This window comes from Ambystoma mexicanum, chromosome 8 (genome assembly GCF_040938575.1).
Source record: "Ambystoma mexicanum isolate Mex_15411 chromosome 8, UKY_AmexF1_1, whole genome shotgun sequence".
NCBI classification, from domain to species: domain Eukaryota; kingdom Metazoa; phylum Chordata; class Amphibia; order Caudata; family Ambystomatidae; genus Ambystoma; species Ambystoma mexicanum.
The window spans coordinates 873,427,695-873,499,783 of record NC_090929.1 but is presented as its reverse complement, the minus strand read 5'-3'; positions in this window follow the sequence as shown (position 1 = coordinate 873,499,783).

Below are 72,089 nucleotides of genomic sequence, written 5' to 3'. Positions count from 1 at the left end.
AATGTGTGTGAGGAACTGCAGACACCCATAAGTGAGCCCTACATCCATTGAACCGTAGTGCTGCCTAGACGACCCTGCACGTGCAGTGCATCAATGTTAGGGGCAGGGGATAGACATCCATAGCCATGGGACAGCTACGTAGAGCTTGAGTGTGCATGAATACACCCCCAAGACCCTGAGCACAGTGCACCCCAACCACGCATGCAATCTTGTCACTCAAACATTCCCATGCAGTGTACCTCCATACTCACTCACACCAAGCACCACATGGCAACTGAACAAAATGCAAGTTGAATGCGTGATTGATACTGTCTTCAATCCCACTTGTTAGCATGAACAGCATTACACTAATGTAGGTAGCATTGAACTCAAACCACACCCTATGTACCCCACAGGCACACGTCAAACCCAATGGGACGAAGATGATGGGGAGGGGGCCACACCATCGCGGCGCCCACGGCAGCGAGCCTCTACCAGCACCACCACCCCACAAAGAGGCCGCACGGAAGTGAACCGACCCAGGCCACCCCCCACTTCACCACAACGCAGCCCTACCAGACCGCAGCAGCACCCGCATGCCCGCAGGGAGGTCACCGTCAGCACGCCCCAAGCCACCAGACACAGCCACGATGCAGAGGGACTGACCTGTGGATTGGAGCCTGACGTGGGAGTGACACCTCCATGTGCACATCATGCAGGAGGACAGCATTCACCCGGTAGCAGTGACGCAGAAGGGATGGTCACACCACAGGCAACCCCAAGGCCAGGCACACAGCAAGCACAAAGCCCACATGTGAATGTGCGTTGTGTCCGCACACCACAGCCAGACAAGGACACTCCATCATATGGCAGCCCTGAAAACCGGCACTCAGAGCCTGGCAGCACAATCCAAGCCGGGGCCATGTCCCTATGCAGCCCCCCCGACAGCGCACAAGTGGCAGGCCGGCACATGCCACACCAGGGGTGCCCTTCATCACAGGGGCAGCAGTGATGGGCCGACTCAATGTGATTGAGGCCAAACAGGCCAAGGTAGAATCAATGGCCAAGGTGCACAGCCGGCACATCAAGGCTATCAGTGCATCCATATGCCATGGATGCAAATACATAACACGTGAAAATGCGCGCACACGCAGAGTTGTGAGCAATGTACCGCTGCCCTGACAGGGTTTGGACAAAGAGTGAGGGAGTTGTGCGAGGCAGTGTCAGCACTTGCTAAGCAAACAAGGGAGGGAAACAACCTCATCCGACAGCACATGCAGGCAACCGGGTCAGTCCCTTCAACCTCAACCACACCCACGGAGGGATTCCTTGAGCCATCTCCTAGGCGCCGGTCTATGCGCCACCTGAGGTCACACACACCAGAGGGGCCCAGACAAGGAAAGAGCCCACGGCCATCCTAGTCGTACATGGCATCGTTGTTGGTGCCCTGATAAGACACATGCACCTATCTCCACAGTTATGGGGAGTTCACTGGGGGGAGGGGGGATTGTGTGCTGGGTGTTCACTGGAGGGAGGGGGGATTGTGTGCTGGGTGTTCACTGGGGGGAGGGGGGATTGTGTGCTGGGTGTTCACTGGGGAGAGGGGGGTTTGTTGCACTGAGAATAAATCACGTTTCAAAAATCACAAAGCATGGAGTGTAGTGATTATGGAAAATTCTATTTAATGTTGAAGTGACATCTGTTCAATTTACCCATCATCCGTGTTAGAAAAATACATCAATCAATCCCTGTCTGGCCAACCTCCCCTCCCTCAGCCCAACCCTTTGTGCGCGTGCAACACCTTCAGGCACGTCATCACCCTCACTCTCATCCTCAGGTGGCTGCACATGAGCATCAGGGGGCAGTGACACATTTCTGTGACAGCAGATGTTGTGCAGCATGGCACATGTCAGTACAATTTTGCCAACTTGTTCTGGTGCATACATCAATGCCCCTCCCGTGCGGTCGAGGCACCGGAAGCGTGCCTTCAGCAGTCCAAATGCCCTCTCCACGCACAAACATGTACGAGCATGGGCAAGGTTGTATGCCCGCTCCGCTGCCGTGTGTGGATGACGCACAGGGGTCATGAGCCACGTGTACTGGGTATATCCAGAATCACCTGCAGGGGAGAGAAAGCCGGTATGGGGACAAAGTAAGTCCAGTGGGTGTACAGAGCTCAGTCATCAGTGTCATTTTGCCATACTTGTCATTAGGTCAACAACATTGTGGAGTGTGCTGTTCTACGAGCAGAATTGAATCAATGAGGTACTCTCAACTTGGTACGCCTCTGTTTCAGGATTTAACTGTACTCATTCACTTGTCACTGGGTAAGGGGGCCCTTCCATCTACTTCCGCATGAGAGAAGTGGCTGCCTCATGTGTCATTGCTATTCCATTTGGCTGCAGTTGCATTTGCTGGTTGTCACTATTCTGTATTGTTCTCCATGCATTTCCTTGGCCATTCTGGGGACAGTGTTTGTGGGATGTACATTGCCATTACTCAGTCTGCTCATGTGTGGTGCATTTGTGGAGGTGGCAATTTATGGCTTACATTTGCATTACTGTCGGGTGGGCAGGGTGGGATGTCTGTACTGTGTCAGTGTTGGGAGCCATAGTGCTACTCACACAGGAGGCTTTATGGTGGTGGGCCTTCCATATGTCACTGTGCTGCCACATGCCTTTTACATCCTGAATGGGTGTGTTCTGCTGTGTTGGACATGTCCAAGGTTTGTCGTGCAAGCTGCTTGAATGGGAATGCTGCAGTAATGGTGCTGCCTATTGGGATTCATGGATTTCCTTGTGTGTGACCAGCCCCATCAGTTGTGGATTGACATGCATTATGGTATACATTTCTACTCACACAGCAGCCATGTGTTTTGCCCTCGGTGCCTTTCCATGTACGCTGGCAGGGTACTGTTGCGCAGGACCATGGAGTCGTGGGTGGATCCTGGGTAGCGGGCACAGCAATGGCTGAAGGTGAGGTCAGGACCACATGTCATCTGCACATCAAGGGAATGGTACTGTTTCCGGTTTCTATAGGCTGCCTCATGTGCCTTGGGTGGTACGCGTGCTACATGTGTGCAGTCCAGGGCTGCTATTACATTCGGGTCTTGGGCAATGTCATAGAATTAACCCTTCATCTGGTTCACCTGTGCCTGTGTGGCTGGCAATGCGATGTGCTCATTCACCTGATTCAACAGTGCATCGAGTACCTGTCCCAGCATGGCACTGAATGTGGACTGGGCCATTCCATGCATCATGGCAACGGTATGTTGGTAGCTGCCAGTCCCAAGGAATTGAAGCACAGACACGAGCTTCACTAGCAGAGGTACTGCTGTGCTGATGGCTATGCGGCTGCCGATGTCAGCCTGGATTGTGTCCAGCAACTGGGTGATAGTTGCCCTGTACAGCCGATATTCAGTCACCAACTGGCCATCAGTCAGTGCCCAGGGTGTTGGCCAGACCCTGGGGATGGCTGGCTGCCTTGCTGGTGCTGCTCGCCTCCTCCTTCTCATCCCCACGACCCCCTGTGCTCCCATGGCCCTGGCCTGGATGGCTGGCCTCTGTAGCTCCAGGCGCAGCAGGTAGAAGTCCACATCAAGGCTCCAGGCTCCAAATGGCAGCATGGTGTTGGGGAGGGTGTGTTGTGCATGGGTGGGTCCTTTGTAGGCCTCTGAATTCTCATAGGGATCAAGGGGAATGGGGAAGGAGCTAATAAAGGGCCCGCAAATAGTGGGCCCGTTATTAACTCCATGGTCCCTTAACGGGTCCCGCTAAGGGCGGCTGGTAAAAGCAGCCTGCCCTAGTGGGACCTGTTAAGCGGAAAAACCCTGTGCAGTTCCCTCTGGGACCACTGCAAAAGATTTAGGCTTACAGGTGTTGGCAGTAAACCCACTTGGTAGCTGTCTGTACCACACAGATTCACCTGGTAGCTGTGGCTGAGCAGTCAGAAGCCTCTCAAGAAAAGTTAGGCAGGTGGAGTATACAAAATAGGGCAATTTACACAGTAGAACAAGCAAACATGGAACAGAGCTTGGGTGTAAAGATATATAGGTATTTATTTATAACAACATATCTATGAAAAACACTCTGGCATTAATACGGCAAACAACTTCAATCACAATTACTATAAGTAAATCAATCCCCCTAACAATAGTTCGACAAGTCTAGGTTCAACGGCACCACTTATTTGCAGACAGAGGTGAATGCTTTAACCTAGATGGCACTCTAGTATTCGTTAGGATGGGAGAGAAAAGGCAGGGTATGAAATCACCTCAGTACCAACACTTTTACGAACAAATGCAAGGCAAGTAAGGCAGGGTCTACTGTAGATCGCAAAGTTCAGAGGCCGGCCCACTCGGAGAGAGGCAAGGCGATATGTTCCAAAAAGTATCACAGTGGAAATGCACTTTGAGTCTTTGTCGCAAATTGTTATAGAAAGATTGGACCAGTTCAGAACAGAAAGTTAAGAAAGCTTGGAGGCGACCCAATGGAGAGGCGAGGATTAAGACACCTCACGCTAACCGTCACGAGGGAAGCCAGGCGGACACGGTACCTTGTATGTGGAGAGACAGCTCCGGCGGGGGCAGTTGTTCCTGGTGGTGGATGCAAGTCGGGGCTTTGCCAGGAGAAGAGATGATCTCGTCGTTGAAGGAAAGTTGAAGATCGTTGCACCACCAAGGGAAGAGACCAGCCGCGGAGTGCTCCGTCACAAGGCACCACCTTTTGGTTGCGGTACAGTGGGTAGTGGCTATCCGGTTGCCGGGGTGCTCAGCATGGGCAATTCGACCACTATGTCCTGGAACGAAGAAAACGCAAAGGGGACTGGTTGTTCCCACCAGTCAGGGGAAGAAGACTCTCCGGCGGGAGATCTCCTCTCTCGTCGGGAAGTGGTGAGTCGGTTCAGCAGGGCTCCACCGGAGGTGTCTTAGTTGCAGGTCGGCTCAGCGTTACCCTCGTCGGATTCTTAGGTCCTGTGGCGACTTCTGAAAATCCAGTCCCAAAAGCCCTGCTTTTATGCAGAAAACACCCATTCATTCAGCCTAGCTGTCAATCAAAACACGCTAAGTGGTGAGCGGGGTGGCTCACCACTTGGGCCAATCACACCAGAGTGCGACTTTAGTTGGCAAGGCAACTCAGTCCAGGGTGCCTAAACCCCCTCCCACCCCCCCTGTGGTACCCATACAGAATGGCACCACTTTAGAGGGCTTCTGTGTAGAAGCCCGCCAAAAGTGGAACAAAGGGCTCAACCTTTGGTTTAGGAGTCACAAAGACGAACACAGACACCATTTTAAAAACCGAGTTCTGGCAGAAAATACCAACCGATAGATTTGTTTAAGACAAATAAACCGGTGGTATGTTAGAGATTAACGAGGAAAAGTATTAACCTCCAACAATGGGAAGAATCCCATAGAGTTATATTCGGGGTCGAATATAACAAGTAGTTTCAACTGCCACCAGCCAAAACTCGACAAGGGGGGATGGGACAGTGCCCCCTCGAATAACAGACCCAGGGGTAATCGAATTACCCCTACCAGTACGTCCACAATAGGATGCTTTGTACTAGTTCTGTTAGTAGATTTAGGTCTAGTAAAGCCAATGGTGACTCTACAGGCCCGGGGAGACAGTAGTCAGTCCCCGGGTATGGAGTCTATGGTGGGGGTCCTCTAGGACGCCCCGGTGTTACGGCACGGAGGGTGCGTTGTAACACACATAGCAAAACACATGAGACCCTATGGAGTAAAAGACCCCATAGCCCATAGAACACATTGACATTCAAAGGAATTTACCACATTCATGTCCAAGAGTGGGAGAAAAGAGTCTCACTCTTGGCAGGATGGAAAAAAAAACAAACTCCAGAAATCCAGCAAAGCTGCTGGGGGACTCACTAGGTTAGGAAATTTAGCCTAAACAGAGAATTCTCCCTAACACTCGCCCCCCCCAAACTAAGGGACAGGAGGATTTAATACACTCCTGGATGAATCTCATACCTCTAGTCGATGACATACATCCTAGAGAGACCATCAGCATTTTTGTGGTGACACCCTGACCTGTGTTCAATGGTAAAATCAAACCCTTGCAGGCAGATCAACCATCTCAGTAGTTTTGGGTTTTCCCCTTTCATTTGCATTAACCATCTCAATGGTTGGTGGTCAGTCTGAATGACAAAAGTAGAACCATACAAGTATGGCCTTAACTTCTTCAGAGCCCACACAATAGCAAAGCACTCTCTTTCGATTGTTGCCCACCTTTTTTCAGGATCCTTCAGCTTGCGGCTGATGAAGCAAATGGGGTGCTCCCTACCTTTCCCATCCAGTTGACTGAGTACGGCACCTATTCCTACATTTGAAGCATCTGTCTGCACAATGAAAGTTTGGCGGTAATCAGGAGCTCTGAGTACTGGGGCTTGGCAAAGAGCCTTTTTCAGGTTTTCAAAAGCCTGATTGCACTCCTCGTTCCATCTAACCTTTTTAGGAAATTTGGGCGAGGAGATGACATTCAGTGGAGAAGCTATGGTCCCATAGTTCTCAATGAAATTCCTGTAATACCCAGTGAGGCCTAAGAAGGCTCTCACCTGGGTCTGAGTAGTAGGTGTTGTCCAATTTTGCACAGCTTCAATCTTACTGAGCAAAGGCCTTATTTCTCCACATCATACCTCATGTCCAAGATAGACTACCTTACTCTGTCCAATTTGGCATTTACTCACCTTTATGGTCAGATTGACTCGTCCAGGAGCCTGCAAAACATCTCTTAGGTGGGTTACATGTTCTTCCCAGGAATTGCTGAACACTGCTATGTCATTCAAGTATGCCATGCAGAAGTCCTCCATCCCATTCAGAACCTGGTTTACCATCCGTTGAAATGTAGCAGGTGCATTCTTCAATCCGAAAGGCATTACCTTAAACTGGTATAAGCCACGAGGGTAGAAAATGCAGTTTTCTCCTTGGCATGGTCTGTCAGGGCTATTTGCCAATAGCCTGACGTCAAGTCAAATGTGCTGAGGAACTTGGCGGCGCCAAGTTTATCCACCAACTCATCTGTTCTTGGCAAAGGGTGGGCATCAGTCTTGGTGACTGCATTAAGAGCTCTATAGTCCACGCAGAATCTATGTTCTTTAGATCTGGCCTTTGGTATTAACACAACTGGGCTAGACCATGGACTAGTAGAGGGCTCTATTACCCCGAGATCGAGCATCTTGCTGACCTCACCTTTGATGTGGGTTCGTACGTTTTCTGACATTCGGTATCCTCTGCTTTTGACTAGCAGACAGTCACCAGCGAGTATGTCATGCTGGCCCCAAGGGGTCAAGCCTGGTGAAAGTGAGAACAGAGAGGCAAACTGATACAACATAGATTTGCACTCTTCTTGTTGCTCAGGTGTCAGATTTGAAGAGACATTTACTCCTTCAATTTTTTCGTCTAAAGGTAAGCCTCTGAGGAGATCCGGAAGTGCTTCAGTCTCTCCTTCTTCCTCGGATGATGCTAGAAGCAACGCTCCTACATCAGGTCTCAAGATATATGCTTTGAGTCGGTTGGTGTGGAAGACTGTCGGAGCCCCCTTGGGATTACCCAAGTCCACCAGATAGTTGACCTCTCTGAGTTTACCCACAACTCTGAAGGGTCCCATCCATTTGTCTTGCAAGGCCCTCTGCCTTGTTGGGATCATAACGAGAACGAGCTGGTCTTGAGTGAACTCAACCATGTTAGCCTTTTGATCATGCCAGTGCTTGACCAATGCTTGTCCAGCTTTCAAGTTATCGTTTGCTTCTGTCATCATGTGTGACATTCTCCTCCGGAGACCTATCACGTAGTCAGTCACTCTGACTGGCTTGGGGGAAGGAGCACTCTCCAACCCCTCCTTAATCAGGGCCAACGGACCTCTGACGGGATGACCATAGAGGAGCTCAAAGGGAGAATATCCTACTCCCTCCTGAGGGACTTCTCTATAAGCAAAGAGAAGGCATGGCAGTAGAAGGTCCCACTTTCGTTTAAGGGGTTCTTCTAAAGCACCTATCATGCTCTTCATGGTTCGGTTGAACCGTTCTACCAATCCATTGGTTTGTGGGTGGTAGGCTGTTGAGAACTTGTAAGTAACTCCACAGGTTTTCCACATGGCTTTCATGTAGTGGGACATAAAGTTTGACCCCCTGTCAGAGATTACTTCCTTAGGAAACCCGGCCCTGGTAAAAATACCAAGGAGGGCCTTAGCCACAGCCGGAGCTGTAACAGTCCTCATAGGAATTGCCTCAGGATACCTAGTAGCATGGTCTACTACAACAAGTATAAACCTGTTGCCTGAGGAAGTTGGAGGATCAAGGGGACCAACAATGTCAATCCCTACTCTCTCAAATGGGACTCCCACAACTGGGGGAGGCACTAAAGGTGCCACATTCTTGGTGCCAACCTTACCAGAGGTCTGGCAGGTGTGGCAGCTCGTGCAGTGTTTTTCTACTTCGACCCCCATCTTGGGCCAATAAAAGTAGAGAGATAGCCTTTCCTTAGTCTTCTTGAAACTCAAGTGACCAGTCAAAGGAATCTCGTGGGATAACTGCAAGAACTGTGCTCTGTTCTCTTGGGGTACTACAAGTCGTTTGTAGTCTCCAGGTGCAGACTCGGTCAGTTCACTGTAAAAGAGGCCATCTTCCCAGTGCAACCTGTATTTCCCAGGCTCTTGCCCTTCAGTCTGAGCTTCTGCCTGATGGCGAAGACCTTCCAGAATTGGACATTCCCTCTGTCCTTTACTGAAGTCTGCCCTGTTGGGTCCACCTTCTGCCAGTAACGACTGCAGCTCAGGATGGTCAACAGGATCCAGATCTCCAATGAGTTCCTGGCCTTCCATTAGCTCTTCTTCCGAGTCTAACTCTACCACACAGGGTTGTACCTCCCTCTCAGTCGCAGCTGGAGGGGGAGTTATGGGTGTAACTTTGGACAACCGAGGGGAAGTCCTTGTTGGCTGCACTGAAGTGCTGGCTGCTGGTTTCGGTATAGAAGTCTTAGGTTTGCCTTTCGCTTCTGATTTCTTGGAGACAGCAGCCGACAATTCCAGTGGAGCAGGAGTGATTACTTTCTTCATCATCTCCTGGAGAGTACCGCGCATGGTTCTCTCCCTTGCAGGTTTGGTTAGCTCCTGTAACCGTTTACTAGGAGTTCTGGGGGTATGTGACACAACTCCGAGAGTTTTCAAATTGGTACCCAACAGAACGCGTCCTGGTACCTCACTCTGTATGCTGACAGGTATCTTCACAGTCATGTCGTTACACTGGATGAGAACTGGTAATTGGGGAAGCATCTGCACAGGCCTTCCAGCTAACTTGGTGAGGCGTTTGGGTGCCTTAGCAACATCCTCAGCCTGAAAAAATGATTGATCCACCACAGTTATGCTGGTCCCAGTGTCCCTAATGGCAGGAGTCTCCTGACCATTCACCTTGACACTGTCCTTATAATACTCTTTAGTATTATCGGGGATAGAATTATAGACATCTAAATTCTGTTGTTCCCACAACCCCAGAGACACTAAAGAAACACTGGCTGAGACTCCAATGGGTTCATCGGCCAGCAGTAGAAAGTTTCCACTTGCCATTTGGACTTCCTCCTCTGGAGCGAAGGCTAAGGAGACAAGCTGGACCCCTGAAGGTTTACCCTTACATCTGGGATCTCCTTTCACGTGGTCAGTTGAGCCACAAACAAAGCATTTACCGAATGCTTTCTGGAAAGGTGGCTTGTTCTGGCCTCCTTCCGGTTTGGCACCAGAAGGCACACTATTCTGCTGCGGTTTTCCTTGTGGCTTACCCTTCTGGTTTTGTTTGGAGCCCGCTTTGGAATTTGAGTTATTAGAATTCTCTTTTGAGTCTTTTTTAGTCTGTTTTCCCTCATCCTTTTTCTGAGTTGCCCCAGATCATTATGAGTAGCCCTGTTGGCAACCCACAAGTCAGCAGCCTTAGCTAGCTTCCTGGAATCCAATTCCTTTGAATCAGCCAAGTGCTGTCTGAGCTCAGGAGAACAGGCATCATAAATAGAATCCAACATAAAATTTTCTTCATACCCTCATAAGTGTTCACTTTGTAACCCTTCATCCATCCCTCTAAGTTTTTCATCCCTTCCCTCACCCAGGTAGCCCAAGGGGTACCGTCATGCTTTTTGAGGGTTCTAAAACTCTTAAGATACTGGGAAGGGGTCTTCCCAAATCTAGCTATCAAAGCTAGTTTCACACTTTCGTAATCCTTCTTATCCGCCTCCCCCAACTCCATTACCACATCAGTCGCAACAGGGGGGAGCCTAGGGAACAACCAGGGAAGTAACTCATTCCCGGTGATGTCCTGGAGCCCATGATTATATTCAAACAGTTTTAACCAATCCAACACATCCAATCTCGGTTCATAAATACCCACTAATTCCTTCGGCATCCGGGGTCTTTTGGGACTGGAGCTTCTAGAGGAACCAGAGGAGAGAGATGCATTTTCCACAGACAACCTTTTCATCTCTAACTCGTGATTAAGTTCTATTTCTCTGAGCCTTAACTCAGCTTGCTTCTGCTCAGCCTGGGCATTCATCCGTCTGAACTCTAGCTCTTGGTTTCTTTCAGATTGAGCTAAAAACCGTTTGTATTCTAACTCGAGCTTCATTTTTTCAAGTTCAAAATAAGCAGGGTTACATGTGGGACCTGGTATGGTCCCCGTAGGTACAGTAGGTAAGGCAGACAGAGGCTCATCATGGCTAACCTCATTAGGTTCACTTTCCTCTTCTGACTCATTATCAAGACTTTGATTCAGATCAATACCATCACTGTTTTCTACATTCGCTGGAGAAGTTGGTTCCTCTGAACCAGTACCCAGACTTTGGTTTTCCAGCAATCTCGCGATCAATTCTACTTTCTTGCCTCTTACAGAAAGATTCTCTTGTCTACAGAGAGCTCTCAAACTCTCAGTATTTTCACCTGACAAGGACTCTTGACTGTAACCTTCCATAGTAGACATGTTTTTGAAAGTTGCTTTTTAGTGCTAAGCTTTGTGGTTAGTTATCCTAAAGTGTTGAAAAGCACTCTAAACTGTATACTCGATACAAATCCCACCGCTGTACACCAGTGTTAAGCGGAAAACCTATGCAGTTCCCTCTGGGACCACTGCAAAAGATTTAGGCTTACAGGTGTTGGCAGTAAACCCACTTGGTAGCTGTCTGTACCACACATATTCACCTGGTAGCTGTGGCTGAGCAGTCAGACTTCTCTCAAGAAAAGTTAGGCAGAATGTGGAGTATACAAAATAGGGCAATTTACACAGTAGAACAAGCAAACATGGAACAGAGCTTGGGTGTAAAGATATATAGGTATTTATTTATAACAACACATCTATGAAAAACACTCTGGCACTAATACGGCAAACAACTTCAATCACAATTACTATAAGTAAATCAATCCCCCTAACAATAGTTCGACAAGTCTAGGTTCAACGGCACCACTTATTTGCAGACAGAGGTGAATGCTTTAACCTAGATGGCACTCTAGTATTCGTTAGGATGGGAGAGAAAAGGCAGGGTATGAAATCACCTCGGTACCAACACTTTTACGAACAAATGCAAGGCAAGTAAGGCAGGGTCTACTGTAGATCGCAAAGTTCAGAGGCCAGGCCCACTCGGAGAGAGGCAAGGCGATATGTTACAAAAAGTATCACAGTGGAAATGCACTTCGAGTCTTTGTCGCAAATTGTTATAGAAAGATTGGACCAGTTCAGAAAAGAAAGTTAAGAAAGCTTGGAGGCGACCCAATGGAGAGGCGAGGATTAAGACACCTCACGCTAACTGTCACGAGGGAAGCCAGGCGGACATGGTACCTTGTATGTGGGGAGACAGCTCCGGCGGGGGCAGTTGTTCCTGGTGGTGGATGCAAGTCGGGGCTTTGCCAGGAGAAGAGATGATCTCGTCGTCGAAGGAAAATTGAAGATCGTTGCACCACCAGGGAAGAGACCAGCCGCGGAGTGCTCCGTCACAAGGCACCACCTTTTGGTCGCGGTACAGTGGGTAGTGTCTATCTGGTTGCCGGGGTGCTCATCACGGGCAATTCGACCACTACGTCCTGGAACGAAGAAAACGCAAAGGGGACTGGTTGTTCCCACCAGTCAGGGGAAGAAGACTCTCCGGCGGGAGATCTCCTCTGTCGTCGGGAAGTGGTGAGTCAGTTCAGCAGGGCTCCACTGGAGGTGTCGTCGTTGCAGGTTGGCTCAGCGTTACCCTCGTCGGATTCTTAGGTCCTGTGGCGACTTCTGAAGATCCAGTCCCAAAAGCCCTGCTTTTATGCAGAAAACCCCCATTCATTCAGCCTAGTTGTCAATCAAAACACGCTAAGTGGTGAGCGGGGTGGCTCACCACTTGGGCCAATCACACCAGAGTGCGACTTGAGTTGGCAAGGCAACTCAGTCCAGGGTGCCTAAACCCCCTCCCACACCCCCTGTGGTACCCAGACAGAATGGCACCACTTTGGAGGGCTTCTGTGTAGAAGCCCGCCAAAAGTGGAGCAAAGGGCTCAACCTTTGGTTTAGGAGTCACAGAGACGAACACAGACGCCATTTTAAAAACCGAGTTCTGGCAGAAAATACCAACTGATAGATTTGTTTAAGACAAATAAACCGGTGGTATGTTAGAGATTAACGAGGAAAAGTATTAACCTCCAACAATGGGAAGAATCCCATAGAGTTATATTCGGGGTCGAATATAACAAGTAGTTTACACTGCCACCAGCCAAAACTCGACGAGGGGGGACGGGACAGTGCCCCCTCGAATAACAGACCCAGGGGTAATCGAATTACCCCTACCAGTACGTCCACAATAGGATGGTTTGTACTAGTTCTGTTAGTAAATGTAGGTCTAGTAAAGCCAATGGTGACTTTACATGCCCGGGGAGACAGTAGTGAGTCCCCGGGTATGGAGTTTATGGTGAGGGTCCTCTAGGACGCCCCGGTTATGGCACGGAGGGTGCGTTGTAACACACATAGCAAAACACATGAGACCCTATAGAGTAAAAGACCCCATAGCCCATAGAACACATTGACATTCAAAGGAATTTACCACATTCATGTCCAAGAGTGGGAGAAAAGAGTCTCACTCTTGTCAGGATGGAAAAAAAAAAAAACTCCAGAAATCCAGCAAAGCTGCTGGGGGACTCACTAGGTTAGGAAATTCTGCCTAAACAGAGAATTCTCCCTAACAGGACCCGCTAAGGGACCTCGGAATGCGGCACTAGGGGTTTAACGGCACCACCATCTTTACCGGTGCCGTTAAACCCCTACCGCCGTACTCGGAATGACACCCCTCTGTCTCATATGTTACCAGGATAAAGGTTAAATGTAAATCATCATTTTTATGTACTCTTATTATTGTACATTAGCTATACATGTTGCAGGAAGAATACTTTTGTAAGTTAACCTTTTCCATGTAAGTTAATCACATTTAGTGTTGCTCTCTATCAAATTGATTGCATGTTTCACACTTTACAGTGTGAATACGTTGTTAAACTCATTCCTTCACTTACAGTGTTAGTTGATTTTCAATCCTTTCCTTTATTCACAGTGTCAAAACCTCTTATTTTTATAGTGTAAAAAGGGAGATGTGAAGCATGGCATGCTCTACACGTAACATTCTAGAGTATGGAATGCTAGAGGAAAGATGCACTGAGAAAAGCTGTTGGTTATTTGAGAGTAACTATACTGAGGAGCTGGTGGGCATATATGATATGCACAATAAAGACCAGTTTACCTTCCATATGTGTCCTGAATATTTTTACAGTGTTATTTTAATTCACCCACTTTTGTATATCATGGTAAAAGCAATACATGGATTCTGGTGATAATGTTGATGTTGTGTCCATTTTTAATATCAATGAATGGGAACAGAAAATGTGTAGAAGTTCTTAGGTATGTGCATAGAAATATGGTCAACAAGTCTTGCTTGGCAAATGAGGCGTCCATCCTTTCTCTCCGCACACACCTGTCAATTGGTCCAATGAAGTCACCCACATTTTCATCATCATTGTTGTAGTCAATATTTGCCATGTGAGCCTCTGGCCATTTTTTATTTCAGTGAATGGGAACAGAAAATGTGATAAGTATTTAGGTATGTGCATAGAAATATGGTCAACAAGTTTTTCTTGGCAAATTAGGCATCTATCTCTTCTCTTTGCACGCCCCTGTCAACTGGTCCGATTCAGTCACCCACCTTTTCAACATCAGGGAGTCAAGATTAGCCATGTCAGCCTTGGGCGGCTGGAACAACATGACTCAATACACATATTGTGAAGAAAATAGCACAGAACAACAATCTTGCCCACTTTCTTGTCCAGTGCAGGTACGGGAGTCTCCAGTAGTCTGAATACATTTTCAATGAAGACCCTGGTCCAGGTTTGGGAATCATTGTATGCTGCCTGTTGCACTGTTGCAGAATTTCAAATGGGTGTCATGAGCCAAGGTAACTGAGGATATTCGGGATCACCTGCAGTGGGAAACATATGCAGTTAATGCACTAATGGAAACTGTAGTTTGTGCTGAGAGCCCCTCATACATCCAAATCTGACAATATATGTATTCTGAAACAAACTTACAGTCCAGTCTGCTTATCCTAAACACTTTAGGATACAACTTATGTCCTGCTTTACATACATAGGATCCAGTTGAACCGACATGCATCTAGGCCAGGAGACAACTTTCTACTACCTTTGCAACTCCCCAGTCTGTTTTTGTGTTTAGGGGCAGTTTCTTCTTTCCAATCCTGTTATCCTGCTCCCAAACTCCTCTTTGGATATCATACCCTAAGCTTGGCATACCTTTAGCAAGGGAAAAATAGGTCAATTACTCAGACACAACAAGGTACTCTGAGACTACTAAGATTGTGGTTTGACACAAATAGAAATCCTTGATAGGGGTTCCACTTGTGACAATATTTGTCATGGTGTGTTGTGTTGCCTATTTCTTTGGCAAATCTGGCTTGACTATAATAAATGTGTTTCATTAATTGTGAATTTCTTTGTTTTATGATTTGCCTGTTATAAAGTGAAATATACTGCCTAGAAACTGTATAGTCTTTATTGTATAACTGTAACACTGCAGGAGTTATTTATTTGATAAAATGCCCCTGTAATTTGAAATGTGTAGGGATGACCATGAGACCCATAAAAAAACGCATGATTGAACATCGGTTGTGTTTAAGGACGAAAAAGCTGACAGCACCCATGGTAAACCATTTCATTACAAAAGGACACAGTCCAGAAGAATTTAAATGGACAATAATTGAGAAAATCAATATTCCAAAACGGGGTGGCAATTATCACAAAATACTGTTTAGGAGAGAACAGAATTGGATATTCAGGCTTAATACACACAGAAGAGGGCTTAACGAATTTATTCAATGGAATGAACTTGCTGTTCTCCCTACCTAAAGTTATGACAGTAGTAGATATGTTAATTAAACCAACCCCCCCGCCCCCCTCCTGTCCTAATAATCAGCAAGCATGAACATAAGAACTAGGGGAACTTTGTATTTTTACAACATACTCCCAGCTCTCTATACATACATATACATTTCTTTATAGATATATGTCTTTACACATTTTCTTAAGACACAGGCTGTATTCAAATGAGATGGGCTGCTAAATGATGATGTATACAATAGTTATAAACATATAATGAAATTATGCATTTACCATGCTAATGTTGTACAAACAAGAAAGTGGCGTTTTGTGTGTCTCCAGTTTTGGGACGTTTAACATGTAATACAGTGTAGCTCCTTTTATAAATCACATACGATGTGCTGTATTTTACCAACAATGTGATAGCTAAATTCGTGAAATAGAACCTTGTTCCTTGCCGGTCCATCAATAGTTCCCCAGCATTTTTGTTAAGTTTGTTTATTTTGTTTATTTTGACCCGCGTCGCCACTGTTGAGAAAAACCCTTCCTCGCAGCACGATAGAAAAGGTGTTCTGACTTTTAAAACTACTCGTGTGTTTTATATAACGAGTAAGGCATAGATAGTTCGAAAATGCCTGACCTAAGATGGCTGACTAGGTGACCCAACCTAAGATGGCCGAACAACCATAGAGCCCAGCCGCTCGCGTTGATGCCTTTAGTCTCAATATAGGCATTGCAGAGGGCTAAAAGGTAGGGGTGGAACCACGCTCACGGCTTCCCGGCATTGAAAGGATTCGACCGAACACTGTTTAGTGATCCGCTAAGCAAGCCGGGTAAGAGTTCCATTTGAAGTTGCGGAATATACATAATATTTAGCGTTTCAAAGAACAAGGTTTTTTAACTGACTCTCGTTCTCTGCCGATGTATGCTTGCTTCCCTCAGGTCCTAAAAAGTCAGCGCCATAGTTGATAGCGTGGCATTCATTATTTACAGTGCCAGGGAGCACCCACAAATACATATGACAGTTGGTAAGTTTATTTTGGCTAGTACACAGGACAACTCCGTTATACTGCTGTCCTTAACAATATCGCCCAGTGATGTGTTGGGTAAAAACCGATTGATTTTTCTACGGTTGTCCTTCTTTGTCTCCCTGACTTATAGAGAGCAACAGGAGCTCTTAGCCCTTACAAGCTTTCCATATAAGTGCTCAGACTTTGTGAGCAGCGATCTATTTATTAGAGTGTGGTAAACTAACCACGCATAAGTAACTTCTTAATGGGTTATAAGGATTCTCAGACAGCACACAAATGCTGGTGGGGAAGCAAAGTAGTGGAGCACTTTTGTGCATGAATTCATTTTTTTCCCCATATCCCTTTCACCCCCTTTCCCTAACCCCTTTTTTGTGACTACAGGCACATATTTGGACATAAACAATTTGTTTAAACAAGTAATAGAGCCTTGTGATATCTTTTGATACACCTATTGTAAAATAATTGAAGTATAGCAGTAAATAAAAGTATTAGATAGGAAAGGGCACATTAGTGACCCCCCTTTTTTTTCTGTTTTCCCTGGTTTTTTTTTGGTTTTTTTTTGTTACTTGTGTATAATCAAAGGAAATGATTTTTACAAGGATGAGTCAACGCAGAGCTCACCACGTATACTGCTACTATCTTGCAAGTAAGGTAGTTCGTGCAATCATTAACAGAGTGTTTGAAGTTGATTGCGTTTGAGTCGTACTGTTGAGGTCCACAGGGTCTAGGTGTGTGACTTGTCATCTTTAGCCGCCCTGGTGCGTTACATCTCGGATATTTCTTGCATACTCGGAAGGGCCAAGATGTGGTCCGCTGGATAAGCATGCTCTTTAGCATTTATTTTTTGTAAAGGCCACTTCCAAGAGTTTGGAGGTAGCTACAGCCCAGCGTGTTTTTTCGCCCGAGATGAGGCGGCACCACCATGTGTCTTCTTCCACCAGAACAGAGTTACCCCATAGGGGTTCCAAGTAAGCCAGGCATTCAGCTTTGAGAATGTGACAGTTTAGTAGGAGATGACGAATTGACTCCGTAACACCCTCAACCTGACAAAACCTGCACGTGGTTACCGCGGCCTGGTTTCTTAGCCTCATGATTTCTCTTGTGTGGAGCAGATTTAGTCTTGCTCTTAGGAAGAAGGTTCGTAGCTTTCTGTTTGGAAATTTTTCACAGTAGGCCAGAGGCAATTTGAGCCTGTTGTATGTCGGTGGCAGGTGATTTAAAAATTTGATCGCTCTGGCTTGCTCACCTGTAGAGATCCAGTCTTGGTTTTTCAATTTCCGTGTCACTCTTTGTGGGTTGTTTTTCAGGTCCTCTGTAGAGCAAGCCACTTCATGTAGATTTTTTTCTTGAGAGGAGATCCACTTCTTGATCTCCGGGCATTTTGTCGATTCCAGCTCCTTATTGATAATATTGAAAATTGGGAGACCGTTTTGGATGAGAGTCTTTCTGAAGATAGCCAGAGAGGCGACGGCGACCGTTGCTTCCAGCGAGAGTAATCCCAACTCTCTTCTGATGGCTGCGATAGGAATAGAGTTCGGGAGACCCAAAGTTGTTTTCCAAATGTAGCCCTCTAGCTTAGGCCAAATTGAGCTGGGCATGTTGATCGTGGCCTCCATACCATATGTGAGTGCCGGGACTACTTTCCCCTTATAGAAGTTGATTGTGGGATTCCAGGAAAATTTGCCGAACTTGCGATCGATCATCTTCATTTGCGAGGTTAGATTTTTCGCTTTCTCCCAAAGATGCAGTTGCATTTTAGTTTCCTTGGATGACCCATCGATGTAAGTTCCCAAGTATTTAAAATGGGGAACAACTTCAATACGGCAATTGTTCACTGACCAACAATACAGTGGTTTTTTCGCTCTTGGATTCTTGGCAAAGATCATAATTTCTGTCTTAGCGTTGTTTATCGTGAGGTTGTTGACGGCCATGTAGTCTGCCAAGTTGTCGAGTTGGCGTTGAAGGCCTATTTGCGTCTGGTCCAAGAGGATCATGTCGTCAGCGTAGAGGATCCGGGACAGCTCGGTGCTGCCCAGCTTTGGCGGAAAGCTGCGAACCGTTGTTTCGGATTCTTGGAAGTCTCCCAGAAAAGCTACGAAGAGTGCAGACGCCAACGGGTAGCCCTGTTTCACTCCTCTTTCTGCAGGAATTTCGTTTGTAAGAGAGCCTTGTTTGTTCAAGCGGACACGTAGAGTGGTCTTTGAGTGGAGAGCTATGATCGGTTGAAGGATGTTATCTGGGCAGCTCCATCCCTGTAGCTTTTTCCATAGACACGTTCTGTCGACTCTGTCGAAAGCCTGCGACAGGTCTATAAAGGCTACGTAGGTAGTTGGTGCCCCCCGCTTTATCTTGGCCTTAAGAATGCTGAGAATGAGGATGTTCACTCCCGTCCCGCCGTTCTTCTTGAAGCCCGTCTGGAATCGGTCTTCACAAGGGGCGGTTTTGGCCCAGTGCCGAAAGTGGTCGAGAAGAAGCGTAGCGAACAGTTTGCCCATGATATCTAGTAGGGCTATCGGCCTATAGTTGGCAGGATCTTCTCTGCTTCCCTTTTTGAAGATCGGAATCACAGCAGCTTCCGTCCATGATGATGGTATCAGTCTCGTTGCTCTGCAATGCGCGAACAGGAGACTGATGAAATCTGTCCACTCAGCAGTATGTTTTTTTAAGTCCGTATTCGTAAGCCCATCAGGTCCCGGAGCTCTCGATGTTTTGAGCTTTTGAATACAGTCATAGATGTCAGCTTTTTTCGAGACGTCAACCCATGGGCTTTGGTTCGGTTCTGGGTCTGGGGTTGAAGTTGTAGGTGGAGTAGCAAAGAGCTTAGTGAAGAAATCAACCCAGGTGGCTGCTGGAACGGCATTGATCATGTTGGCTCTTGTATCGCCTTGCGAGGTGTTGATCAGGGCCCAGAAGTCAGCAGATTTTTTCGACGCCAGCGTTCTCACCATGGTTTCTGCGTCAATTTGGTATAATGTGGCCCTCCGTAGTCTTATCCATGATTTGTAGCTTTTCTTTTCTTTTGCCCACATTTCCCAGCCCAGAATGGTGTTCTCGACTTTGGCAGTACGCTTCATTTTTCTCAGATCCTTCTTCTTTTCTGCTATGACTTTGTCATAGGAGTGGTTGAAGGTACCGTTAGGCTTCTGACCCTTCTTCTGGCTAGACTTGTATTTAGTTAGAAGGGGGATGTAGTTGGGTCTCCGGAGTAGGTCGTCCGGTGTTGTATCGTCCTCACTGGTGATATATTGTCGAGTCATCGCTCTGACGCTGGCAGCCGTCAGGCGAAGGCGCGTATGCTGGGGATTTGCTTCCACTGACAATGTATAGGAGGGGTTTTCTTGAGAAATGGAGGACCAGGTAAGGGTGAGCATGTTATGGTCACTAGGGAACGTTTTGATCACCTCGAAGCTTTCGATCTCTGTAGACATAAGTTCGGAAATAAAGATATAGTCCAACGTAGCTGTTGAAGAACGTCTTTCCCAGGTTGGAATTTGCGGGTGCCAGTCTTTGATCCATGCCGCGTTATGTATGTTCCTGGCCGACATCAGTTTCATCCAGGCCTCTCCTCTCATTTCCGTTGATACAGCAGCTGCTGGTTTCGGCAAAGCTCCTTTTGGGTGGGGACAATTGGCGTTCAAGTCTCCACAAATTATAAAATGGTCAATTTTCCACTCGATAACAATTGTGTCGATAGTTGGCAGAAGGCTGTAGACGACGTCCTTTGCGGGTTCCAGTATACAGTTACGAATGCCAAGTTGGTCACCGACCATTGGTTTGATGGTTCCATAAGGTGTGTCCATTCGATAACAGATGCCAGTAGCCCGTAGGATCTCACAATGGTACTGACAATCCTTAAATTGTGGCCTGTTTTTACGGCGATGAGTAGGCCTGCTGAGGGGCGCCCTTGAAGGGCCCTAACCGCCGGGGCAGTCTCAATCTCAAATCCCTCCATGGATGGTTTCTCTAGGAGCCACGTCTCTTGCAGACATAGAATATCAAAGCGGCCCAAGTCCTCACTGTTGGGATCCGTTAAGTGGTCGTGCCCTCTGGTGTTCCATGAGGCTAGTGACAACGACTTTTTGAGAGATGGAGGTCTGGCTCCGTTAGAGGATTGCTATTTACTCCTGCTCGTGGAAAGGGCTCCTTTTAGCCAGTGCCATGGGCCAGTTGAAGATGGGTCTTTGTTGAGATTAACCGGAGCACCCAGAGATCCGGTAGCTGGCAGTTGATTCATGCTATTTGTGTAGCTGTTAAGTCTTCTTCGTGGCTGGGAGTTGTCTCGTTTCCTTTCACTTCTTTGCTGCCCGTGGTGTCTTGAGGTAGAGTGGACCGACGGGCTATACCTGGTTCTATTATGAGGACCTCACGGTGAGAAGACCTTTGGTCCGTCAGCCGAGTATTTGCGACGGTCGTTCGTGTCTGGTCTCCTCTTGTGGGACTGCGACTCCATTTGGCTCGGTATTCTTCGTACTTCCTCACGTCGTGCCCTTCCCCTGTCAGGACTCACCCTGAAATGGGCTTTTAGCTCCGCTCTGCGAGTGTATTGGTGATCTGGTGAAGTTCGTTTGTCTTTTGTTATAGTGCATGAGTGATCGCCCTCAGTGCCTTTATTTGTTGATGAAGCTGAGCTTTTTATCTCCGATGCGAGGAAACCGGCTGATTTTAGTTCGGATTCACTCTCCGAGTTAGATGTTGGATTGCGTCTGGTTTAATGTGCAGATATGCTTTCGCCTTATTATCCTTATGATAAGGTTCGATTAGTTCAAAGTCATCTGTTCTCAAGGTCTTTAGCTCAGAGGTGGATGCTGTGATGTGTAGCACCGTTCTTCGATTGAGCACCATATATTTATCTCTATTTGAGATCTGTTCAATTTTGAATATTCGAGTGTTTTCCCCAATTCTGCCAGGAGCTTTTATTTTTCCTGGAGCTCGGGAGAGTGGCAGATGTTGTACCGGCCGGTTTCCATGGGCAGATTCAATTGGAGAAGTTGTTTGTCGTTTGACTGCTAGTGAAGATCTTGTTGGCGACGAAGAATCATCGTCCAGTGTGGGTTGCTGATGTGAAAGCCCTTCTCCTTTTCGAGTTTTTGCGGGATGTTGAGGTGCTGGCTTCTCCGGAGGAGTTATGTTCAGCCATGGTTCTGTGTTTGTGCTATCCTGCCTGTGCCTCAGATCCGTGTGGCTGACTCGGTCCAAATCCTGAGGAGCGTTGATATCGAGGCTAGGATCGTTTGTGCTTTTGGGGGAAAGGGTTTGATCTATCGGGTGGGCAGCAGACATGGACGCTGGGGCTGAAGTGGCAGTGTCCTTCCTTGAGGTAGTTTTCAGTGTGGACGGAGTGTCGTCTGCGTTGAAGTAATGTCTATTTGAGGGATTTGGTTGCTCTTTTTCGGCTAGTTTAAGAGCTTTTTTCTCTGGCTCTGGCTTTTGCGAATGGCCAGCGTTATTGGCGATCGTGGTAGTGCTCTTCGTGCATGGTCTATTTAAGGTTGGTACAAGATTCATTTTGTTCTGAAAAATGGGAGCGAGCTCCTCGTTCCCTTTTGCACTCGCCGTCTGTGTTGATTTGGATTCTTGCCGCCCCGGTGGCACGGGGTCTGGGCTTGTGGCAGCCGCACCATAAGCTGGCTCGAGATTGGATCTGAATTTATGTGTTTCTGCAATATCGTATTTCAAGTCGATGGCCGTGATGAAACCTTCCAGATATGACAGCTTCGATTGAATAATTGCCAAAGTTGCTGTGTTATCTCTCGAGGCGTCGCCTATGGCCTCGTAGAGTTTGCAAAATGGGGCCATAGCAATTGTAATGGCTGACATTATCGTAGTCATGTCTCTCTTATGGTTCGGCGAGTCCTTTAGTGACGATTTTTTAAACACAGTTTGACTTCCCTTTTTTGTTGGAGAGTCTCTACTGTCTGATTGTAGGAAGCTTGAAATTGAATGCCGCAGTTCAGGTAGGGAGCACCCTGCCTCTGGGAGATTGAAGGTCCTTGGCGAAGAGTTCCATGGTTCGCGGCTTGTGACTGATTGTAGTACTGGAGCAGTTGGATAGAGTTGAAGGGAAGGCCGGGCGTTATATGTGGCCACGTGGGCTTTAGTCCAAGGTTGAGGGCTCAAACTTTTGTGGGCCGGGTATGCTTTGGGCTGTAGTAAGTCCAGAATATCCAGCATTCCCTGCTGGTGCGTTCGTGCTTCTGTTAGCGAAGAATCACTTGTTGTTTTAGTTGCCAGGGCCTCTGGGTTTGACAATGTCAAAACTTGGGCTCTTTGATGTTGACTACGAGTCTCGTTGACTTGTGAGTTGGTCCCGCTCCCTTTAGGCTGTAATTGCTCCACAGTGGCCATTATTGGAAGTTCAGGTTGAGCAGTGGAAGATATGTCGATACATATTTCTTGTGATTGTTGGCCTGGCAAGTCGCCTGTCTTGTCCGTTGGGTCAGATTGATTTCCAGGAAGTGGGGATGTGCTGGTTTCCTCAACAGGCTGCCGGTAAGGGAGTTCTGGGGACATATTGGGGACAGATTGATTCCCAGGAAGTGAAGATGTGGTGATTTCCTCAGCAGGCTGCCGGTGAGGGGGTTCTGGAACAGCGCATTCTTGTTTGGTGATTGAGACAGTAATGTTTTCCTGCATTTGGCCGAGGGTGGAGTCTCATCCAATGCCTCTAGAATTTCAGCGTCTGAAAGTTCAGAATCGTTAGATAGTTTGCGCTTTCCTTGTAATTTAAAGAAGTTCATGAGAGCGTTGGAGAGGAGCGGGTTGGGAAGCAGACGTTTCCCAATAGACCGTTTTTTGAGAGGCGATAGTGAAGCAGAACCTTTGCCTAATTTGATTTCTTTTATTTTAGGCTCTTTTTTTTTTAACAGTGGTTTTATCCGCAGAACAATGGGCTGGGAGGAGTTTGGATTTGGACTTCCCTCTTTTGGAATATTGGGTTCTTTTCTTACAATTCCCTGAGTTCACTTTGATGTTCAGGGTAGATGCCTTAGGCTGATGATCGCCGTCATGGTCCGAGTTTGATGTGGAACTGACGTTGTGAATGTGGGCATCTCGGGACACCGGTGCAGCAGACGGAGGCAAGTTTGGCTTAACAGATGTCTTTGATGGAATTGGAAGGGGAGTGGGCAGAGCTAGGAGAGCTACTTTGGCCACTTGAGCAGCCACTCCCTCCTGCAAGTCATTATGCACCAAAGCCAATGTGGTTTGTTGTGACATTGATCTCGTTTGGCCTTCCTGTAGTTCAGTTGCAAAGGCGTGTTTGGAGCAGTTTTCCTGGTCCTGGTTGCAGGTCTTGGTTGCCAGTGTGGAATCCACTTCTGACTGTGCCTGTGCATTCGCTTGAAGTATGAGCCGGTTGGTGGTGGCGGACTGCAGGTGGAGTGTCACGCCGATGTGACCCCCAGCTGTGCCGAGCAGTTCCGCTGGGGATATCAAGTCGGCGTCTTCTGCCACGGACCCCGCCCTCAGACCTGCCGCGAGGGATCCTCCGATCCGCTCGACGGTGTGGTCACTCGCCGAGGCGATACCAGGGCGGGGGGCATTGGCAGGAGGCGCCAACTGGGCTGGTTGTGACGCTATGCGTCCCCCGTCCTCCGAGTCACGCCGCCTGGGCGCCCGGGCGAGGGAGGAGAGAGCCCGGGAGTCTTCGGATGAGTTGAGGAGTTGACAGTTCAAAAAGACATTGGGCGGACTCACTGTCCTAAGTGTGGGGCAAAGGCTCAGTGCAGAGGGAGAGTTGAGTGTGACCAGGGGATTTCTTTTCACATGGCTGTGTAGTTTGCGTGAGTCGAGATCGTCCTCCATGATTAACGCGAGTTTTAGCGCTAACGCCGCCTCTCTCACCTCGTAATCAGGTTGCTCCCTGGATGGAACGGTGGCTCCCTGGATGGGACGGTGGCCGGCAAGTTGACAATGTTGAAGCTCGTGGATTGTGACCAGGGACCAGTGCGGACTCTGCACCAGTCCGCGCGCGCTCCGCGCTGAGGAAGAGTTTTTATAGCCAGTAGAGCCTGTTTTTCTTAAAGAAACAGGTAAAAAAAAAAAAGCAGAAGCAGCAGCTCAGAGAAACACATCCTTCTCCTCCGGTGCAGACTGGTACTCTGCACGGTACTCCGTTTTCCCTGTTACTTTTCCTATAGGAATAAGAAAACACATGTACGGGATCAAGCTAGCTATCCCAGACAGGGAGTTCAGACCCTATACAAATAAAGCCCTGATGAAGATGACCAGAGCAAGATATGGTTATGAAACCGGTCGACTTTGATAAAGCATGAGCTGGTCTCATGTGTTTTAGATCTGTGTACAGAATGTTTTACATAGACTGTGTTAAAAAATGTTGCTTTATATTGACTTGCGTCTGTACATGTTTTATATGTTGTACAAGGACCCTCTAGCTAAGGTGCCTTTAATTTATGCATTGTGTGTTATCAGTACAAAGTGTTTAGACTTTTCTGGTTGCTGACACTACAGTGGTCATTAAATGTATACACACTGTTGTGTAGATACAGCTCTAGATAACTCTAAGTTTTTAGGCATTATCTAATGTAAAATGCCTTGTTTTGCAGCTCCTATTCACACACTTGGGACTGATTTTTAACTGTTGTAAGTGAACTAGTGGTTTATTCGCTGATGTTGGGAAAGATTTATTGAGATACAGAAAACTCTTTTACTGCTAGAGGTGATTGATGTAATGATTATACATATAAAATATGTTTTGAAAAGCCTTTTTTCTCTATAGACCGTGATTGTGTGTGATTATTAGTCTTTCTTGTAAACGCATTCTGACCTCAGGATACATTTGAGCACTTGCAATTTCTATTTAGATTAGTGTTAAATATATTCACACATAAACTATATTTCCCATTTGAAATCTCTGCGCAATGAAAGCATAATCTCTCCCTAAAGGCATAACTGACTTACGTCAGAATGATGTGTTCCTATTATTATTATTATTATTATTATTATTATTATTATTATTATTATTATTATTATTATTATTATTAGGTTATATATTGAGCACAGACCTACATACAGTAAGAAATAGAGGTATTTATAATCCTGAGGGGAAGAACACAGTGAGGGAAGCAAATAAAGTAGGGACCAGGGAGCTAACAACATGGGTGGAGTACATCGGACAATTTGGCAGCAAGGGATCTGCAAGAAACCAGAGGAGAGCAGATTACCCTGTCTCAGGGAGAGTGGAAAGTGGAGAGAGTCTGGAACTAAAGCCCTCACAGGACAAGGCATGGTGTGGAGTGACGCAGGTGCCCAGGATACACTGCCCGATTACACATAGCACACATCGCTATGTCTATGCTTCCAAGCCTTTAAGAACCGAGGTTCGGACCCTCTGCAGCAAAGCCCTCGCAGGACAAGGTCACAGTGCTGAGCGATGCAGGTGCTCAGGAGATGCTGCTCGATTACACTTATCACACATCGCTACGTCCAGGCTTCCAAGCCTTTAAGACTTGAGATTCAGACCCTCTGCAGCAAAGCCCTTGCAGAACAAGGCAGTGGTGTTGAGCGACACAGGTGCGCAGGAGATGCTGCACGATTACATGCAGCATGCATCACTACATCCATGCTCCCGAGCCTTTAAGAACCGAGGTTCGGACCCTCTGCCACAAAGCCCTCGCTGGACATGCCGCTGTGTTTAGCAACACAAGTGTTTGGTGGCGATGGGGTAGCGGTGCTCAATGTGAACACGGAAGATCTCACCCTCCAGTCTGCGGCCACAAGTTAAGAAGGTACGGGAGAGTTAGTTTTGCTAAGCTCTACGCACCTCTCGGACCGCGTGCCACTTCTCCCTCTTGCATACATGTTGTTCCCCCATGCAACTGGTCCTCAGACCCTCCCATGTGCTTGCTTCTTCCTTGCATATGTGTGCTCCCTCACAACTTAGGTCTTGTGCGTTTTCATGCAACTTAGGCCGTGTTTGTACCCTCGCAGCTTAGGCCACATGCGCTCCCTCATTACTTAAACTGCGTGCGCTGCCCCACAACTTAGGCTGAATGCGTTCCCTAGAAACTTAGGCTGTGCTTCTTCTTAGGCCCTGAGTGCTCCCACGCAACTTGGGCCTGGTGCACCCCCTGCTCTCAAGCCGCAAGGACTCCCTTGCATTGTAGGTCCTCGAATCCTGTCCACGTTACCCTGAGTGTTCCCTTCCTCTCACATCTCAGCCTCTTCCCTTCTCTGACCCATTGTTTGTACGGTATTGACATTGTGTTGTGCTCTACGGTTTTGGCATTACTTTCATTGCCTGCATTCTTTACCTCTAGGTCTGTTGTGTATTGAGCCTTGTTGATGGTTCTGACTTTGCATTGATCTTTAGGGTTTTGACATTGTGTTGTTCTCCACAGGTTTGGCATCTCTCTGATGCCAGAACCAACCGTCTTAGTGGGGGAGTAGCCTTGATCTTCCCGGAGTAGATCCTTGCTTCTGTCATTCCACTGCAGGATTATGCCTCCTTTAAATGCCTAGTCCGCAGGCTCTCTATCTCTCCTGGCCACTATCTACAGGTTGCCTGGCCAGGTCACCCTCTTCCTCTCTGAGAGGGATGACCTCTCCTGCCTCTTCCTTGCCTCTAACTCTCAGCTTCTCCTACTCGGAGACCTGAACATCCATCTGGATGCTACTAGACCTTCTTCGTGACTCTTTTGCAACATCTGTGACTCTCTCTCTCTCTCTCTCTCTCTCTCCCATTCTTCCCTATGGCCTGACTCACTCTGCAGGGTTCATCTTGTCCTGGATGTACTGATCTCCTTAGACCCCCCCTCTAACACTCTTACCACTCCTCTCTCTTGGAGTGACAAAATTCTCCTTTCTTCCCACCTCTCTTGCTCTACCCCTGAGGTCAAGCCAACTCCAGCACTGCCATCTACCTTCTTGGTCATCCAACTAATGAAGCACATGTCAGTTGAAGCTTTTGTCGCTACTTTCTCTCCTCCTCCTGCACCTTTGGCTGACTCACACCCTGACACAGCCCTCTCAAAGCTTAATTTCTCTATCTCAAACATTCTTGACGTCCTTGCCCCTGTCATGAGCATCCGTTTGAAGCCCACATCCAAGTACAACTCTTGGTATGATACGGACCTCACCGCCCTTAAATGCAAGTGTTGGGCGGCGGAGAGGAAGTGGAAGAAATTAGGCGTACCCTCTGACAAACTGGCCTGTCGCCTGCTTCAAAGGCATTACTGGCTCTCTGTCCTCTCTAAGAAGAGAGCCTACATCCAAGCCTGTGTCTCTCGGCAGCATCTAAAAACTCAGAACAACTTTTCAAACTCTGCAAGGAGCTGGCCAACCCTGTTGCAGTCTCTACCTCTCATGTTCCCTCCCAGGCCCTCTGCACGGCCTTTGCTTCTCATTTCACCACTAAAACTCCAGACACCCTGTCCCCCTCTCTTCCTCAATATCCTCTTCCTTCCCCATTAGCACTCCTGGCCCATCTTCTGCCCTTTCTCTTCCCCCTTTCTCCTCATTTCCCTTGTTCACAACTTGACGATGTTTCTCGACAAATCCGATCTATGAAAGTTTTGTCAAATCTGGTCCTCCCCTGCTGATCCATAGCCATCAAGGACCACATTGACACCCTTACTCAAGCCTTGACCAATATCTGCACTCACTCCTTCTCCCCTCTTAAGCACTCCCTTGTGCACCCCTTTCTAAAGAAGCCCTCAGCCGATCCTTCCTCCCCAGCTAAATATTGTCTGATCTCCATCACTCCTTTCCTGGGCAAACACCTGGAAAAGCTGGCCATCTCCAGCTTAATCTGCATACTGAATCTGTTGGTTGTCTCTGCGACCGCCAGGCTGGTCTCAGAGCTGCCATAAGCACGAAAAATGCTCTTCTGAACACCTGTGAAGACCTGCTTTCTAATGTTGACTCTTGTCTACTTCTGTCCTCATTCTCCTCGATCTATCATCTATGTTTGACACGGTCAAACATGCCATCCTGCCCAATCGCCTCCATGACAGCCTGGGTATCACTGATCAGGCCATGGCCTGGCTGACCACCTTTCTTACTGACCAATCCTCCCCGGTCCAACTGGAGTCTTTCCTCTCCTCTATCTCTCTCTCCACTTGTGGTGTTCCTCAGGGGTCTGACCTTTCTCCCTGGCTTTTCAACCACCACCTGGCACCTCTTGCCCACCGCATTGCTACTTTCTGTTCAGATTTAGATTTTCAGTGTTATGTGGATGATATCCAGCTCTCTTTCAAGCTCCCCTCAGCCACCTCTGCTCTTTTTCTCATACCAGACTGTCTGGCCGCAATTCAGGATGGTGTGCTGCCAATGATCTCTGCCTTAATGCCATTAAGACTGAAATCCTCCACATTGGGACACCCGCTTCCACCTTTCCTCTCTCTCTCTGGCCACCCACTCTGGGCCCTCTTCCTGATCCATCCTGTGAGGCTAGGAACCTTGGAGTCATCTTCAAATTCACTGTCTCCTTCTCTCCTCACATCTCCAATGTCTCTAAGAAGTCAAATTATCAGCTGCACCTCCTCAGAGGTATTCTTCTGAAAGAACCAAGATATATCGAGGCTGAGTACCACAAATGAAATACACCAATCACGGGCTAAAAACATTTGCAGATCTTTTATTACTGTACAGTTTACAAAGAAAAGCAGATAGCTGTCCGGCTCCCAACACCTCGCATTATGTACCAGCCGACAAAGAGAGGTGTGAGAGTGTTGAACATCTAAACACTGGAGTATTTATACAGTTCTTACAATATTGTTCAGCCTCTCTCCATGTTAATAATTTGTGGTCTAGAGTTTGTATCTAGTTCACATACAGATTTTAGAATATTATGCAAAGGATTACATAAGTTTTTATTTTCATGAAGACACAATAGTGATGTATGTTCTCAGATCCCGCGGTAAGCCTTGTTTCAAGAATCTTCACAATGTAGTTCAGCAAAAACATCTGCTCGAGATTTGTTCTTCCTTGTCCCAATGTTTATACAAGGATGAGGCTTGTGAGCGCAGACAACACTCGAATGACAGTTCATATGAAGCACAAGGTCTCTTTGCTCAGTTTAAACAGTCGGCTCTCAGACAACCTAAACATTAACAGAACTCAAAGGTCGGAAGGCTTGGCTGCAAGTCAAAAACATAGTCCAACATTTTACAATGTAGAATACACAAGTGAAAATCAAAATGGCGGATGAATCTTAAAATGGCGGCAAAGTTAACCCAAAAATCGGAACTTTGCAATGCGGTTTTCTGTGTAGCGCGAATAGGCGTAGGCCAATATAAATGCTAAGGAGGCACTATATAATTACCGTTTACACTTCCTTTCCTCACTTTCCCCCAGAAGTTTACAGTCTCCAGCACCCTGGTCCACTCTATGTTGGACTAGAGCAACAGCCTCTTTATAAATCTTCCTGACTCTACTCTGCGACCTTTACACCTTATCCAGAATGAGACTGCAAGACTTGTCCTTGGCCTCAAGCCCAGGAATGGTATCTCTTCAGCTCGGAAATCTTTTCACTGGCTCACTCTGGCTGCAAGGATCAAGTTCAAGACCCTCTGCATCATCCACAAGGCTTTATGGGGCCTGGGACCGCACTACCTCCAACTTTCTCTTCCTAAACCACTTCCTTCTCGAGCTCTCCGCTCATCCACATCCACTCTCTGAGGGTCAGATGCTTCTCCAAGCAGAGAGTGGGTGGGAACTCTCTCTCATCACCTGGGGCCTCCCTCTGGAACAGCCTCCCTGTATCTCTCAAACTTGAGCAGAACCACCTCCTGTTCCAGAAGCAAATCAAGACCTTCCTTTTTGCTTCTACTTTCTCTCTTCCTCTCCCTTGCTGATGTCCCTAACTGCTCCACACTGGTCACCTAGCTACCCTCTGAACTCAGGCCCAGACTCCTGCATGTCCAGTTGCCCTGGTACTGTCTGGGCTACTCCAGCACTTAAGGGTCTGTATCTGCAACCCTACAGTCCCTTCTCTCTGCACTTGTGAACCACCTTCTGGCTGCAATTATTGAGTTACCTGCACATCTCCCTTCCCCTGCCCCTGGCACTTCTCCCCTAGCTCTTTCCCGCACTTCCATAATCTGAATGAAACAAGGACTAGTAAGATCATTGTTTGTCCTCCCCTTTTTTTCCCTCTCCATGTCTTGCTGTGCTTAGAAACACTTGTGTACTGGTGCGTTATAAATTTCTTGTCATACATCATAACTGGATGTTAGTAATGAGCCATTCCTTGAATACAAGGGTCCTAAGCTCCTTACTGAACTGCAGAAGCGTGGAGGGAAGTCCGCCACTGATTGCAGGGACGTTTCAGAGCCTTAGACGTACAACTTCTATTTTTTTCTTCCTACATGGGCAGAGTTCAAGTCTGCAGATGCCCTTAATTCTGGTGGATAATAGTCCTCTGGAGAAGCTGAATTTCTCAGTGAGGTCGTTTTGGGACTTCAGGGTGACAGCTTTCTAGATGATGCAGCATGATTTGAAGATGATGCAGGCTTTCTGCGGGAGCCAGTGCAGTTCTATGAGGGTAAGGGTGCTGTCCAATTTGCGGAATCCTTTGATGAGTCATGCTACAGCATGGAGGAAACACCTCTGGGGTACCAGAGAGGGTTGCTGGAAGGCCTTCCAAAAAGGCATTTCCACGATCTAAATGCAATAGTACCAAGGTTTGGACAGCAGATCTGAATTTGTTTTCCTGGCTGAAGGGCTTGATTTTCCGCAGGGTAGAAAGTTGGTACAAAGCGGTTTGTGTCTTCTATGCTATGCACTGTTTAAAGTGGAGTTGGGCAGATGGGGTGTGAAGACTTTGAGGTGCATAGATGTGTTCATGGGATCTACATTTCCCATGGGGAATCTCGATGCAGTTACTTTTGCATCATCTTGAAGTGCCCTAGAGGCATAACTGACTCTTAGCTGTGTGGTTAGTTCCTCCTTTTACAATATTTGTCCTGGTGCATTGTGTTGCTTTTATCTTTGACAAATCTAGCTTTACTATATAAAACATGTTGTATTACCTATGAATTTCTTTGTTTTATGATATGTGCAGCTTTATTTATTAACTGTGGTATTTTGACATGCGTTTTCTCCTCGGTTTATCCTCGGTTGTATTGGTTCAACTTTCCTCACTATTCTGTTTTCAGATTCCCGGGTTTCAGCTATTCTCAATAAATGTGTAGAAGTGTGCCACAGTGAAATGTCCACTTCTGTTAGCAATGGAGATACATTAAAAGCAATGTTCACATCAGAATATGCACAGATCATCAAGATCACAGTTGAATCTTCTCAATTACAGAGCAAATCAACTGTTTCTAGCCATCTTTTCCTTGAACAAAGGCCTTTGAATACAATGATAGCTTGCTGCATATCTCTCATTGTTTGCATACAAATCCTGTACACCTTTGGTTTTTGAAGTTCCTCTTTTTAAAAGGATCACTGAGCCTCCTGCCTCTTGGAAACTAATGTCTGATACAAATTCCAAAATCACTATTAAGGATACAAATATTGTTTTGCTTGCTTTATCACTAGTTGAGCCAGAGTTTCAATTTTTAAACACTAGCTATGCTTTTAAGTTCAAAACTGTCTAACTGGACCCGCATTGTCTCAAGTGGGCATGTGTTAATGCATGCTCAGTTCCAGCTAAATCAAATGAAATATTTGACCCATTAGGGTCAATTCTTGTTCTCCTTGCTATTACAGAAATGTGGCTCCGAGATCTCTCAGGGCCAGCTATTGCTTCTAAGTTTCCTACTGCATACTCAATGATTAATTCTAACAGATCAATAAGAAGGGGCTGACGTGTTGCTTTGATCTACGAGACTCTTTGAAAGTGCATCTATCACTGAGTTTTGAAATCTAAAATGGTGAACTTTTACAAATTTGAAACAGTCTTCATTCCTCTACGATTCGCCTAATCATTGTCTATCATTAGCCCAAATATGATCCTTTATTCTGCAATATCTTTCCTCAGATGCTCTGTTTACAGACAGGTAGTTCTTCACATCTGATGATACTGGGGGAATTTAGATGTTCAACAATACTAGAGATACTTTAGTACTTCAGCTCAAACAAGATTTGTTGGATCTGTGTTTTTCCAACTTGAACTTGGTGCATACTCATGTTAAGCATCGCTCGCTGGATTGGCTCCTAACATTCAAATTCAACTTCAAAAAGTTTTCTGCAGAGGTGCTTCATCATGCTTCTTCTAACATGGAAGTTCTTACTCCTTCTCCAGTGGACATGGAGGTATGGGATCTAGTGCACGTTCATAATATACAATCGCTAAAATTAAAGATGATATTGCATCAATTAAATATACAGTCAATAAAAGCAAGCATGTGGGTAAACAATGGTTCAGTAAGGCATTATGCTAAATGAAATATGAGATCAGACGGATGTGGCATACATGGAGAAGAGATCCCAGTCAGGTAAACTGCATATATTTGAAGTGCCTGCAAGCTAAATACAAGACAGCGATTTCTGAGGCAAAAAAGTTTTTTTGTATGAGAAGATATCCAGGTCTTCCAAGTTCCTTTCAAATTCTCACAGGAGCAAAAGTATCTGATTGACACCCAAAAAATGTCAGTTTCTGATGAATGATGGAATCAAATACAATCAACTTTCAGCACTAAAATGAAAAAAAAACACGATCAGGCACAGCATTTCAGTTCCTCATATAGGTTCAGATCCCTCAATAATTCAGGTTATTAAGAAGGATAACAGCCCATCGGTTTCTTTTGTAAATGCTGAACCTATTTGAAACAAACCGATTGATACTGATGGGCAATGAAGAATGGTTTTCAAATGCTGACACTTCAGAATCTTTCATTAGTGGATACAAAACATGTAATACTAAGTTTGAAGCCTAAAAATTGTCCTGCAGATCATTGCGATCATCATCAATGTACTTATTTCCGGGCCATACAATAAGTCATTTGGTAAAATGTGTAACAGTAGATTACACGTAGTAACAACAGGCAGCCATAACCATCAATGATATACGCACACAAAAAATAGTCAAAGGAGAATTTAGAAATTGTTAAATAACTTCAGGGCAGGTCATTGCATTGATCGGAACTGCCAAGCCTTAGATTCAGAGGTTAGAGCCTCGGTTGGTCAATGGCAAGGTTGCAGGTTAAGTCCTCTCATCAGTATAGAAATATTCAGATAATTAAATCTTGTGCTTATACATTGTTTCTCCTGATTATGAATATCATCCCCAACTCCTTTCAATCCTCTACTGTACACGATAACCTAAAACAGGTTTGGTTTACTCTGTTACTACGGAAGTGTGAAAAACTAGAGTGTGTCTCACCAACTAGTCCCCGGGGATCTCTCTCTAAGGTGGCCAAGGCACGACTACCGCTTTTGGATCCAGACCCTGGGGGTGGACCAGTGTGGAGAGACACCTGGGGGAGGGGTCTTCAGGAGTGGGGGTGAGGCAGCCAATGGGGAGTTGCCATATTCCCCACTCTGTGGGAGGATCAAATGGGTGAGGGGTCTTTGAGGAGTGGAGGTGAGACAGCCAATGGTGATATGTGGTATTCCCACTTTTTTGTTGATCTACCCCATCCTATTTTGTAGGATTCCCTGAGGTCACAACCACCCCCCCTTTTTACACAAACAATGGGCTGAGGAAGATGGTGACTGAGAGTAACAAGACTAACTCTCATAGATCATACTGGACATGCCCCCTTAATCGGGTCATGCAAAATCAGGCTCTTGACTTCAAAAAGCATACACCTGATGCCAATTTACTCTCCTCACATGGATAAAAGGCAACACCTATAGACACACTCTGAGCAAGGCGGAACACAAGTATGAGCCAGACTTCCAGGGTGAAGGCAAACCTTCTGGAGCAGAGCGACGGACCAGGGGACGAGAGCAGCCGGGAAAAATAAAACAAGAGTTCCCTACTGCCGGTCATTGCCCCTGTAAGGCCATGAAAGACATGTGGAGTTGGCCAGATCCTGCAAATGAAGACTGCATTGTTTCTCAAGGATGCCAGCGACCCTCCCGGGTGAACGGCAGAGTTGGGGAGGTGAGGCCAAGTCTCTGGTACTAACCCTGACTTGTAAATTGGAAATCATAAAACCAAGCAAGAAACGCACACAGCCGGTGAGTTGGCAAGCAACCTGAGAGACCGGTGAGTGCTAAAGAAAGTTTGAAGTGCCAATATTATATCCCAAGTGAAGGCTGCACACGTGTGGATGATACGCGAAGAAAGGCAGACATGTGAATGAACTTTGAAGTAAAAAGACAGCTGTAGAATAAGGGATACCGAGTAATGGCGTGGTCTGGCGAAAGGAAGTAGCCCACTCAAAAGTCTCAGTGCATTGTTTGTAACGATAAAGCGAATTAAGTGCAAAAGCAAAGTAGGCAGAATTATCGCCTTGAGAATGGTTGCCGGAGTGGAAGTTGAATCTTGAATCTTGAACTCATACCTGGGCCACTGATGCCCCAGAGGATGATTCATCACAGTAATAGTCATGAAAGCAGAGAAAGTGCTGACGGGAAGGAAGAACAGGTATGCGCGGAAAACAAATGTTCCTTGACAGTGGGCCGGAAACTTGTTTGACTTTCTCCTGGAAAGCGTAAGCAAGGTCCAAGTCCAGAGCAGTAGGGGAGGTGGCGTTGAATTGTACTGAGATGGCCGTCTGATCTAATCATAGATTTTAAATACTTTGCGGTTTGTTTGTGTGCACGGTAGATCTATCTGTGATAGTAGCCAGTATCAAAATCTTTGTCATTTTGTGGGACCTACCAGAGCCGGACTGATTTAAGGTGGTGCTTCAAAACCCCACATTCTATTTCTTGCAGCCCATTACCCCGGTTCCCCAGATCCAAATGCACTCCGGGAGGTGCATTTATATACAGTGCACTCTTCTGACCTTTGGTCATTATCTCTGCCTTCCTTGGCATCTTGCATTTCCCAGATGGTGATGGGTATTATTCTCGAAATGGCCACCACGGTGTCATTCTTACCACTTGGTTTCACCACCAGGGGAAAGGGCAGAACTTCTTGGATTTCTGGTGTGCTCTTTCTGTCCTTGTTCAACACTCTTGCTATTCAATCTTTGAGGTTTCTAAACACATTGTGTATAGGCGCTATATAAATAAACTATCATATCATATCATATCAAAGTGGTCCTGCAGAGGTCTGTAAAGAAAGTCACGCACATTTAAAAGTCTTCGACACCCGTAAGTGGTCTGTGCCTGGGTGAGGGAGACCTGAAGTGTGATAGGCTTAGGGAAGGGAGCCCCTTTGCACATTTTGTTGAACTTTGTGCTTAAGAGGCTAAGAACCTCAGGGTCACCTTTGACTCCACACTTTCCTTCTCCGCCCACATCTCTGATATCTCTAAAAAAAACAAACCTCTTACTGCACCTACTCAGAGGTACTCTGCCTTTTCTCTGCCTCAACCAGAAGCTCACTGTCTCCCAGGCTCTGGTTCTCTTTAGGTTGAACTACTGTAACAGCCTCTTTCTAAATCTATCTGCCTCCACTCTCCGCCCTTTACAACTTGAACAAGTTAACAACTTCAACAAGATGCCTTAGCCGCTGCCCCTTCATCTGTCAGTTGCTAATACCTAGATGTGCTGCGTTCCTCTCTCTTTGTTATTCAGAACATTTTGTATATATGTGCATAATGTATAGTTTCTCTACTTTTTCTACTTTGCTGTAATTGTAACTTATAACTGTATATTTTTTCTACCTTTGCTGTAACCCGTAACTTTCCTAACCATGCGCCCAGAAGCCCCTGGGCAAGGTGCGCTGTTAGGCAGAAACCTGTGCAGTTCCCTCTGGGACCACTGCAAAAGATTTAAGATTACAGGTGTTTGGCAGTAAACCCACTTGGTAGCAGTCTGTACCACACAGATTCACTTGGTAGCTGTGGCTGAGCAGTCAGACTTCCCTCAAGAAGAGTTAGGCAGTATACAGAGTATTCACAATAGGTCAAAAGAACACAGTAGAACAAGCAAACACTGACCAGACCTTGGTGTAAAAGAGATATAATTATTTATTTAAAAACACATCTAATAAAACACACTGGCACTAATATCAAGCAGTTCAAAAACACGGTCACTAAAAGATATACACTCCCTTCAACGATTAGTTAGACAAGTCTTAAGTAAAGCAACACTTATTTTCAGACAGCGGTGAGCGCTTAACGAAGATGGCACTCTAATCAATCGGTTTAAAAGGGAGAGAAAGGCAGAGCAAAGATAGAAACAGATCCCAACACTTTCGGAAGAACACAGTAGGAGAAGAAGGCAGGTTAAAACCGTAAAGTCAAAGTTAACAAGGCCAGACCCACTTTAAGAGGCTCCGGTCGAAATGTGTCCAAGGTCACACGGTTCAAAGTGCCCAAAAGTCTCGCAATAAGTTCAGAAAGAGTTGGACCAAAAAGAAAGGGACCAGTTAGATGGTCAAGGCGGCCAGCCCAGTCCAGAAGGTTAAGGGATTATTATTACCTTGTAGCAATCTTTAGAAAGGGAGGCCTGGCGGACACAGCACCTTAAAAAGGTGAGAATACTCCAGCGGGGCAGTTGTTCCTGGCAGCAGGTGCAAGTCGGTGCTTCGTCCGGGGGAAGAGAGGATCTCGTCGGGGAGGAAAGCAGGAGTCCGTTGCACTGCCAGGGAAGAAACCAGCCGCGGAGTTCTCAATTAAAAGGAGCGGTCCTTTTATCCGCGGTCCAGTGGTAAGTGGCTATCCGGTTGCCAGGGTGCTTGGCATGGGCAATTCGACCACAAGACGTCCTGGGATGTGAGAAAAAGAAGGTAAACTGGTTGTGCCCACCAGTCAGGGGAAGAAGACTCTCCAGCCGGGAGATCTTCTCTGTCGTTGGGAAGTGGTGAGTCGGTTCAGCAGGGCTCCACCGGTGGTGTCGTCGTAGCAGGTCGGCTCAGCTTCTCCCTCGTCGGATTTTCAGGTCCTGTGGCGACTTCTGACGTTCCAGTCCCAAAAGCCCTGCTTTTATGCAGCACACCCCCATTCACTCAGCCTAGCTGTCAATCAAACATGCTAAGTGGTGAGCCGGCCGGCTCACCACTTGGGCCAATCACACCAGAGTGCGGTTACCAAGGTAACTCAGTCCAGGGTGCCTAAACCCCCTCCCACACCCCCTGTGGTACCCAGACAGAGTGGCACCACTTTTGGAGGCTTCTGTGGAGAAGCCCAGCAAAAAGTGGAACAAAGGGTTCAACCTTTGGTTTGGAGTTAGAGGCAAACACAAACGCCATTTTAAAACCGAGTTCTGGCAGAAAATACCAACCGGTGAATTCATATTAAATAAATAAACCAGCGGTATGTTCGAGGCTATAAGAATTAAATAATTAAAGTTGGTAGCCTCGAACAATGGGAAAATCCCATAGAGATATATTTGCGGTCAAATATAAAAAGTAGTATCCACTGCCACCAGCCAAAACTCAATCAGGGGGGACGGAGACGTGCCCCCTCGAACAACAGACCCTGGGGCAATCAAATTGCCCCGACCAGTACGTCCACAATATGATGGTTTGTACTGGTTTCTGTTCATAATTTGGGACTAGCAAAGCCAATGGTGACTTTACATGCCCTGGGAGACAGTAGTCAGTCCCAGGGTATGGAGTCTATGTTGGGGGTCACTATGACACCCCTGTGTTACTGCACGGAGGGTGCTGTGTAACACACATAAGAAAAACATATGAGACCCTATGGAGTAAAAGACCCCATAGCCCATGAAACAAATTAACATTCAAAGGAACACCATAAATCATGTGCAAGAGTGAGAGAAAAGAGAGTCTCATTCTTGGCAGGAGAAAAAAAAAAAAAACTCCAGCAAAGCTGCTGGGGGACTCACTAGGTTAGGAAATTCAGCCTAAACAGAGAATTATCCCTAACATGCGCAATACAAATAAAATAAATACAAATACAAATACAACTAATCCAGAACAGGACTGCAAGACTTTTCCTTGGCCTCAAGCCCTGGGACTGTATCTCCCCAACTCTGAAATCCCAGTGTCCCAGTGGATGCAGGGATTACATTTTAAAGCATCTGCATTGTCCACAAGGCTTTCTGGGGCCTTGGTCCAAAATACCTTCCACTATCCCTCCGTTAATACCTCCCATCTCGAGCTCTTCACTCCTCTAATTCTAACTCCCTCAGGGTCAGCCATTTTTCAAAGAAACAAACTGGGGGTAGATCTCTGTCTTCAGCTGTGGCCTGCCTTTGGAACAGCCTCCCTGCCACTCTGATACTTAAGGAGAACCATCTCCTGTTCCGGAAGCGCCTCAAGAACTTCCACTTTGCTTCTGCCTTTGCCACCCTTCACCCCTGCTGATCTGTTTTCTCTCTCGACATTGTGCACCTGACCACCCTCTGTCCTTTGGGCCCAGATACCTGCTCACCTTGCACCCTCCTGCACAGCCTCCGGGTCACCACTTGCACTGGGGTCTGTATCTGTACCCATACAGTCACCCACCCGCTTTTCTTATGCACTTATCAGATATATCAGATATTCCCTGCCAGCTCAACTCAGCACTTGCCACTTGCTGGCTGCTCTACCATCCTTTATCACCTTTATTTATTTATGTATTTATGTATTGTAATCTATTTATTATTTATCTGCTTTCTCCTCTGTTCCGCACTTTCCACTCCCCCCCCCTTCCTGGTACTTTTCCCCTTCTTCCCTTTCCCATGCACTTGCGCATTCTCAATGTCACTGGGCCTAGTAAGATCGTTGATTTTGTTCTCCCCTTTTCCTCTTCCTTGCCTTGTCGCACTCTGAAACACTTGTGTACGAGTGCAATATAAATAAAATATCAATTCAATTCAAAAAGAGGTCTGAGCCAGACAGAGGGGGCCTACGTGAAATTTGTGTTTGAAGAAGTCTGAGCCCGGCAGAGGGGGACCTACGTCAACTTTGTGTTGCAACATTATTTGCCGGTCTAAATGAGAGACTTTAAGTGAAAGGCCAGGCGGGCCTCGATCCACATTTTGCAACTGTGTATTCTACTAAGAACCCGAGGCAGAGTTTGTCATCCTGCCTTCAAAGACTGCCTTCCTCCATGGGGTATAACGTTGAGAGGAGAGATGATTTAGCTACCTTTATTAATTTGAACACTGTGTTTCCTTTGCGTACGTTTATCCTTTATACACTTTTTGTTCTCAAAATAGGGCAGGCATTAGGTTTTGTTAGCATAGGCCATTTTGATTTGATAGACTCTACTAGGAATGTTTTATCATTTCATGGTCGGGAGTACTCCCATCTTGGTTAAAGGGCATAGTAGGAATTTTCCAAATCCCAGACACTTCAATGGTTTTGCAAATTGTACCTGTTGTGTCCGTGTCATACTTGTGATACCATGCCTTCCCTACAGAAGCCCTCGCTGCCTCCAAGTAACTACAGAGCAATTGCTAATGTGCCATTTCTTTTAAAGGTCCTTGATAAGGCTGCTATAAATCATCTCCAGGGGCTTATGGAAACGTGTCAAATACTGGAGGATAGGTAATCAGTTTTTCAGCATTTCAGAATTACAGAAATTGCATTTTCTTACTTGAAAGATAATCTTTTATACATTTCAGATGAAGGGCATACAGGTATGCTGATGTTGCTTGACCTTTCTGCATCATTTGACAACCTCAACCACTCTATTTTATTGAATCGACTAAGGATGTTGGTTGCACTATCAGCAGCATCTGCAGAACGGATTGATTCCTTTAATTTTAACAGACTAATTCAAGAGTGAAAATACAAGAATATCTGTCTGATTCGGAAGTTTTGGCTTGTCGAGTATACAAGGCCCATGTGTCTCACTGTCTACGTCAAGTCACTGCATGACCTGCTGTTTGACCTGTGGGATGCATTCTAAAATGATGCTGATGACACTCAGATCATGTTCCAGTTATCTGGATCTTATGACAATGCATTTTGTATCCATTCTAAGTTCCAGACCAATGAGCATTGGATATCATCAAATTGGTTGGCCTTGAAGCAATTTGATGGACAATCTTTTGATCAACCCTTCTCTTACACTTGCTTTTGAAAGACCGTCTGGCCAGTCTGCTAGTTTGCCAGCTCTGTTTCCTCAAAAGGCATTAAAGTCTTAGGAGTAACAGGTGTGCCTTGGTGGCGTTCTCATTTATTTAAAACACATTACCTCCCTCACACCTCATTCTTGAATGAACATTCCTATATTTCCTGTCCATGTGTTTGGTGAGATTAGTACTCTCTGCACATCGCTGGTGTTGCATGTGTGTATGTACCATGTTTCACTATAGTCTGGAGACCTGCTCCACGCGCGCGCACGCACGCACGCACGTACACACACACACACACACACACACACACACACACACACCCATAATACCCATTTATTAGTACTTCCATGACCTAGTTAATGGAATGGTTATTATTTTGTGGCCATGAGAATTGCATTATGGGACATTGCTACTCTGCAAAACTGGCTACAATTTCAAGTCAGCCTGGTGTCTACAACCCGTGGCTCTCCATATGATTTGGATTACCACTCCCATAATACCTCACCATAGCTATGCTGAATACAGCTGATGATTGATGTAGTCCAAAACATCAGAAGAGAGAAAGGTTGCAGCACCCTGAACCAAGCTCTGATTACACACATTGTTGGTGTCCTTTGTGGGGCATTTCATGTAGTTGCATGTCACTAATTGATTTATGCTCTGGTAAGATTGAGGTTATTTAAATTCAGTGGATTGCCCCACGGATAATGGTGTGCTGTCTATTGCCGGCCTAGGCACATTAAACTTAAAGCAGGCAGGTAATCTTGCAAAAAATCTATCATAGATTCGTGGTATCTGGTTCATAAATAGTTTTCTAATAATTGAGTTAATGATTTATGCAGTACTGTTGATCCTCATTCCCTGTCTCCTGGCAGGTTACACTTTAATATGAGAAAATACATAGTGGTTCTGTGTTGACCGCAGAAGTCATCAAGAGTTATCTCCCTGGTCCTGAAAAAGATGACACTGAGCTAAATTCGCCCTGAATCCGGTCGACCGCCATATCGATATCCGTTTACTGTATATAAGGAATCTTTGAAAAATAATGTTCTTTTACATTTCGACTTGATTTACACTTTTCTTATGGGCGTCCAGTTACATGTCCATAGTAGGGAGTATTAAATTAAGAAAATGCCTACCTGAATGCAACTAGGATGTGCCCAATGTTCTTACATTTGATTAAATACTCCTTGCATGCTCACTACAGCTAGGGGTCTTCTGTTGGAATAAAAACTAATGTTCCATTATTTAAGAAGCCAACAGCAATATCATATTTTCAACATCAGCAGTAATGGTCAACTGATCTCACTACACCTAGGCATTTTTTTTCTTCCGATCAGAGCATAAGTGTTTTTAGAAACAGTACAGTATAGGGCCATTTCTTCTTCTCTATTCCCGCAAGATATTTGCTGCATCAGCATTGACTAGGGCCCACGCTTTTTCTAGGGGCAGTTCAGTTGTTCTTGAGGGTCAGAAATAGTTTAGTTTTAGGCTTTCTGTACATAAAAGAGACCTGTCTACCCATTTGTATTTAAAAGGTTATTTATACATTGCACTTACTTTCTTTTCTGTGCAGTTCTTATATTTGTCCTTTCCTTCCCCATTCTTCACTGTCATATGAAAAATAAGGTTCTGAATCAGTTACATACCCAAGATCCAGGTCTGTTGTTCTCATGGGTGTCCAAATGACCACACCTTCGAGGGTGGAGCCTAGAAAGCATGCACACACGTGGATTTCTCTCAGATCTGCTGTCCACGTCATCTGCATATTCATCATGTGCTGCGGTTTCCAGTTCCGGAACTCATGCTCCAAACCCTAGGGGCAGCCAAAGGAACATGGGTGCGGTCCAAAGTTTCTATGACATTGGGAAACTGTGCCATGTTATAGAATAATATGTTAGTGGCATTCAGTATTGCTGGGGTGGAAGCAAACAGATGGGCTGCTGTGTATGTCACAATAATGCATTGCGCACCTGTAGAAGCACAATTGGTATATTATTGGCTGGGACATAGTAGACAGCATGCCAGCAGTGTGCTGAAATGCACCACCAGACATACATCTGCTTTAGCAGGGTTGGGTTGCATTTAGAATGATTGTCCTACTTATGAGGCCATCGTGTATCAAGGTTTGCAGGTCCATGGTGTTGGCCCTGTTGAGGCGTTGAAAGTTTATCAACTGCCCATCAGTGAGTGCCAAATGTTCTGGCATTTGTAATGGGTGGCTTCCTCTCACAATCTCTCCTCAACCTTTGATTAGGTCGTATTCCTAACCCCTGATGACCCAACCAATCTGCAAACCAGTGTAAAGCAGGAGAATGTTGATGTCATAGTTTACATCCGGTACAGCCAGCATATTGGTAGGAAAAGGGTTTGGTGAAGATCTGGCCCTTAAACACCCTTTTGTGGATGACTGGGTGCACCTGGCCCTTAGTTTTGTGCAACTGGCACCCTTTTACTCCATCTTTAAGGTAAAGAAAACAACATTGTTGTTGCAGGAATTAGCACCATTTTGGGGGAAATTTTGGTGGTACACTTACTTGTACATCCATTGGCAATTTCTAAAGGGGAATTGGCAATATTCATGTGGAAGTAATGCCTCTAGCAGCAATTCCTGTGGCGGAATCAGCAATGGAGGAGTTAGCACCACGTTTTCAACTCCTAATTTGGCAAAGCGTTAACATGAGTGGCAATTTGATTACTTTCAGTTTTCTCCATTACCGCCATAGTAGTAATGAGGCCCATAGTTTATGGACAGACAATGTCAGGTAGGCCCAACCCTAACCACACACCTGCAACACATTAACCGTTCACAGGTGTTTAAAAGGAGCCTGGCAGGGAAAAGAAGGCAGTTGCTCTTGGGAAGACAGGAGGGAGGCTGCAGGCTTAGTACAACAGAGGATCCCTACCAAACTCCCAAGCACTCAGCCAGCAGGAATGGGCACAAGAGAAGACAATTCTTCCTGGGCAGATGCAAACCAGGCTGAGGGAATTAAATTGGCCGGAGACTGAGCAAAATTCAATGAGAGCCAGAGAGAGCCAAGCAAAGGGAATTACATTTCCAAGAGGCCACAATGTTTTAAAACGATGAGACCCAGAGAGTGGAGGATGTCCCTGCTTTGAAGTGCTGCACAAATGCCTGCTTTTCCCTCCTGGGTAAATGCCAGAGTTGGGGAGGACGAACAACCAAAGATAAATACAGCAGGTGAGTTGCCCAGAATCCCGCTAATATGGAGAAAGTGAAACAAAGTGATACATTAATGAGGCTAGCGCCCAAGAGAGGGAAGCCTATGTAAATTGTTGAAAAGGACTCAAAGTACCAGAAAGCATCTGGGTAAGAGAGAATGAAGTTGACACATATACCAGATGGGTGCTAATGAAAGGGAACTAAGTGTACTGTAAAATGAAGATACAATATATTAGAGTGGTACGGCACCATGAGTATGCCTAAGGAAAGGTCTCGGTTTGATGTATCCAGCCAAGAAGTTTAACTCCTAGAGATGGAGAAAGTGAAACTTGAACTGTTATCAAAGTTAGGTGAATGAAAGTGGTCCTACGAAGGTTAAGAAAAATACAATGCACAGTTGAAAGTTTTCGATGTACTTACAGTCAAGAGAAAATGTGTTTTGAAGGGTCTGAGCCCGACTGAGGGAGAGCTGTTGTGAAATTGTGTGAGAAAGGTCTGACCCCGCCCGAGAGAAGCCTATCGTGAATTTGCATGAGACAACGGGAAGAAGCACAACTGAGGGAGGCCCAACATAGACTGTGAATCCTAACCTGTGAGAACTCTATAATCTAAGAAACAAACAAACTTTGTTTTGTGTACATACGCCAGGCTCCTATGACCAAGAGACTTTATTGTTGGAAGAGACTTTGTCGTGTAAAGCCACGGCCTGGGTCCTAAGCTGCGCACACGTGCCGAAGAAGCCAGAGTGTGATCTGTGGCCCAAGTGTGCCACCTTGTCCCGTGCTGAAAATGTGGGGAAGGGAGCTTCATTCTTACATATTATTTCATGAACACTATTTCTTTTGCTTACACTATGTTTCCACACCCATTTGTTATTAGAGTAAGGATTGACAATAGGTTTTGTAGTATAGGCCCTTTTATTATGACAGAGACTCTACTCGGACTGGGTTATTATTATTTGATTGCTGTAGCTTGCTCCCATCTTTAGATTTAGGTTTAAATAGGCATTCAACCGACCCATTGAAGTTCAATAAACACCCTTGAATTGTGATCACTTGTGTCTGTCTTCACTATGTGAGACCATTCCTTCCTTGCAGTACCTACAATAACATGGCTTGTAAATTTGAAATAATTCAACTTAAAGTCTACACCATGCGCATTCTAAGTATAACATTCATTGAAGAAATACAAAGTGAAGTTTGAAGGTTCACTGGAGGTGAATCATTGGAAGTTTGTTGTGAACCTAATCCTAATCTAAGTTGGGTGTTCATTAAAGGAAAACAAAGTGAAGGTGGTTGGGAAGCAGTCTTGTTTAACTCTAACATTAACATGAACTTTTTCTAAACGACAAAAAAACTGAGTTGCTCCTAGTGGGGGCTCAAACTCAACTAAACAAACTGGATGACGAATGCAAATCTTTCATCATAGATCGACCGCCATCCTTGTCCTGAAGGAAGTAAAAACCCTAGGGGTATTCCTGGACTTATCATTCTCTCTAACAAGACAGGTTAACATGGTTGCTTTAGTGGCAGCCTACATTTCCAAACTTATTAACACCTGCAGACCATTCCTGACTGCCAAAATCTGCATCACGTTAGCTAGAGTACTAATTCTGTCCAGGCTAGACTATTGCCATGTCAATGCCCAGGCAAACAACAAAAAATTACAAGTAATTTAAAACAATGCCTTGAAAGCAACATTCAATATTCCAAAAAAAGTGCACATCTCATTGGCCAGACAAAATGCCCATTGGCTGCTGGTTTGGAACTGCATCATATTCAAAACTCTCTCTATTACTCACAAATGCTTAGCACACACTGCCACCAAATATCTCTCTACCAAATTTGCCAAATCCCAATCCAACAGACCCACCAGGGCTGCCCACTCGCACCTCCTCACTATACCCAAATTCAAACGGGAAAAGGAAGGGGGTCACGGTTTTCCCATCTTGGCAGTTAAACACAGGAACGCCCCCCCTCCCCACTGTCCTTAAGATCAGATGTGTCCTACTGGTCCTTCTGCAAAAGCCTCGAAACATAGTTCTTCACACAAGACCTCTAGATAACAACATTATCCCCTAGGACACTTCCTATAACTACTTATTTATTTATTTAGTTGTTTTTCAGTTCATAATACTATACAACTATTACACACATTCAAACTTTCTCAAAGTTAATTCATTACAAAAGTACTCAAACATACATATTAATTTTCATTCAATTTTCAAGACTTAAAAACCATAATATACATGTATACCCTATATAGGGCAATATTCACTGCTTCTGATTGCACATTCAAACACCAGTCCCAAAAATCTACTGATTGTACATATTCCATGTTATGGACAAAACGACCATAGTTCATCATATAGTGTTTTTGTCTTTCAGGGCAGCTTGTTAACACATGCCTCACGGTTTCCAACATATCAACATTATGGCACATACAGCAGTATCTATCCTTTTTCAGAATCTTCCATTGGTGACCGAAAGTAGATTTCACCGGAAGTTGATTGGTTCTCATTAGAAGGCTAAATTTGTGAACCCGGGGTCTGGGCACCGTATTACGTACCTCTGTGGTTTAAAGTACGTATGCAAAATCTATTCAATATATTAAAACATTTTAAGTTCATGCATACAAATAAAATTCCTCTCCCAATCATCTCTCTTCGCCTTTACCTTAAATGCTTTTTTGATTGCAGGAAACTATCCACACTGATTCACTTCAGCTACCCACTTCAACTCTTCACTATATATGTTTTACTTTATGTAGGTATGGGACGCCACCTGGTCCATTCTGCTGTGACTGTCTTCACTATCTCATGTCTGCTAATGCAATCAACGAACAGATGCACTTGGGTTCAGTGCACTCTTCAAATGTCAAATAAATAAATAAATTCGCATTCACTGATAAAATACTAAGCACATGTGTTATTGAAACAACATCTGGTTTAAGGCTAACATCTAAACTGGTGGTTTTGTAAACAAAAGATTACTTGAGGACTACTAAAAACTGAAACAATACAAAAGTACGAAATCAAATAATGTCCATGCCTAACACACACTGACACAGTACGAAACGTTTCATGCGTGGGAGTTGATTCAAGCCATTGTCTCACCTGAGTTAAACAAAGACTATCAATTGTTTTCTGAAACCTCAGACTGACTTAACTCAATAGTGGAATAATGAGTCACCTATTCATCTGTTATGACAATTACTAAAGGGGCGAGAATAATTCAAGAGATAAATCTACCGGAGAAAGATGAAGAAACACAGGCGGCCTGATTCCGATGCAGGTTTCAGATAATGCATCTGCCAGTTTGAGTTAATGTGACAGTTTCAGTATGTAACGCCAATTTTGATAATTACTGAAAGTGTCTGTAATTCAAACGTGCGTATTTTTTTTATTTTTTTTGTAATGGTAGTTTCCTTTATGGTTTGGAAGTTAGCCACCATGAATACTTTTAAATTCCAAAATGTGTTGGAAACTCATGTATTCTCTTGTACAATTATACTCCCGCTATCTGTAGCATTGACGGCATGTCTGTGCACTATGTCCTTATCATTCTATTATAAACGAAAAAGTGCTTACTGTTGTGTCATAACCCATTGCACTTTTTCCATCTCCTCCAACCCAAACAAATGAGAATAATAACATGTTAATGTGAATCTGATGTGTCGGCAAAAAAAAATGTTTTAAATATCAAAAATGCTTCCCTGATCATTAGATTTCACACATCCATTAGGTCTTCTGATATTTCAGCACAATTTTGAGTTTTGCATTCTCAGCGGTACAATACGAGCCATACAGTACCATCTGGCCGGCCTCTCTTGGCCCTCTTCCCGCTCCTACCTGCAAGGCAAAAAACCTCAGGGTTATCTTCGACTCCACACTCTCCTTCTCTCCTCATATATCTGACGTCTCTAAGAAGTCACACTACCAGCTGCATCTCCTCAGAGGTATTCTTCCCTTCCTCTCCTTCCCCCAGAAGCTCACTGTCTCCCGAGCCCTGGTTCTCTCTAAGCTGGACTACTGTAACAGCCTCTATCTTAATCTGCCTGCCTCCACTCTCCGCCCTCTGCAACTCATCCAGAACAGAACTGCGAGACTTGTCCTTGGCCTCAAGCCCAGGGACCGTATCTCTCCAGGACTGAAATCTCTACACTGGCTCCCAGTGGCTGCGAGGATAAAGTTCAAAACCCTCTGCATTGTCCACAAGGCCTTCTGGGGCCTGGGGCCTAACTACCTTCAACTCTCTCTTCCTAAATATCTTCCTTCCCGAGCCCTTCGCTCATCCGTCTCCAACTCCCTCAGGGTCAGCCGCTTCTCGAAGCAACAAGCTGGGGGTAGATCTCTCTCTGCGGCATGGGCCTCCCTCTGGAACAGCCTTCCTGCCTCCCTGAAACTTGAGGAGAACCATCTCCAGTTCCGGAAGCACCTCAAAACCTTTCTCTTTGCTTCTGCTTTCTCTCTCCCTCTCCCCTGCTAATTCTTTGCTGAAACTGCACGGAATCTGCAACTGGCCCACTCTCACCGACCCCGGTCCTGGGCCCAGCCACTCTCCACTTGCACTGCCTCCCTGGCAACCCCTGCACTGCGGGACTGTCTCTGTATCCCTACAGCCCCCCCTTCCCAGCACTTGTCTGCACTTACCTTGCACTTGCCACCAGCTGGCCCTCTTATTTATTTTATTTTATTCTACTTACCTTGTACTGCACTTCCCCCCTCCCCTTGCACTTTCTCCCTTCCCCCTAACCCTGCACTTGCACGATCTGAATGACACCTGGCCTAGTAGGATCGTTGTCTGTCTTCCCCTTGTTCCCCCCTCCCTGCCTCGTTGCGCCTTGAAACACTTGTGTATAGGCGCGTTACAAATGCCATATCATATCATATCTAAGGATCGGGTAGGTAGCTGAATATCCTTAAAATGCACACTGCACCATGAAAATTACCTTGCAAGGACATGCTGCCCACCACCCCATCCTTGCACCAAATCCTCCTCCCTCTGCGCAAATGTCTTTGCTCTCTACTTTTCAAATAACATTTCTAAAACTCGGGACACCCCTTCTATCCTCCTACATCTCGAACCTCTTAGTTCTCTCCCTTATCCTCACAATCTCCGACCTTCAACCTTTCCTAATGACATCAACTTTTGAATTGGCTCCCATACTCAGGAGTGACAGCTTCTTTTAAGATCAGTTGACCTCGTTTACCCACAACACATCAATAATCTGCTCATATCTCCCATCCCTCTTCAAACTCTCCCTCATTTCCGGAACCTTTCCCACATACTTCAGGTAGCCAGAGCGGCACCTAACCGTAACAAGCCCCCTGCAGTCCCTAAACACCCTCCAAACTACCACCTATGTATTTAATACCCCACTGCTATAAATAACTGCAATGTATAGTCTTAAACAGGAGCACTAACTGCCTTGATGCTAACAATCTTTTAGAGCCTCTGCATTCTTTTCTGCAACGGAGATTCCACTGAAATAGCCTTGACAGATGTTCCGCAATCCTCCTCCTCTTTTTTCCATATGTAGGTAAGGTTAAGATTTGACTCCCTTGTTCCCCAATAGCCTCCATTTTGGTGATTGGACAACCATGAAAGGTGGTGCTCTATGAGCACTTTAAATTCAGTGGCTGGACGCTGACTGATTGCATTGCATCTCTTTCGCACATTCAGGTAGGTTTATAATTGTACCCATCACAGCCCAACCTCCCCCACAGCCTCCATTTTGATGCTTGGCCCCATCCTCCATCCTGAGATCTCCACCCTGACATTGTTAAGCTTCTTACTTCTACCTCCTGTTCATGTTCCAGTGACAGTGAAAAGAGGGACAATTTCTGACGTGTCATGTTCATCTGCTTCCTGTTGATGAACTTCTAGGTTAATTTGGGAATTTAACCAACTTACTTTGGTGTAAAATTGTCCAGGTGTCCATAGCAAAGGACAGACAGAGCTAAAGGTTGGAGTACATATCTTTCCCTAGTTCTTTCCATGTTCCCTCTTAGCCACTGTTTGCCACTGGGTGCCACAAATATGACACTCACATAGCACGCAAACAAAATACAAATCAAACTGCAACACATAACTTCCCTGAGAATACTCTTTGCATGCAATTGCATTCTCCCCATCTGCCATGTTGCATACACACACCCACATGAAATCAATGCCCTGATTACCACACGGTCAGCTATTTCTCACAGAGGCATGACTGAAACCCCACCACTCATCCCAGGCATGCTCCCCCGCACTAGCTCATCTGCCACAGAGAATGCCCAAACAGAACATGTCATTTTGCCATGATTTACAAAGTTTCACCTACAATAAGCAACATACACATACTTTGAGGTCCTTTTACTCAGTTGGTCTCCTCCATCACAAACCACACCCTACATTGACCCCTACATTTGCTTTGCCCCAACACCCAAGTCCAACTTCCACAGTGAGGGCCAGATATGCAAGTGGGTGTTAATTACCGAAAATGTTGTAAAGAGTGGTAACAACATTTTCGGTAATTAACACCTTTTCTGAAGGGGGCGCATTCTTCCGAAGTTGGACTGAATATGCCACTTTCGGAACATGGGTGCTGGTTGCTAGGAAGGGCTGAAAACCGACCTAGCAACTGGCACTTGCGTTACCTCTCCCTTTGCATGGGTATTCTTGTGGCACTCCTCCAATTTCGGAACTGCCTAAAATTGGTGCAGAAGTATGGTACCAAATTGGTGTCGTACAGGAGGAGTGCCACAAGAAGCACACGTACACGAGGAGTGAAACAAGAAGCACACAGTTGTTTGGTTGTGCAGATGGTGACAGGTGGGTCCTGCACTGCATCTGTTTATCTTTGTTTGTAGAAGAGTGCATACTGCCATCCATGTCTCGGGAGGATAGTTCAGCGGCAACGTGCTCGCCTTGGAAGCAAGACGACATGGAGCAACACAGCTTCGATCCCCGGGGCCGCGTTTAGAAAGCTCTGGGTATTAAGCGCGTTATAAATAACTTATCATATCATATCATGGTTGTACTATGGATGGCAGTATGCACTCTTCTGCAAACAAAGATAAACAAATGCAGTGCAGGACCCACCTGTCACCATCTTGCTTCCCACTTGCCGGCTGCAGTCAGTACGTGCATTTTTAATTTCATCTGAGCAGCATTTTCTTAAAATAACGATTCCCTCATTATTTAACGAAAAGTGCTGCAGAGATTCTGCAGATTACAGCAAAAGCACTGTCACGCTTTACAAGACGCTCAGGCTCACTTCAGAATAGTTGTGGTGCCTGGCCATCAAGATATTGTGCAGTGAAATGTGCTAATTAACACACCTACTGCACCAACATGAGAATCGGGTACTGTATGATCTGACTTTGCCATTAACAACCACAGCTCCACCTGCACCAACATCTACCTTGCCAATTTTAACGCATGTAGTTCTCATCCAGACAGCAGCCTCATAGTGACCAGTAACCTCATTCCACTCATGCCCTATGGCCTCACCCAACACATCACCTACCCCACACACATTGGCGGTGTTCACGAGGAGAGGAAATCACTGACGGGCCCATAGGTCAGCGCTCACCCTCTAGAACTTGTAAGACAAGATAGCTGCACCATGTGAGGACAGGGGGTGCAGGATTCACTTACTCCGACACGACTCAATAACGAGGACTCAGTAGTTTGGCAAAGGGAAGTCCGTTTAATGATACATACATCAAACAGGGAAACAAATGGGAATCAGCTGTAGTGCGATCACCCGTCTCGCTCCTACTTCCACGAACTTTGGTAGAACAGCAATTTTAATAGGCACAAATCATCATCACTGACGTCTAATTTCTATAAAAACTCATTATGCAATATAATTGGTTGGGAAAGGTAACTTAAATATAGGTGCTATATCTGTATATAGAAATAAAGCATGTGGATTGGATAACTCTTATCGGGTTGGCGTCTATGCCCATCCCTCTACAACACACGTGATTGACGTCACTGCAAGTACGACGTCTCATTGGTTACAGTGTCTATAGACCCTAGATTACATGGTCCATTGTGATTGGGCAAGTTACACCCCTAGACATAAATCTCCATTTTAATTAGCAGCATGCAGAATAAACACCCAGGTGCCTAGTGCCCCAAGATTCACACTTCCTCCTTTACATCCATCAATGTTTTAGGGCTATGTGTCAATTAGTTGGCTGGGTATGGCCTCGGAACTGTAGCCTCTTATCAAGAAAAGTTATGGCATCCTCGGGTTCTGGATGACATCAGGCGGTGGTACCTCTTTGCGCCTGGCTGGTCACGTATTGGTTTACCGTGAATCTGCTTCAGTTTCTAGCCTTTTGTGCATTTAATTCTGTGTTAGCCTAGCCACCTGCATGGGCCTCTTTTATCTTGATCTTCATGAGGCAGGCTGGTATGCTCTGGAGTTTGAGTCTTGTTAGCTGATGCTCTCCTCCCCTTCTCTGGTTGACCTCGATTTCCTAGGCATGAGCTGCTCATTGTTGAGTTTCGATTCCACTCCTTCTCTTGCCTTTGGCTGGGTTTTGAAACTTGGCCTGTCAGGCCTCTGGCCGCCTGGGTAAATTTCTGCTTTTACAAAATGGAGTCGCACTTGTATAATGTGCCTTATGAGGTAGATATATGGTTGGCGCCTGCCGCTCTATTTTCTACTAAGCATTGCAAGCAGTATCGATTTCTTAGTATCTTGCGTTTCAAACCTATTTACACACGTTTAACAGGTCGGTTGCTTCCATCTTGTCCCGTTGCATCCTTTCCGTACGTTTTAACATTGTCTCTTCTCTGTGTCCATTACATTTATGTCGTAGTTACTCGTACTGGCGTGCTTGTCTTCAATAGCCGCTTTTGTTAATTCATGAGTCTGTTCAGGCCCTTAAGTCATTTCCACTGGCCTTCCATTAAGGCTTTTGGAGTCTCTTCGTGGACCGTGTGTAGGTACTCTTCATTCCGTATCGGCGGCTGGTATGGCTGTCTGATAGGGTACCGCGCTGCCCAGGGTTGTCGAGTTATGGTTGCTTCAACTGGTACGGATCTTCTTATGTACACGGGGCAAAGTCCCAGTGCGGCTCTCTGTCGGTTCATTTGTTCCTCATTCGACACATACCTTGGTGAGTACCCTTTTGGCAGCTCTAACTGAGGGGCAGGGGTGGAGGTCATGTCTGGGACCTCCTTTACAGTGGCAATACCCTTGACCTTCTGATGTCAGGCAGATATTGTGTGAAACTGATTCTGAGTATTATGGTGTAACCACTTGGTTATCCCCTTCACACTCACTCGGTCACACAAAATCCCTCACCTTCCCCACATACCACTTCCCACAGCCAGTCAACTCAAACACAATAAAGAAACAGGGAAAATTGGATGTAGAGATGCACACCATTATTCATTTGTAGGCTCTGTCAATATGTAATGTGACTGAAGGTACCTGTTAAATAAATTCCAGGTGCACCCAGTTATTAAAGTGCTACCTTTACTGAAGAAAAAAAAAAACTGGCAGATTCACCGCAAAAAGCCACAATGAACAAACCGGGGCACAGCAATACGCAAATAAATTGCAATCTTTCTTTGGAGCCAAATAGGCAAGTTAAATAATTTAACCACACGTGTATCAAAACTTTAAATTAAAGTATTGTTATTTTTAAACCTTTTCTTTTTGAACTTACAGGTGTATTTTCACATCGTCATAAACATGTCTCTAAACAAAAAAACTATTCTTGCTTCTTTGCAAATCATAGCATTACACTTTATCACAAAAGGTTTTGCTTTGGTAGAATCACTCTTCCTGTGAATATATGTGTTACATAAATGCTTAACTTCACATTTCCATTTTTACACAATCCCAATACCTTGATAGGAGTGAGCCACTAGGTATCTGTGTCTACTACTGTCTCTTGTGCCCTATCTCTAACTATGCGTTTCGGGCGCTTCCCGCCCTTCTTCAGGTTTGAATATTTTTTATTTTTTATTTTTTTTTATTTGTGTATGTTCATTTAGAACTTTACAAAAGGACGAGAAGATAGCTTGCACAGAGAAAACAAAGACAAAGTCCAGTGGCTGCACAAGGGGTGGGACCGTCAACCCTCTATCCTCTGCATAGTGAGTTGCAGTATTTTGATTGATGCTAGTAACCAGGAGGTTCGATCCCCTCCTATCAGTCTGTTCCAGCAGGTGTCTTCGTCCCACCCATATTCCTCTGAGCTAAAGTGCTTTATGTAGGCCGATCTCAGGACTAGGGTTTCTGGGCATGAGATCAGTAGGTGCCTGATGGATTCTGTTTTGGCGTTGCACAGACGACATATGTTGGAGTCAGATAGGCCTCGGATGTTTAGAATCTCGTTGGTTTCCAGCAGATTCAGCCTGATTCTTAGCATGTAGTTTCTTGCCCTCCTATTTGGGAATTTTCGGAGATATTGCATCGGCTCGTTTAGTTTAGAGAGCGAGGGGGGAAGATGGAGAAGAAGTTTATTTTTGGTGACTAGGTCTTGAGTCTGGATCCAGTCTAATTCTTTCAATTTCTTGTAAACTCTCAGAGGGTTTGTAATGAGGTCTGCTTCCGTGCACGTCACTGATTCCAAAAGGGACGTGGTTTTGCCTTTCCAGGTTTTTAGCATTTTGACTTTGCCACTTTGTAGTTCTTTGTTCAACAGACCAAAGATTTGCTCACTGTCGGCCGTGATGCATTTCCTGAATAACCTAAGTGAGTTTAGGTTGACTGTTGCTGTTAGTGACAATAAGCTTAGCTCCTGGCGGATTGCAGCAATGGATGTGGACTTTGGAAGACCCAGGACTGTTTTCCAGAACTTGCTCTCCAATTTTTGCCAAGTTCTTTCTGGGATTGTTGGCATAGCCTCAGCTCCATAGGTGATTGAAGGGACGACTTTTTTCTTGTAAAAAAGTCTATTACCGGGATGCACGAAAATTTACCAAATTTTGAGTCAATCACCTTTGCTTGAGAGGCTAATTTCTTTAGCTTTGTTTCCAGGGCGATCTGCATGGAGAGTTCGTTTTTTGAGGAGCCTAGATATTTATAATCGGAGACCCTCTCAATCTCTTTTCCCTCAAGGCGCCATTTGAATTTTTCAGAGGATTTGTTTTTCTTCTGTCCTCCTTCCAGTATCATTATTTTTGTTTTTTCTTGGTTTATTTTTAAGTTGTTTTCAGCAGTGTAGCTCAGGAGGCTAGATAGTTGTCTCTGGAGGCCGATCTGGGTCTGGTCCAGGAGAATTAGGTCGTCAGCATACAACAGGTGGCTTATTTTCGAGGATGCAAGAGCCGGTGGGAAAGTATGTTCCAGGTCTACTGAGTCCCCGTAATCGCCGATGTATGCAAGAAACAGTGCAGGAGCTAGCGGGCATCCCTGTTTTACCCCTCGCCCCTCTGAATTTCGTCTGATAGGGCGCCTCTTTGGGAAAGTCGAACCCTGAGGGAAGTGTCCGTGTGGAGAGCTTTGATTGGTTGTAGTTTTTCTTGTGGGCAACTCCACCTCTCCAGTTTTTCCCATAAGCGGTGTCTGTCGACAAGGTCAAACGCCTGCGTGAGATCGATAAAGGCGATGAAGATTCGAGATTTTTTTTCCCAAGCTTTACTTTTTAGAGTGCTGATCGCTAAGATGTTCGCCATCGTGCCCGTGTTTTTCTTGAAGCCCGATTGGTATTTATCGTTGCATGGGGCAGATTCAGCCCAAGATTGAAAGCGGTTCAGAAGTAAGCTTCCAAAGACTTTGCCGATGCAATCCAACAGGGCAATTGGACGATAGTTTCGGGGGTCAGTGATGTCCCCCTTTTTATAGATGGGAACGATGATAGCTTTTGTCCAGGACGGCGGCAGGGATTTCTGCTCAGAGCATTTCTGAAAGATGGAGGCTAACAGTGTTGCCCATTCCTGACAGTTGTTTTTCAGGCCGATGTTTGAGATCCCGTCCGGGCCCGCTGCTCTGGAGATCTTCAGTTTTTTGATATGGTTGCTGATTTCTTGTCGGTCGTCCAGTTGGATCCAGGCTGACGTCTGGTCTGTGGTATCCCGGCAGGTGGTTTGAGCGGGGGCTCGGAAGACCGAAGAGAAATGCGTGATCCATTTGTGCTCCGGCATGGGTTGATTGTAGAGTTGTTTATTGAAGGCACCGCAGATTTCAGCAAAGACCAAAATTCTTTGGCTTTGTTGCCATTGATGGCTTTTAGCATAATTTCGGCATCTTGTTGGTATAGTCGGTGACGGTGTTCTTTCACCCATGATTTATAGGTTACGATTGCCGATTTTAGTTTTTCTTTATTTGACGGATCGTTACCTAATTGTCTTTTGAGTTTTCGGAGCTCCCTTCGTTTTGTCACCAGGGTGGAATCATAAGCATGCTTTGGAGGTGCAGAGGCCGGGGCTTTCTGTTTTACGTTTGTTCGATGTTTTAACAGCAGAGGTACGTAATCGAGACTCTTTACGCCCTTAGATCTTTCTTCCCCGGTGTAGTTTGCCAGCAGAGATTTAACCGCTCGAGTTGTCAGGTTTAGGCGGTTTCCACGGGCGTTTGATTCTACTTTCATGGTGTAGGGTTCAGGCGCCTTGTGGTGGTTTACCAGAGACATCGTCAGCTGATTGTGATCGCTGGCTGTGGTCTGTCGGACTTCAAAGGTTTGTACTTTGCTCAGAAGGGGTCTGGATATGTAGATGTAATCTATGGTCGCTTTTAGTGAGCCTTGTTCCCAGGTCGGCGGACGATTTTCATTTGGGAAGACGAAGTTCAGGTTTTTGAATTTTCTGGAGGACATCAAGGAAGACCATAGGTGACCTCTTTTCAATGCTGTTGTGGTTTGCGAGGATGCGTCCAGTGTTCGCACTTCCTTGGGGCATTTGGCGTTCAAGTCCCCACAGATGATGATTGAAGAGACCTGTCGTGTTGCTTGAATTTCGTCGACCAGGTTTTCCATCGTTGAAAGGTAGGACTGGTGGTTTATTGCCGCTGGGTTCCAGTAAGTGTTAATCACCGCTATTTGTGATGGACTGGAGGAGGGTTTTTCAGCCCATTCGAGTAGTACAGCTAATATTGAGAGATTTGCTTGAAGGGTAGACTTAAGGGTCAGCCCGATTCCCTGTCGGCAGGCCAAAAGGAGACCTGATGTCGGCCGACCTAGGGCTCCTTTGTTGGCTGGGGCCAGGATTGTATCGTAACCATCCATAGCTGGATTTTGTCTGAGCCAGGTCTCTTGGAGACAAATGATGTCGAATGAGGCTAAGTTTGCGTCACCCGTTGTGGTAAGATGTAAGTGTCCTCTCGTGTTCCATGAGCAAAGATGTAGTGATGATGTGAGCCGGTCGACGTTCCGTTTTCCCATGAGTTCGGCAGGCCGACCTGCGAATTGCTATTTGAATTGAGTCTCGTGGGATAGGGCCTTTGGGAGCCAGGCCCACAGCCCCTGTAGTTTCGCGGCTGATTTTGAGGCTGTAGAGGCGCTTTCTGTTGGGGCTCCGATGTTCGTCCTGTTACTTTGCGCCATAGACACGGTCTTAGTCAAGTTGAGTCGGTCTGCTTTTGGCTGTTGAAGCTTCGAGGTTGTCGCTTCTATGGGCTTTTGCGGCTTATCGCACCTGGGGATGACGTGTTTAATTTCTCGGTGGCTCCCATGTGACTTTGAGGATGAGTTTACCACTGTTCGGGTGAGTTCTGGAAGTCTTTGTGGCTCCGCTTTCTGCTCTTTCCCAGAGATTTTGTCCTTTCGGACCGATTTTCTTTCTGGGTTGGTTTTCTCCCCGCTTTGCAAATTTTGAGGATCTCTTTGCACAATATAACCTAGCGCAGCCAGGTCGTTTGTTGCGTCTGCGATTTTCGTCTTTGTGTGCTTTGAGATTGGGTAGATATAGGCTTTCGCTCTTTCATTAGAGTGGTATGGGTCGATGATTTTTAGATCGGAGGACTTGATCTTCCGGAGGGTTGGGATCAGGCTGAATAGCATGAGGATCCCTCTTCTATTCAGTATGATGTCGTCGTCGTTTTCAGCGTGTTGTTCGAGCTTGATCGGGGACTCCCTCATGGAGCCGTGTCTTTTCCGGTGTTGTTCAGTCCTTGAAATGAAGTGGGGACGCAGGTGTTGCCCCCTTTTGTCGGTTTTTCTTGGCTCCGAATATGTGCCTTCTTTGGACTTTTGGTGGGAGTCCTGAGTTCGTCGTGTCTGCTGTGGGCTGTATTGGACGCTGGAGGCTGACTTTTTGCAAGTTAGCCCCTCGCCTGCTGGTGCATATGTGAATGACACCGCTCTGGAGCTCATAGGGCTACGGGAGGTAGCGGGTTTCCGACAATGGAGGATTTTCCTACGCTCTTCCAAGGTGATAAAATTGTGTGGCGAGTCCTCTTCTGACGATTCCTTTGGGTTTTCTTTTTTTGCATTTTGATCCACTTTAGGTGAAAGAGTCTGCGACTTTGATGATTGAGGCATTTTCTCATTTTTGTCAGGTGGTGGATCTTGGGTGTCTTCGAGGTGTTGAGAGATATTCATCAGAACCTCGTCTTCTAGGAAGTCCTCTAATGTTCTGGGGGAGGCTTTTGAAGTTGATTGGTTTGCGGCCGGACTCCGGGCCAGAGTTCTTTCTTTCTCTTTCTTTTTTGTTGACCGTGAATTTAATCGCTTTTCTGAGTTTTGATTCTGGATTTCGGATTTTCCCCCAGAGGGGTTGTTTTTTTTTTCCGGTCTCGTACCTGTAAACAAAGGGTACGAGGGGTCTATCACCCTCACTATCGGTTTCGAGGGGAGCGAAGCGTTGACTGTTTCATCTGTGATAACAATCACCTCTTGTGGTTCAGGAATTGGTAAGCCAAGGTCCAGTAGCTTGTTGGGGACTATGCTAGAGGGTGGAAGTGAATGTTGTGCTGAGGAGATTTGGCCTCCCTGTTTATCCCCCACGCAAGATGAGATGAGGAGGTTTGCCGTATCTTTATGGCCTTTTTCCATGACTAGCTTTAGGGTTTTGAATTTGTCGTCTAAGGCTGTGATGTATCCTTCCAGAAAAGTTAGTTTCGAGAGCATTGTAGCTTGCATCGCTGTGTTGTCTTTCAGATTTTCGTTGATGCCTTCATATAGTTTGGTAAACGGGTTCATTGCAATGGTGACAGCTGACATTATTGAGAGAAGGTCTCTCTTGTGTTGCGTTGCAGGCTCCATTGGCGAACCCTGGGGTGGAGGGCACTGTTTAGGAACTGGCGAAAATGAGTTGGACTCGTTTAAGATCCGTCTTACTACAGGCGAAGGAGGTAAATCAGGTGGGCCACCACTGAGTCGCCCTGGTAGGTATGATTTTAGTGGAAGGGCGGTTGAGGCGCCGTCCTGCCGGGTGCCAATCGGCCGTTCCTTATTTGATCTGGGCGCGGCTGCATTGTTTGAGGGAGTTTCAGGCTTATGTTCAGTTTGCGGGGGGGTTGGCCTCTGTGTTTCGGTGGCTTGATCTTGAGATGACTGTGGCCCTGTCTGCTCTGGAGTTTCGGGGAAAGCGTTTGGATTCGGTTGGTATGGCTGTAGGGAGTCTTCACTAACTGGTTGTGAGGCTTTGAGATTGACCAGAGCCGAGTTTTCCCTGGATGAGGCTGTTTGCGTCGCGCCGACAAGCTTTTCTGTGGGTACGATAGCTCGGTTGGATTCTGTGATTTGTTTCGGCGTAATTTCCCTATTAGATGTATGCTGGGGCCCCGATACTCGGTATAGAGTCGGGTCAATTTGCTTTACTGGTTTCTCCTGTAGGGCCTGTTTCAAAGGAGAAGCAGGTTGTATGTCGTTTGCAGAGTTTTGGTATTGAACACACGGATTTGTCGGTAGGGTTATTTTCCTCGCTTTTTCAGGGGGTTGGCACGTTTTTATTGCCTCCAGTATTTCCTCATCGGTAAGGTCCGCTTGCCTGGAGTGAGACTCTGGCGCGAAAGCATGAAAGAAGTCGGTTACGAGGGTAGCGACCGATGGTTTTGTTGATTTCGAGTCCTAGGGTTTTTTTAATGCTTGACCACTTTTTTGGTTTTTTGACGTCTGTAGCCTGGTTGTGCTTTTTTGTGTTTTTTTTTGAAGGTTTTGAGGGAGCTTTCTTCCAGGTGGGTCTTGAGTTTCCTGTGTCAGGGGACTCCGCCTCTTTCCTGGTGCGTTTTTTTTTGTTTTTCGACTCTGCCAGGAACGTGAGCAGTGGTGGCGTGAACTCTTCCAGGGATGGGACCTGATCTTCGTTTCCTGTAGTCCCTGAGGCTCTGTGCTTGTCAACTGAGTGGCGAGGAAAAACTTTTGGTGGCTTGCTAGAATGCACTTGAGCTTCCATTTGTAGTGACGCGTTGGTGTCTTGGTTGGCCTTGATTGAATCTGCGTTACTTTCGGGACCTCTGTGCTCTACTGAGAGGTCTGTTGGACCATTTCGTGGCGGGCGAGGTGGCTGCGAGTCCTCCTCAGTGGGGGGCGTGGCCTTGTGGCCGTCAAGCCCTTCCCACTGTTTGTCACGTCCTGCCGGGGGATGAGCGATGGAAACTGGCTCCTCCCCCAGAGAGGCCCGCGGGTGCGCAGCCTCTTTCGGGGCCATTTCCGGGGAGGCCGTTGCCGAGGGAGCAGGACTTCGTTCTCCCTCCAGGCCGACTCGCGGCGTCCGATCCGCGCTCTCCACCAGTGCGGACCTCTCCCCCCGCTCACGGTCCTCGATCCTCCCTCCGGAGGCCATCGGGTCCCGGGGCTGTGGGGGTGGGGGCCGCGGGCGAGAGCGCGCTGGCCGGGAGCTGGTGGGGGCCATGGCCAGAGCAGGGACTCGTGGGCGCGGGCACAGGAGCGCCGACGGGACGCCCTCAAGGTCCGGGCTCAATGGGCCTGGCGCCGAAGACACGGCCTCAGATGTCCGCCGATGCGGGTCCTCTGCTTCCTCTGGGTTTGTTTTTTGGCAAGTTGTTGCAGGTTTTGATGTATTTGGCCCAGATTTTTCAAGAAGGTCCTGTTTCAAACGGGCGTTTGCCATTGTTGCTATTGGGGTTTTTAAATGTTTATGGGGTGGGCCCAGCGGGTGGTGAGGTTGTACGCTGTGGTGTTGTAGGCTTTTTTCTGCAGCGGGGCGTGGGCACGCGCTTCGAAGCAGACGACCCTCCTGTATATCCGTAGAGTCTCGGTCCGTGGCTATGTCCATGGAGGTGGGGTCCGCTGATGGTGCGGCCATTTCAGTTGTTTCAGACGTGCACAGCCTGCCACAGACTGCAACTCTGCAGCCAACTCCGCGGCCGCTCCGCGGCTGGGTAGGGGTTTTTATGGATCCTCCCACGTATGAGGCTGGACACAGTAGAGAGACTCCTGTCTCTGGAGAAAGGGTTGGAGTGACTGCCACAGACTGCAACTCTGCAGCCAACTCCGCGGCCGCTCTGCGGCTGGATGGGGGTTTTTATGGATCCTCCCACGTATGAAGCTGGACACAGTAGAGAGACTCCTGTCTCTGGAGAAAGGGTTGGAGTGACTGCCACAGACTGCAACTCTGCAGCCAACTCCGCGGCCGCTCCGCGGCTGGGTGGGGGTTTTTATGGATCCTCCCACGTATGAGGCTGGACACAGTAGAGAGACTCCTGTCTCTGGAGAAAGGGTTGGAGTGACTGCCACAGACTGCAACTCTGCAGCCAACTCCGCGCTGAATATGGGTATTTTTCTTTTCCAATTTCCTACAAAACAATATAGAAACAGCCCTAGCCAAAATCATACCACTGCTCCTCTTCTCACACACCCTCCCATATTCTTTTACAATTACAAGACCATTATCACACACACATGTGACGTAATAACACCCATCAAAACCCAAAACCCACACACCCACCCCCACAAACTATGTTTTAACAATTACCCTTCCCCATCGAACAGGAATCCACATGCCTTGAAAGAGTCTGTCAAAAGAACAATGACTTTCAATTAGATCATCTCCCACACAGAACTGTAACAGATGTAAGATGACCATACACAATGCCAAAGCTGCCAATTATCTCCAAGAACTCCAATCCACTTTGAATTACACACAGAAACTTCTAAACATTGCCAACACATTCTCCAACACCACCTACACCTGCAAAAAATCCATCTACCTAATTATGCAATTCCCCTTATCAACTACTTAATCTCTTACATGGACAACATCGGATATGCTCTCCCCTTTACTGTCCCATTTCCATGACCTACTTCCAAACTGTCCATGGAATAGATTCCACCCTATCAACAAACACACCAGCATAGCCAAAATGAAAGCAGCTATTACCTGGATGACACATTCCCAGATCAGGGTGCATCAAACTTAACTCACCACACTAGCTCTGCACTGGGTTAACATCAGCATCACCTGTCTCTCTCATGGTGCAATCCTCTCCATACTCAATACAGTGCAAATCTCCCACCTATGCAAGAACCATCCCTTGATCTCACAGTCCCTAAAATCTACATTCCAATCACTACCCTTCCATATGTCACCAGAATCATTGAGCACTTCATCACAAGCTCACTCCAGCACAAGCTCACTCCAGCACAAATCACCACAAACGACTTCCTTAACTCCTTTCAATCTGACTGTTGACCCGGCCACAATTCACAGCAACAATTCACATTCTGGATGACCCCCACAATATCACTGACAAAGGACTCATGCCCATATAATGTTCCAAGACTTCCCCACAGCCTTCAACACAATCAACCAGACCATTCTCCTAAACATCCTAACCCACAGGAGGAAACTCTCAGGTACTGTTCTTGACAGGTTGACCTCCTTCTCCACTCACAACTCCAAACCATCTCACCACAAATCCATTTCCACACCTGTAAACACTGTAGGCTTTACCATCCACCCCACCTAGGATTCTCATACTACATTGCTGCCATCAGCAAAAAATGCAAACTAGAACTACACCTCTACCACAAGGTAGCAGTACAAGTTGGACTGTGGAGGTGCTATCCTCACTGGACTCCCCAACAGCACCCTGCATTTCCCCTTTCATGCTGTACATAACACAGCAGCAAGACTCATACTACACCTGCCCAAATACTCAAACATTATACAAGTTCTCTCCCAGCCTCACTGGTTCCGGTACTCCAGAGAATTGTATTAAAAGGACTCAGTATCATGTACAAGGCCATCCAACACAAAAGCCCATCTTGTCTTTACAACAAACTGAAAACCATCACCCACAAACACAGTAGACAAGACAATCAACCTCTCCTATGCATTCCACTCTGCACACTTACTGAATGAACAGTGCAGCTACATGACCTGGAGTGTGGATGAACATGTAAAATCAGTAGGTTCCCTGAAGGGAGTGGTGAAGATCTGGACCCTGAAGAAGCACTTCTTCAAAAGGAGATAACATAATGTGGAGACTGGTGAAGCTGTAGTCGATGACTTCACAAGAGGGGGTAGTGTAGAGGTGCAGCCAACTGCCCCTGAAGGAAGTCCAGCACTGCTCCAACCTATATGCTGGAAGCCTGAAATTGTGCAATGCATGAAACCAGTGGTTGTGACCATTCTTCAGTGAATCTTTGAGAGAAGGTATCCACTAAGAAAACCCTATCAGATGTATTCCCAAAGAGATGAAAATCTCATGGAGGAAGTCCCTGAAGAAATATGAAAAGAGCAAGAAAAGCAGTTGGTGACGTCACACGACACAAGCATGACGCACAGAAAAGACTGGTTGAAGAAGAAAGTGTATGGGCCTTATAGAAACTGATGACAAAGTACTGAGTAAACTTTCATATGCAAAACGAATATTGCATGTGTGACTAGCACTGCAGAAAATACACATTGTTCAATAACTTTGCAGATGCAGCAACGCATGTACACTAAGTGATCATACAAGCTGGCTATACGTAGTAAATAGACTGCAGGCAGAGCCACCATTATATAGAATCTGGACATCGGTGTCACAATTTCTGTACGTTGAAACCCATGGAGAGAAGAGCCGAGGGTTGTGTCGCAGCAAAGAATTGGCTTAAATCGTGGATGAGTCTGGAAGGGCTGGCTGGCCTGGTGTTAAGGCTGAAGATGCCAAGAACTGGTTATCTATCCTTGAAAGCAGTGGAGGTGAGACGCTGAATCATCCCTTGTTAAGGTGCAAAGATAGAACACCATGAGTGCAGAGTTTTCTTCATTTATGACAATAAATACTGCAAAATGGGCCAAATTGGGGTCTCCTGTCACGTGAGCCAAAGATGAAAATAGAAGTTGGGCATGCAGTTCCTGAACTCTGATATTGCGTACCTGTGCTGCTCAATATTCTCAGAGACAAGGATACTTGCAAGGCCAAGTTTAAAGACAATATTCATGGCAGAAGGCATGGGTGATGAGAGATGTTGGGCTAATTGGGTGAGGGGGTACAGTCCAGTCCGCCTCTTGACACCTGGGGTATGAGTGTTCGTGCTATTAGTGGGCCGAATGTTCCAGACTGGCACAAGCGTGCCAACCAATCATAGAGATCCATATAACGAAGAGCATTATAGTTTGAGAGCCGATGATGTACCCTGTATCTAATAATTGTGGAAGATGACTTGTACTAGGGGTGGGCATGAGTTGTCCGCCTGACAGTAGATGTCCAAGCACAACCCTATCCCTTATAGAAAGTACAATTAGATGTTCCCCTTGAGTGTATCACAACACCCCGTAGGCTTCTCTTATTTGCCATGTAGTATGACATCACATATGGCAAACCTTTACTATATAAGTGTTCTTTTTTATGAAATGCTTCGAGAGAATACTGTGCAACATCCGTTGATGTCTGTTGTAGCTCCCTCTTTTAGACAATTGATAATAAAACAGACAAACTTGCCATCTTCCTGAGTTGGGTCCATTATTTGGTGTAATAGTTACTCTGCTTCCCATCCACTGCTTGATACGCTACCCAGAGGACCTTATGTTCAGGCCTGTACTTTTTACAATGCAGTGAAGCCTTAAGCTTCACTGCACTGGCTTTCACTCATATGTCATGGGGAAAATTACATGTCCTTCAGGCTGTCAGTACTGGGACATTTTGTATCCCTTAGTCGTGTTACTGTGTTACTCCTTTTGGTTACTTGTGTTTCACTTGTGGTAACTTTTATTTTAGTGCACGGCAGCTTACACTGTAGTAGAATGGGGTACATATTTGTTTTGCCCTAGACTAACACTCAGAGGAGTTTTGGTTACTCTATGTATGCTAAAAGGATAAGCAGGTGGTAGAAGTGACTTTTTTCCACTTATTGGGAATTTTCGTTTTAGCTTTACCATTTTACTGTGTTTGGCTACTAACTGTGGCTACTGGTCAAACATGGCTGTGCCATGACATTTTTTGCTTGTCCTTTTGCCAAATTGCTCTTTAGCCTTCTTCCTGGCCTAAGAGGCCAGGAAAATCCTTATGTGCACTTCCAGTGCCCAGGAAAGCAGGAGCTTTTGGTGGCCAACTGGAGGGCTGTGTGTGTTTGCTAGCTGTATGTGGGCTGGGACTGTCTGATCGAATTCTTCAAACTGTGTTTGGTGTGTCTGAGTGGTATGCATAAGTGTTCCCACCAGTGGTCCTGATTGGACCACTGCTGGGGTGTGTATGTGGACTGGTCCTGCTATTGGCTAGTGGGAGTTTCAGTTCTTACCTGGCTTTTAGGATAAGAAGAGGACCCCTGCACCCATTCTTCAGAGATCCTGAAGAAACCTGAAGGAGCCAAGTATTCTGTCCAGCTGTGAGTTTTATTTTTAAATGTCTTTATTGGCATTTGTGAATAAACTTGTACAAGGATAAGATTCTGAAAGCAGTTACATTCGAAATGCAATAACTGGCGTACATGTGATATGGTGATCAACTTATAACCAACGACAAAACTATTAATAAAGAACAAACAAACTAAGGAAAAAAGGGAAAAGAAGAGAAAAGAAATAACAATAACAGTAACAGTGACTGTCCCAACTCTCGGTGTGGTTTCTTAATCGATGTCGCCAGGTTCGGGGAGTGGGTCCGGAGGCGGGTATCGGCTTTGCTCCCTCAGTACAGTTGCTGGGTGGAGCCCTTGGGTGTGGTGGGCTAATCTGTAATGTCTGTTGCTTTCTAGGATGCGAGGGGGATGGGTTCAAGGAGGTTTGTAGCTCGTTGCAAAGACCATGTCTCTAAGGAGGGCTTTCCAGGCCTCCAGCACATTGCTCACATCGTCGCCGCCACATCTGTTTCCCTCCTCCCAGGCTACAGTCTCAGCCGTAGTCCATCTTTCCATTTCCCTGATCCAGGGGTCATACCTGGGGCCCGCTGGGGCCTTCCAGGCCATGGCAATTGTTCTCTTAACTAGAAGGCAGGCCATATCCATAAGCTTCGTCAAGTGTTTGATTTTACCAAGTCTCGGATAGGTGCCCAGTAGGCACTCCTTGGGTGTCCACTCGTAAGTTTCTAGGCCAGCATTCCTGCAGGTCCGTTCAGCGGCTTGCCAGAGTTTCTGGGATTTGGAACAGGTCCAAAACATGTGAATCGTGTCCGCCAGGTCTGAGGAGCACCAGGGGCACCTTGAGTCCGCTTTGTTGTTGAACGTGGCTATCCGGTGAGGGGTCATATACGTTCTGTGGAGTACGTTCAGTTGGATCAGTCTAAACCTGGCGTTTCTGGATACCTCCTTTGGATATATCAGGGCTCTCGCCCATTCGGCCTCTGTGATTTCAGTCCGGAGGTCTGCCTCCCATTTTACCTTCAGCCGGGCGCTCTTTGGGTTGGGTCGATTGTTCAGTTGAGTGTACAACCTGGACGTCGGTCTCCATCCGTCACCAACGTCATACATTTCTCTCAGGAGGGGGTGAGTTTCTGGTTCCTCAGGCCATGCGACCCAGTTCTTTCTGGCCACATGTCTCACTTTTTGGTACCAGAGGAAATGGCCCAGTGGCAGTCCATCTCCTTCTCGAAGCGACTCGAAGTCCCTGAAGAGGCCATCATGGAACATGTCCCCCCATGTGTAGAGACCATGGTTCTCCCATCTCCTCATAGTTGCCAGGTCGGTGGGGGTTTTGCAGACATCCGTCATCATGGGGGTGTCGGGTGTATAAGAGCGTTGCAGGCCCGCCATGGATCTCACCTTGTTCCATACCCGCCTTCCAACCTCTAGTATAGTGGGTGGGTTGGGGGGTCCAAGTCGGGGGTTCCAGAGTAGCTCCTTGGGATACAGCGGTGAAGAGGAGTGGGATAGAAGTTCTAGCTCAGCTGAAGGTTCATCTGAGAGCCATTTTGCCAGGTGTGTCGACTGAGCCGCCAGAAAGTATCTCTGGAAGTCGGGGAGCTGAATGCCGCCCTCTGCGTAAGGGAGTGTGAGGGTATTCAGTGTGAGTCGGTGCCGGGCTCGTCCCCAGAGGAAGTCCCTGATCAGAGAGTCGAGTGTCCTGAAAAAGGGTGGGGGAATGTAATACACCACGTTGGTGAAATAGTAGAGGAACCTGGGGAGGATTATCATTTTAGCTATCGCCGCCCTCCCCATCATGGAGAGCGGGAGCTTTGACCAGAACTGTATGGATCTCCGCACTCCGCCCATTGCGGCCTCCGTGTTGGCTTTGTGGGTGGATATTGGTGAATGTGTGATGTTGAGGCCTAGGTATCGAAAATTGTCCACCTGCCAACGGATCCCGATCTCAGGAAGCTTCTCCTCAGGTTTATTTTTCAGTCTTGCTAGTGGGAACGCGCAAGACTTCTGCCTGCTAAATCTTATCCCCGAGTATCTTGCAAAGTTGTCCAGAACATCCAATACAATCGGGGCATTCTCCAAGGGGTCGCGCAGGTATAGGAGGACGTCGTCGGCATATAACGAGATGATGTTGTCTGATCTTCCAATGCTAATGCCAGCGTCAAAGAACTGCTTCCTGAAGTATATTGCCACCGGCTCCAGGCCTAGAATGTACAGCATTGGAGACAGTGGGCATCCCTGTCTGGTACCCCTCTGGATGGGCCAGGCCCTCGATATCATGACACCCGTTTTAACTCTTGCCAATGGGTCGCTGTACAGGACCTCTATCCAGCGGATGAAGTGTTCGCCAAGTCCGAACTCCCTCGGGCTTTCGGTCAGCCACTCCCAGTAAATAGAGTCAAAGGCTTTTATGGCATCCAGTGAGAGTACTGCTAGATCTTCCTCGCTTTCGGACGTCTGTGAAATGATATGTTGGAGCCTCCTGAGGTTGGCGGAGGTGTTACGCCCCGGAACGAAGCCATTCTGGTCCTCATGTACCAGGGAACCGATCACCCTCGAGAGCCTTTTGGCCAATATGGTCGTCAATATTTTGCCGTCGTAGTTTAGGAGCACCAGTGGTCGATATGAGTCACATCTATCGGCTGGTTTGCCTGGTTTGAGCATCGGGACGATGAGGGTTTCTCTCATAGTGTTAGGGAGAGTGCCCGACTCATATGCCTCCGTATATACTGCGTGTAGTATAGGAGAGGTGATCTCCTCGTAGGCCTTGTAGAATTCTGGGATGAGGCCATCTGTGCCAGGAGCCTTGCCTGTGGAGAGGGATCTGATTGCATCTGTGATGTCCTCCACCGTGATAGGCTCCCCAAGTTTGTCCTGTTGTTCCTGGCTCAGCCTAGGCAGTCCCACCTCAGCCAGCGTATCCTTTATATCTGCTATGGGGACCTTCGTCTCATGAGTGTATAGGTCGTTGTAGAATTCCGTGAAGGTATCATTGATCTCTTGTCGTGTTCTGCAGGTCTTTTCATTCGTATCTTTGATCTCCTTGAGGGCCTGTCTCGGGTGCTCTTTCCTGCATAGCCATGCGAGTATTCTGCCCGGTTTGTCAGCTTCCCTGTGGGCCTTCGAAGTGCGCACAGAGAAGTCAAACTTCGAGAGTCTTTCCCATGCCTCCCTGCAATCCTCTCTGATCAGTTTCAATTCAGCCTCCCTTTCGGTGGTTGGTGGGGCGCCACTTTCAAGTCGCTTTATTCTTTCCTCCACAACCTCCAGTTCTCTCCTCAGTTGTCGCCTGATCCCGCCCGCCTCGGCGATTATCTCCCCCCTTGTCACTACTTTCAGCGCCTCCCAAAGCGTGCTCCACTTCTCGACCGAACCCTTGTTCATCGCTAAGTATTCTTCCAGCTTTTCTCTTAGGGTTTCCTTGAATGCTGGGTCGGTCAAGGCATCTGATGGCATGCGCCACGTCGGGATGGGGGGGCGGGGGCCCTTGAGGGAGAGCTGCAACAACAAGGGGGAGTGATCAGATATTGTTCTGCCCATGTATTCTGCCAATTCAACTTGCGGGGTTAGTTCGTTGGCGATGAAGAAGTAGTCCAGTCTCGTGTGGAGGCTATGGGGAGCCGAGTAGAATGAATATGATCTATCCGAGGGGTGGAGGTCTCTCCAAATGTCCGTCAGGTGTAGGTCTGCCACCATCCTGGGGAGGGCCCCAGGAGAGGCGCTATGGGGCATGCGTGGAGCTGTCGATCTGTCCAGTTCCGGGTTCATAATAGAGTTGAAGTCCCCCCCCCCCCATATGAACGTATACTCTCGGTAGTGCAGCAATTTAGCGCATAGGTCCTTGATGTGTGAGGGTATATTGTGCTGGGGAAAATACGAGTTTACTATACACAGGGGAGTGTTCTCAAGCATGCCCCACACTATGACATACCTGCCCTCTTTATCCAGCTCCGTTCCCATTTGTTGAAATGGTGTGTCCGGGCTCACCCATGTATAGACTCCTCTTGCGTACTTTGAGATGGATGCGCCGCTGCCCTGGCCTCCCCAGTATTTCAGGATTTTGTCTGTGGCCTCCAAGGTGAGGTGTGTTTCTTGCAGGAGGGCCAATGATATTTTTTTCCTCTTTAGATAAGAAAAAATCCGGTTTCTTCTTATGTATGTTCCCATCCCTCTGACGTTCCATGTAATTAGCTTGAGTCTTGCTGCCATTGCATAAATGGGTTCCTCGATGAGGGGTGTGCCACCCCTTCTCCCAGTGTTGCATGAGCCGTATTGTAGGGTGGGTGATGAGCCATTTGTGTGGGGTGGGTAGGCCCGCCCAGGCCCAGGAAATCTTTATTCATCCGGGTTGGGACAGTCATAACAATAACAACTTGGAACAAGTAACTAAAACTAATGCACCCAGCTTCAGCCACCAGGGTGGAGTGCTCGGGGGCCCTCGCGCCGTCTGACCTAGTCCAGGTCTCTGGCGCGAGTGGTTGTGTGCAGGAAAGAGGTCTGCACTGGTCAACGGTGGGTCCGTGGTCTGTGTCCATGGGCGGGAGGTCGAGTGAGCCCGCAGTCATTTAGCGTTCTGATGTGGTAGTTTTGCTTCAGTATTGGCATAGCCTCGGTTCGGTTTGGAGTATAATACCAAAGAAATGGGTGCACCAGCCGCGTTAGTATGCGGTCAGCTTTTTGGGCGTGCTAAGTGCGTTCCTCTAGCGTGGTTTCTTTGGGAGCCTCAGCAAGGTTATTGTGTTCCATCCACATAGTGGCCGCTTCTGGTGATTCCAAGAATATTGCCCGCCCATTGTGGATTACTTTTAGTCGTGACGGATAGAGCAGCATGTATTTTAAGTTCAGTGTCCTCAGCTGGGCCTTGATGGGGACAAAGGAGTTCCTTGCTCTCTGCACCGATTGGGTATAGTCGGGGTAGATGGTAATCTTTGAGTCACCCCGCTCGATTATACCTCCTTCCCTCGAGAATTTCAGGATCACCTCTCGGCGGAAGTTGAGGACCTTGGCGATGATGGGGCGGGGGTAGGATCCAGGCGGGGGGCGCTTCTGGAGGGATCTATGAGCTCTTTCAATGGCGAATCCCTGCGAGAGTTTCGACACCCCTACTGCCTGCTGTATCAGGGATTCCACATAAGCCGTCGGATCCATGGTCTCCGACCCCTCCGGTACGCCCAGGATCCTGATATTGTTCCATCTGGCCCGACCCTCTGCTTCTTCGGATCTCGCCTCCAAGAAGTGCACTTTCCGTTTGAGGTCCGCTACCTCTTTCTGTAGAGACGTCGTCTCATCTGAGATGTCCTTCTGGGAGGATTCGACTATGGTGACGCGCTCCGTTAAGTTGCGGGCATCTTGCCTGATAAGTTGTATGTCCGTCTTAACCTCCCCGATTTTCGTATCGATGAATGTCCTCAGGGCCGCGATCGCCTCAAGCACTTGATTATGTCTGGTCTCATCCCCAGGGGCATCTTGTGCTGGTGCGGTCTTCGGTGTGGATTGAGCAGCAGGCTTGGATGTTACAAAGGGGTCCAGAGTAGCGTGCTTGGCTTTGTTCCTCGCGGCAGCCATCTTGCCTCTTTGATGCCGTCGCCACCCTCTCCCCCGTGTCTATCGGCCGCGTAGCGATCTTCCTTCTGGCCCTTCTTGGCTGCTGCACCGGGTCCTGACGGTGCCCTCGAGTGGCCCGAGCCGGGGTGCACTCGACTGCAGGGTGGGACTGCTCGAGTCAGCGAGTCGCTGGCTCCCGGATCCAGTGCGAGCCGCTGGGTTATCAACGCGAGGCGGCCGCCATCTTGTGTGCCTCGCCCGGGAAGAAGGGGGAGCCAGCGCCGGGTCGCGGTAGAAGCTTCTCAGGCCCCGATTTTCGTCGGGGTTGGGTGGAAGACAAGGTCTCCCACTTCGGCCGCCGGTGGATCTCCTCGGATGCGGTGTCTGTGGGCTGAATCACCTAGAAAAGGATCGGACTGCTGCGGCCCAGACGGAGCTCAGGGAACTCGCGTCCTCACTCCGTGGACATCAGGCCACGCCCCCCCTGTCCAGCTGTGAGACCCGCAAAGAGACCTGAGGCCTGACTGAAGGAGGCCTGTCAACCAACTTCTGCTACTGTCGTGGAGGAGCCCTGTCTTGCTTGTGATCTTTATCAATCCTGTGAAGAAGGTGTGGCCCTTGGAGTGGAGGAACCATTCATTCCTAACGTCTGCTCGGTGCCCTCCCAAAGGAAGCCTTCAGAAGTGCCCTGGAACCGTTTTGGGATACTGTGATGCTGGTGTCACCTTACAGCATTTCGGCCTGACACTCGGGGGATCCTCAGCTGGCCCTATGGGGCTACCTCCTTCAGAATTCCGGCATCGTAACTTCGAGGGGACCCAAGATAGGAGGGAAAGACGCACTGCGGCTGCTGAGTCCTTTTGAGTCGCAGTGCTCTGGTGACCACCATCCAAAATAGCCAGTCCTGAGAGGGGTCCTGCGTCAAGTTTTGCTGCATTCGTCAATCGAGAGTCCTTGCAACAGTGAAAGACACCAACCGGAGTTCAGCTCGAACCTGCAACCCTTGTGAATCGAGAACTGTGACTTTAAGCGGGAAAAGCAACATCGGACCCCCTTCCTTTGTTCTGCCAAGTCTGGGGAAGTATCAGAGTACAGAAGGTTAAGTTACAGAGCTTCATACTACCCCTATGCTCCCATTATAAGTCAATGGGCTTAATTTATAACATTATTATAATAATTTTAAATTTGAACCTAAATTTGAACATTATTGGCTTTGCCATTTCTTGCTTGCGCAAGACATCTGACTGTTGTGGCTACTTTCGGCCATTAGTCTAACTTGTATCCTAACCCTAAGAATCCTTCACAGGACCCCAGTGACCCTACCTGCA